We start from the raw sequence: 72,089 nt of genomic DNA, 5'->3' as shown, positions 1-72,089 counted from the left end.
CATAGTTCCACCAACAATGTATCCTAGTTTTCCCACATCCCCTCCAACATTCAGCATTATCTTTTCTTGTCATCTTAGCCAATCTGACAAGTATATAGTAGTATTTCAGAGTTGTCTTAATTTTGCATCTCTCTGATCAATAATGATTTGGAGTACCTTTTCATGTGGCTACAAATAGTTTCAATTTCTTCATCTGAAAATTATCTGTTCATATCCTTTGACCATTTATCAATTGGAGAATGGCTTAAACTATTATAAGTTTGAATAAATTATCTATATATTTTAGAAATGAGGCCTTTATAAGATCCTTTGGATGTAAAAATGTTTTCCCAGTTTATTGCTTCCCTTCTAATCTTGTCTGCATTAGTTTTGTTTGTACAAAAACTTTTAACTTAATATAACCAAAATTATCTATTTTGTGATCAATAATGATCTCTAGTTCTTCTTTGGTCACAAATACCTTCCTTCTCTGTTAGGATTACCAGGTGAGAATTCAGGTTGTCTGGACAATTACAAGGTGAGAACTCAGGTTGACCTGACAGTTCTCTGGCTCAGACTTTTGGTTTGGGCCTTTAAAGGGAGTTTATGCCTTAGGAATTCTAAGAGGAGCAAGTTCATTGGTTGTAGTAATGTTTCCCAGAAGCCCTTGCGTTATCTCACGCCCATTCTCTGGGAGGATAAAAGAAGGGCAGCTTTGGGTCTGAGAGAATTGACTCTGGGATAAAGTCTTGATGCCAGGCAAGCTGAAAGGAGACCAGTCTGATTTGAGGAAGGACAAGAGTTGGAGGAGATTCAGAGCTCCCAAGAAACCTGTGCACAGAGGAAAAGATTTTACAGATCTCCTCCCAGAGAAGGATTATAATTGAGCAGACGACCAGACCCTCACAATTCAAGAACTTTACACTCCTCCACAGATCTGAGAGGTAAACTATTCTTTGTTCTTCCAATTTGTTTATAATATCATTCTTTATGTCTGGATCATGAACCCATTTTGATTTTATCTTGATATAGGATGTTAGGTGTGCGCCAATGTCTAGTTTCTGCCATACTAATTTCTAATTTTCCCAGCAGTTTTTGTCAGATAGTGAAATCGTATCTCCAAAGCTAGGATCTTTGGGTTTGTCAAACTCTAGATTGCTATAGTCATTGACTATTTTGTTCTGTGAACCTAATTTATTACACTGATCAATGTCTCTATTTCTTAGCCAGTAACCATAATAACCATTGCTTTATAATATAATTTTTGATCTGGTATAGCTAGGCCATTCATTAATATCCTTGAAATTCTTAACCCTTTGTTTTTCCAGATGATTTTTGTTATTTTTTCTAGGTTAGTAAAATAGTTTCTTGGGAGTTTGATTGGTATAGCACTAAAAAATAGATTAATTTAGGTAGTATTGTCATCTTTATTATAATTGCTTGATCAATCCAAGAGCACTTGATATTTTTCCCATTGTTTATATCTGACTTTATTTGTGATCCAAAGCAATTCCAAAGGACTTTTGATGAAAAGACTATCCATTGATGGACCTGGAGTATAAATTGAAACATTTTTCACTTCATTTTTCCTGCTTTTTTTTTCAACATGGTTAATATGGAAATATGTTTTGCATGACTTCATAATGTATAACTATATATTGTTTGCCTTCTCAGTGGATGGGAGAGGGGCTAGAGGGAAGAAGAATTTGGAAACTCAAAATTTGCTTTAATAAATGTTAAATAAAATAAATTTATTTAAAAATAACCACCTTGACACGAGTTAAATTCAGCACATGCTTATGTCCTTCTGGTTCCACCTTTCCCAAGGATCTTCTCCTGATAGCTAACAGAGTGCAGGGCAAGAGCATGGGTCAGAAGAGATAAATTTGCATAAGAGTGACCTTTAATACTAAATATGTCACCTTGCTGTCAGTTTCCTCATCAGGCCTGCTATGGCTTCTGTACACATACTCTTCCCACAACCACTTGCTCTGAGGGAGTAAAAGCCAAATCAATGCTACTATTGCTACTGAGAGGGGCTTTATAACCTATTATTCATTCCTCCATTCTTAACCCCTATGACTGCTAGACCAAAACTTAAAAGGTATCATGGTGCTGTAGTTTGTGAATCAAATCTTGTTTCTACTATTTTCTACCTATATGACATAAGAAAATTAACTTAACCACTCTGGCCATCAGCTTTTTCATCTGTAAAAATGAGGAGATTAGATGGAATAACCTCTAAGGTCTCTTTCAGCTTCAAATCTATAATCCTTTCTCTAGTAACTAACATTTATATAGTAGTTGATACATGTCAGGCATGGTGATAAGCACTTTTTTACAAATAAAGCTTATAACAATCCTGGGAGATAGGTGCTATTATTATCCCTATTTTGCTAATGATGAAACTGAAGCCAACAGAGCTTAAGTGACTTGCCCAGACCTCATAGCTAGTAAGTATAAGATGCTATTTGAATTCAGATCTTCCCAACTCCAGCTCTAGAGTTCTATTCACTGTACCATCAATTGCTCCATTACTCTCTTATCTATGTTGTATCACCAATTGGAAAGTGAGCTCCTGGAAGCCAGGAACTTCCCCACTTTTGTTATTGTATCCCCAGCATCTTAACACACAACACATGGCACATAGTGGGTACTTAATAAATGTCTGTTGATTGATTGATCTCTAAAATGTAGATGATAGTGATGATAATGATGATGATGATGATGATGATGATGATGATGATGATGAATGATGATACACACATACCCTACCTTACTCATCAAATTGTGAGGAAAGTACTACATACATATAAGCTGTTTTCTGCCAGTAATTTCACAACAGTTTGGCATCTTTTCAAAATTTGGCTCAGCCATGTCCTGTATATTCTCTAGCATTCAGAGGTTTGTTTTTTGTTTTGTTTTGTTTTGTTTTGTTTTTGTTTTGTTTTTTTTTTTTTTTTTTTTTTTTTGTTTTTTTTTGCTATAATCCCAAAATGTTACATTGATACCATTTAAGCCATCTGGAGTTTAGGAAGCCATCAGTCCTGCCTTTGCAGCTGATCAACAATGAAATGTCACCCTTGTCTTGGACTGGTTTCCTACTGAATGTGTCGCCATTCGAGTCCTTGCAACTTCATGAAAAACTGCTGGTATGGCATTTAATTAAATGAACTCTTCTTTGTCTGGATTCCAGATGCAAAGAGCAAGAACTGCTGAGCCTTCTAGGCAATCTTTTGATCTTTGCCTGAAAGCAAATACCACAGTTTGTCCCTTATCATAGCACTTTTTTTCCTGGTCCACCATTTGTCTTAATAGAGCATGTGATAACCTGAGGAAGAATGTCCCTTGAGAGACTTTTTAAATCTCCTAGGCAACTGTCTCCTTCTGGGCTCATCTGCCACTTCTATATTAGTTGTACCAAATGTGAAGTCAGGAATCAAACTTAATGACTCAACTCTATCAATCTCCCACCTAACTCCATCCCGCATATCAACAAATGTTAGATATGGCTGGCATAGGTACAAATTACATTCTGTAGCTGATTCTGTTTTAATCAAAGCCTTCTTCCTCCTTTCCACTATCTGAAGAATATCTACCCATATATGAAAGAGTAGCCCATATAGCACTTTTTCCAGAAATCTCTAACCACTCCTCTTTCTCCATGAGAAGTGATCATATCAGCTTTTTAAAGAGTATTTTATTTTTCCAACTACATGCAAATATAGTTTTCAACATTGTTTTTTATAAGATTTTGAGTTCCAAATTTTTCTCCCTTCCTCCCCCCCAGGACAGCAAGTAATTTGATATAGGTTATACACATATGGTCATTTAAACATAGTTTCACATCAATCATATTGTAGAAGAAGAAAGAACAAAATGGGAAAAGGATGAGAAAGAAAAAACAAACAAAAATATGAAAATAGCATGCTTCAATCTGCGTTGAAGTGCCACAGTTCTTTCTCTAGATATGGATGGCATTTTCCTTCATTAATCTTTTGGAATTGTTTTAGATCATTGCGTTGCTAAGAACAACTAAATCTATCATAATTGATCATTATACAATATTGCTATTACTATGCACAATGTTCTTCTAGTTCTGTTCACTTCATTCAGCATCAGTTCATGTAAAACTTTCCAGAGTTTTCTGAAATTTGCCTACTCATCATTTCTTATAGCACAATAGTATTCCATCACATTCATATATCAAAACCTATTTTAACTATTCCCCTCAATGATGATGGGCATCCCCTCAATTTCCAATTATTTACCATCACAAAAGAGGTGCTATCTATTTTTTTGTACCTTTAGATCTTTTTTTTTCCTTTTTTAATGATCTCTGTATCTTGGGGATACAAATCTAATAATAGTATTGCTGACTTAATGGGCATGTCTTGTATTATAGCTATTTAAACATAATTCCAAATTGTCCCTCAGAATTTCCAGAATTGGTTTACAACTCCACCAATAAGGTATTAATGTCCCAATTTTCCCATATTTTCTTCAACATTTATTATTTTCATTTTCTGTAATATTAGCCAGTCTGATAGGTGTGAGGTAGTTTGAGTTGCATTCTCTAAACAATAATGATTTAAAGAATTTTTTCAAATGACTTTTTTTCCGGCATTTGAAAACTGCCTCTTCATATCTTTTGATCATCAATTGGGGCATCAAGAATCAGTTTGATTCTTGAACTTATAGCACTTTGTAGATCTCTTATTCATTCTCATACTGTGCAGAATTAAAGGAATTATTTTAGTTAAATATCTCTTTAGAATTCTTTTGTCACAATGAATATCAAAATCAATGTGACACCCTGCACTCAAGAATTTTACAGTCTAGATTCAATTAAGCTGCACTTGGAAGAATGAGTAGGATTTCAAACTGGCATATTTTTTGAAGTAGAGAAGCTTAGTCCTGGGGAATAGTGTAAATGAGACAGAAAAACAAAGGACAAGTGAAAGAAATGATGACTGAGCCAGTATACTTAGAGTGACTAGTCAAAAAAGGGGGGAGAGGGTGAGTAGTAGCATAAATTATGAATAGAGAGTATATCTAATATCAGACTAAGAATATCCCTGAGTAGCAAATTAGAGTCAATGTGTCATACAAAAAGTATTATAGGACTTGAAGGATCTGAAAAAAAGAAATCAAATGTTTAACTTTTAATTGACAACAACAATTCAAAGGTAAAAAAAAAAATCAGGAAAAGTAATTATTTCATGGGATATTTCTTCTATATTAAAAATATGGTTTTCAAGGGTGCTAACTCTCTGAAATCAGATGAAATTGTAAAATTCAAGAGTGCTTGAGATTAATCATAGGTTATTCAAGATAAATTGATATAATTTTATACTTGACAATTCTTTTTACCACTAGTCTAAGGGAATGAACCATATCTATCAATCAAATGCCAAATGTCAAATGACAAATGCCAAAGATTTAGCAAGTAAATGTATGATTCAGGCTTAAAATGGAGGAAACAATAAGAGTTGAAGTATATAGCTCGTTCACATTTGCAAAGTGTTTTATTTATACTATCTTTTATAAAATATAAGCTATTTGAGGGCAGGGACTGTCTATTTTTTTCCTACCCTCACAATGTATTTCCTCACAATTTCTACCTTAAATACCTGGCACACAATAAATATTTAATAAATTATTGTTGAATTACTTCATTCAATCCTCAGAGAAATGATTATTTTCATTTTATTTATATGCAAATGAAGAAATATTGGTACAATAACTTGTTCAAGATTCGTAAATGCCAATCATATTTAAACTCAGATTCTCCTTATTCCAAATCTAGCACTCTGTCTCTTACAACAAGCTTCCCCTTGAAAACAAATGATATTCCCCCAAGTTGGTTGAGTCATTGTATTGGAGCTCTAAGAAAAAAAAAAAAAAAAAAAAAAAAAAAAAAAAACTAGTGGTTAGTAGATGTGGTGAAGGCTGAAGCTAAAACTTTGAATATTTGTAATATTTATGGAATTACTCATACACATCATTTTGTTCTATTTTCCCAAAATTCAGGCACTGTCATGACCACTTATTCAAAAGAAAAACAGTACTTGAACTACGTCTGTTCTTTGCTGTAAGAAGTTTTAAATCAAGACAATTAGAACCATAAGTTTATACTTTAAGCATTGCTATGAAAGATCCCCTCAATACCTCTCTTCTACCAGATTCACAGTACAACACAAATAAATGCAAATATAAGTCCTACATTTGCCCTTTCCCCTAAAACACTCTACCCACTCCGCCTGTGAACCGACATTTGGAAGCATATGAATTTGGAGAAGCAATGGCATTCTCTTTGGACACCATCCCAACTTGGATCAGCTTCCCAAAGTCAGCATTTCCCCATCTGTGATTCCTGGCTAAGCAATTCTTCTCCATACGTGCATTCCCCGCCCAGAGCCCATACTTTGCTCTATTTGGCTTGGCATTAGGGTTTTCCTTTCATTTTTCCCCATGTTAAGAATCCCAGGGTAATTTCCTTTCTTACCGGTGCACAAGGGCCAGACTTCTACAGACCACACTCCAGATGTTCCCACTCCCTAATTTTCTCCATCAGAATACAGAGCTCTTGTTCCTCAGATTTTAGATTTATTAAAAGTCAAAATCAGTCAGAGTCAACGTTTCCATTGACCAAAGGCAATATAAGCTACCTTGGTGGACCAGAAGAACAGAAGGAAACATTTTAAATGGGAAGAGACTCTGTTGAAAATCTAGAGCCTCAAAGCTGAGCATGCCTTCATGTTACCTATGTGAAATATTCAATGAGTTCATTTTTAGATTATGATTCATGTTTTAAAATAGGGATTCTTTTTTTTAACCCTAGAAACATAGTTAAATTTATAGCACCCCTATGACACAGAAAGAATAGTTTGATTTCAAATAAGATTGGGCTTGGAGAATGAGGGAGGAAAATTGGTAAGGGATGACCACTTTTAGTGGTGAAAAGGAAGACTTGAGCAATATTGATGTACTAGGTCCATTTTCCACATGATGCTGAGGTTTACTGAAAATGAGAAGTGAGACTGAACATGATGTTCTGTGAATTAGAAAGATCAAAATCCTTTATCCTGAGTCATTGCATAATCCCATACACATTTAGGAGGAAAACCAATAAAATATATATTGAATATCTACTATGGTCTCACACCTGATATTCATTTATGGTGGGAAAACAAAGAAATTCATGGGAAGAAGGGAGTTCAACTTATAATTTCAGTTTTGTTAAAAGAAAGATGAACATTTAAATAAGAATATAGGATTTAAATTGGAATAAGGACTTGGTCCAGGAAATTCATGGATAGGGAAGCTCCCTGCACCAATGTAGAACAACATCTTTTCTGCAATTTAGAATTTTTAGAATTTTGTGTAATAGGCCCATTTAGCTTCCTGGTAAAACCTAATAGTCCCTTCTTAGAATACTGGTTTTAAATGGTGGGACTTTCTGACTAGCTTTCTGGAGGTCCTCCGAATGGGCCTTGGTTTCAGCAGAATAATCACCACAAAAATAGTCAGGAATAAAGTCCAAAGTCTCCTTCACCTGGGGCAGGACAAGGGTCTTTATCTTTGAGTCTGTCCTCCAGTCCCTTGTGTTCTCTATCTCTGGGTTTGTCTTCCTTCCCAGATCTCTTAGCTCTTATATGCACTATTATAAGTACATCATCATAGGTATCAATCTTGTAGAATAGGTGTCATCATAGAACTATACTAAGTATCTGTAAACTAGAGAATCATTATCTTTTTTTTTTTTTTTTTTCCCTGAGAGTGGGGTTAAGTGACTTGCCCAAGGTCACACAGCTAGGAAGTGTTAAATGTCTGAGACCAGATTTGAACTCGGGTCCTCCTGAATTCAAGGCTGGTGCTCTATCCACAGCGCCACCTACCTGCCCTGAGAATCATTATCTTAATTCCACTGAATTAACACCTTGTTGTAAGATTACTTGTTTCAAGTACACTTGGCCTTCTATAAATGGGGAGGAAAAAAAGTACACAGGATTACAAACAAAACCTATTATATTGAAATAAATTTGCAAAAAAGAATTCTTTGAGGTCCAATTATGTTAGGTTCTTACTAAGTGTTAATGAGATAATGATATGATAGGTTCTTACTAAGTGCTAAGTCGGTACTTAACAATTCTCTAGTTCTGGCCTTTAGGGGAGTTTTACCCCTGTGAACTCCTGGGGAGGAGCTTGCATGCTTAGAAGGAGCAAGTTCATTGGTTGAAGTAATTTTTCCCAGAAGCCCTTGCATTATCCCACGCCCATTCTCTGGGAGGATAAAAGAAGACACCATTGAGCAAGGAGAGAGTCTTGTCTGGGCCAGACCTGGGGCAGCTCTCTGGAGGAAAAAGTCTCTACACAAGGTCAGAGTTGGCAGCAGTTGAGACAGCAGATCTCCTCCCAGAGAGCGATTGGCAGTTTCTGGAGACAATAGCACATTACATATTGGCACCCAATGTGGGGCAAGGACTTTTGCTTATCCTGACAAGGATTTATTCTGAGCCCTTCAGAGGAGCTAGACCAGACCATCACAATTTGGCGCCCAAACAGGGACAGACACGATCCTGATTCCAGTGTAAAAGACTCTGACGCAGAAATAACTGTGAGTAATGGTAGTAATGGACCTGCATATAGTTCTAAACATTTTGCGCACTTTTGTGCACAGTATAAGATTTTACACCACTGGAATACCTTTGCAAAGTCAGGCAATAGTAGAGAGAAGAAAAAGAGACATTAAGACACTCCTCCAAAAACAAAAGAAAGGGGGAGCCACAGGTAGCCCTAGAGAACTTCTAAATTTAGTTCTCTATACCATTAATTTTCTAATTTTTGACAAAGATGCGCTGGCTCTGGCAGACAGGTTTTATAACCCTCCAGAAGGGCAGTGTCCAGTGCGAGCAGCTCCATTGTCCTTAGATATTCGCCAGGTGATGTGGAGAGACCCAGAAAGTGGTGAATGGAAGGACCAGATAGGTTGACTGCCTGGGGGAAAGGGTTTTCTTGTATTTCTTCAGCAGGAGAAGGAATCAGATGGGTGCCAACGAGTTATATTTGCCTTGTCCATTGGAGAGAGACAGAAAAAGAGAAAGACCTCAAAACAAAGGAGAAAATCTAAGAAACATCTGACACTGAATGAACATGGCTAATAAGAAGACTGTTAAAGAACTTTAAAACTTGCAGGAATCATTGGATTTCCTAACACAAGATGAGACTAATGGACAATGGATGATTATTTGTATTATGTTACTATGTTACTATGTTACTATGTGTTTATATAATTTGTGTAATTATGTGTAATGCCTCATGGATGGATGGATTTATGTTTCAAGGTCATGACCGCCCTATGTTCTAAATCAAAAGAAAGGGGGAGATGATAGGTTCTTACTAAGTGCTAAGTCGGTACTTAACAATTCTCTAGTTCTGGCCTTTAGGGGAGTTTTACCCCTGTGAACTCCTGGGGAGGAGCTTGCATGCTTAGGAGGAGTAAATTCATTGGTTGAAGTAATTTTTCCCAGAAGCCCTTGAGTTATTCCACGCTCATTCTCTGGGAGTATAAAAGAAGACACCATTGAACAAGGAGAGTCTTGTCTGGGCCAGACCTGGGGTGGCTAGGCTGGAGGAAAAAGAGTCTCTACACAAGGTCAGAGTTGGCAGCAGTTGAGACAGCAGATCTCCTCCCAGAGAGCGATTGGCAGTTTCTGGAGACAACAGCACATTACACAATTATTCTTAAAATATTCTCAAAGGTCCCAAAATATTTTTAAAGCTCCCAGGTTAAGAACCCCAGGTTAATTCAGAAAGAGACTAGGAATTCTCTTAAAGGATTAAGACCAACCAATCACTAAGCATTTCCCTCAAAATAGCAGAGTTAAAGGTGAGATAGAAGTAGTCAAACAAGATTTGGGGACAAACCATAGGATTAGTCAGAAAAGCAAACAGCAAGGGTGACTTATCAGAGAAAAGGACTAAGTTAAAATGTGCTTAGTCAGGTAGAAAGTAGACCTAGAAAGCTGAGCAGAGGCAATTTGCTAGTCAGGTAGCCCAATAGAAGAATGAAAGATGCAATGGAGATTCTCCACTAGAGCAGACAGACTAGATAGAGGTCATCTCATCTCAGCCTACTAAGTTTCAGAGACTATATTATAGATCCTATAAAGTGTTATTTTCAAAGGGAAGCTCTATTCTTTGGTTTTTATTTTTCAATTCAATAAATACTAATTAAACATCTCTGTTTAAAGGTCCTGTGATGGACATTAATAGTTGCACAAAGATTAAGACATAGGCTTATGATGAGGTTGGAGTAGTGACTCTTAGTTTGAAATACAATTCTTAGTTTGCAATGTGCAAGGCAAATGTGAAGAATTTACAATGATGTTTCTTTGCCAAAAGGTACATTAATTTTGCAGAAGACAAAATTAAGAGGTAAAATTGACGCCAGGAATTGTAAATATGAAATAAATTTGGGAGAGCAATAGAAAAAATATCATACTTAGCAAGAAAGGGGGTTTTAACACTTAATAAGGAACTCACAATTAACACAGAGAAAGGGAGTACACCATGAGGTGGGAATATGCCATTGATAAACCCAAAAGGTATTATCTAGGGAATGGATTACATACACCATTAACTAGCAGGCTAATCCTAAAAGGGATTATTTAACCCTAAAAGAGTTAGATAGCTGTAACTAGGAGAAAGACACCATGAGACAGGACACCATGGAGGATTAACATTAAAAGCAAAAATGACATATGCTATTTTAACATGTTTAACATATACTGAATTGCTTGCCATCTAGGGAAGAGGGTGGGGGAAAGAGGAGAAAATCTGAAATACAGGCTATGCAAGGGTCAATGTTGTCAAATTATCTGTGCATATGTTTTGAAAATAAAAAACTTTGTAAAACATTTTTTAAATAAAAATGTAATTGGGAAATGTTTAACAACAACAAAAAAAATGCAACAGACCCCCCCCCAAAAAAAAGTTTATTAAAAATTAAACCTAAGATTGGATTGTAATCTAAACTCCATTTACAACAAAAAATGTACTTAAGAACAAAAGGCTCACTTAAAGCTAAGCTGATCCCATCAGAGCCCTTCCAGTTTATTTTAGGGAGTATTATAATCCTATCAGTATTTCAGGCTTATTGTGTTAATCCCACCTAGTTACCCAGGATCTCATCACTACTCTCCAAAAGTTTCTCCAATTGTCTAGTGAGACAGAGCTATGACAGGGCTATTCAGACAGAATAGAATAAGTGGTATCTCTGTGGGCAAGTCAGCTAACTTTTTGAACCTTTGATTCTGTAAAATAAGAGAATTTAACTAGATGATCATTGACATCCCTTCTAATTCTAGATTCATGGTACTATGATCTAAGGAGTACAAATAAGAACTTATAACAATAACTCATCTTTTAATAAAGTTTATTGATATATTTTGCTCTCATATTGCCTGGATTTTCCCCTTGATCTTAATCCTCTTAGAGATCCATACCTTGTAAAAATAATAATAATAATAATAATTTAAAAGAGAATGAGAAAAAAAACCATTTAAGCAAAATCTAACACAACCAATTACTACATTAGAAAAACCTGATGTTATAAAAATGTTTCATACCCACAGACCCAAATTCTGTGGGAATTTCATATTAGATTTTATAATTTCCTGCTATTTATCAATTATTTTGAAGTAGTTGCTCTTCATCTGCATTATTGTATTCATTGTATAGGTTTTTCCATCTTTGCTTACTTCACTTTTCATTAGTTCATATAAGTTTTACCATTTTTTTATATATTCAGGCAGTTCATAATTTCTTTCAGAAGAATAATTATTCCAGTACACTCATGCATTACAACTTGTTTAACCATTCTCCAATCAAAGGGAATGTGTATATGATAATGTCATGATGTCTCAGTGACAAAATAAAAAAGTATCCAATGCTCTCTATATATACAGTAGATGCTGAATGATTGTTATAGTTACATAAGATAAATACAGCTATCAAATGATAACTCAGGAATATTAGAAACCAATAGAGAAGTGGTTTCCAAAGTATATTGCTTGCACCTAAGTGAATGTATAGGAAGAAAATATTTGAGTCCATTAATAAGCATTTATTAAGCACTTGCTAAGCAGGTGGGTGGCACAGTGCTCAGGAAGTCAGGAAGATTGATCTTCCTGTATTCAAATCTAGCCTTAGACATTTACTGGCTGGGTGATGCTGGATAAGTCACTTAACTCTGCCTCAGTTTTCTTATCTGTAAAATGTGCTGGAGAAAGAAATGGCAAACCATTGTAGTATCTTTGCCAAGAAAACTCCAAATAGGGTCACAAAGAGACAAACACAACTGAAAATGGATTAAACAGAAAAAAACAACAATGACAAAAAACAAACAAACAAAAACACATGCATCAAGCACTATGTTAAGTGCCAGAATAAATGGAAAGAAAATAATCTTCTTTAATTGTAAGTGTTAAAAAGCCTCTGGAAGCAAGGAATGCAGTTCAAGGCATGTGGGAGGACCTGAGGGATGAGAGGTTCTGAGGTGCAGGCGAGTCCTACCTGGAGGTGGGGCACAGCCCCATGAGGCAGTGTCTGATTCCAGGTACCACGCCTCCCTCCTTAGTGCTCTCAAAGCCTAGCACGCCTCCCTCCTCCTTCTCGGGCCAATCACATTATGTCAGGTTCCTAGAGGACTGCCCCCTTCCCCCATATCATCAATGGGGTATAAATATGTGCTATCTCAGAATAAAGTTCTCTTTCTCTTCATCCCAACCTAATGGTGGTCTGTCTCTATGGGATCTGGGTTGGTGCCCAAAGACGGGTAAGTGTAGCCTAGCCGTGCCATCGACGGACGGGCATTAAGAGTAGCTCAAAGGGGAGCTACCAGGTTAGAGTAGTTAGAGTAGTCCTTAGGGGTGTAACAATTAATATTTAATATATGATTAGGGGCAGCTAGGTGGCACAGTGGATAGAGCACCAGACCTGAATTCAGGAGGATCCCAGTTCAAATCTGGTCTCAGACACTTAACACTTCCTAGCTGTGTGACCCTGGGCAAGTCACTTAACCCCAGCCTCAGGGAGGGGAAAAAAAATTAATATATGATTGATACTATCATCTTTACTCTGGCTACATGTCAGGTAGCAATGTGCCATATATGGTTTTCAAGTTATTATCTTCTTCGAATATGGAATATATTTAAAGAATTGTATATGTTTAACCTCTATCAGATTGCTTGCTGTTTTGGGGAGGGGATGATGTGATTGATATAGCACCAAATGTTATTCAGGTACCAGATAATGATACCCCATCACCAAAATGTTGGGGTTTGATCATGTGAAGAATTCCTAATGGCCTTTTTTGTTTGTTTGTTTTGTTTTGTTTTGTTTTTTGGCAAAAGGTAGTTTTATTTAGGAGAAGAGGTTACAACAAAATGAAGAGATATAATAAACATCATAGGAAGGGGTTTTATGGAAAGGGCAAATTCCCTAGTGGAACTTGCCATTTACCAGGAGAAAGGAAATACCTCATAAGGTTGGAGCATGTCCTTAGCTGGCAAATTAAATCCTGAAAGGGATTTAGCACTCTAAAAGAGTTAATTAGCTATAAGGAAGTGGAGTCAGGAGTCAAAAAACTCCATAAAGTAGGTTAGGAGAGACTTGGAGGAGGGGTAAGGGGAAAGACACCATGAGGCAGAAAGCCATGGCAGATTGACCCAAGGAGATTCATGGCATGGGCCATAAGATGACTTATAGGAAACATTTAGCCCCAGGGATATGACACAATTTGCATTTCTGATTGTTTTACTTTCACAGAAAATGGAACCACTGGAGCTACACTTATCTCTTACAGAACCTTCTTCCTGCCTGCCCCAAGGAAAATTTTTATTAATGCTTTAGTTTCTCTCTGTACACCACATCCACCATTTAGGACCTCATGAAGGGGACTAGAGAAGAGAGTGAGAAAACGTTGGTACACAAAATTTTATGAATGTGAATGTTAAAAACTATCTTTGCATGTATTTAGAAAAATAAAATACTATTAAAAATTTAATGTATTCTCATTGTAATAGCTAACATCTAGTACAATATTAAATAATGGTGGTAACAATGGACATCCCTTGCTTCACTCTTCATATTACTGGGAAGGCTTCTGGCTTATCTCATTATAGAAATTCTTGCTAAGGGTTTCAGATGGATACTACATATCACCTTAAAGAAAGTTTAATTTGTCCCTGTGCACCCCAATGTTTTTAATAGGAATAGATATTGATATACAGGATAGTAAGATAATAGGGAGTTTTAAAGTGCTGAGGGATTAATAGAAGTGCCCTTCCTCATCTGTTCACTTTCAGCCCATTATAATACATTTCAATAAACATGTGGCCAAGTCAATGGAAGTGCATATTATGTTGTCTTGTTTAACTAAACCAACCCCCATAAAATGGACAAATGGCTTTAAAAGATTCTTGTCAAGCTATAAATGAACTCCCAAAGTAAAAAGATGCTTAGAATTATAGATGGATTTGTAAGCAATTTCTATCAAGTTTTCATAAACTGCTACAGAGCAGGAAAAGGAGATAATCTATCAGATTATTTCTATGAAACAAATATGGTCTTGATATGTAAACTAAAGGATGATAAAATCAAGAAAGAAAATTTTCTATTAATATTCCTGATGAATATCAATGTAAAATATATAAATAAAATCTTATCAAAGATGGGAGAAAAGAAATAAACTATATGGTAACTACTAAAAAAAAAAAAATCTTGTCAAGAAATTCCCAATTGGAAATAATATTAAGAATATGAGAGCAAGCCAGTGAAAAATCATGGCAGAGATGCCATTTCTCCTGCTCCTTGAATAAAGTCTTTCTCAGCTGCATGAGATGAAAGCAATGATGATTTAATCAGATCTGACAATAAGTTTAGAAAATCTAAAGTTACTAAGATGATTTGGAATAAAGACTTACATCTTCTCTGAATAATTATGAATCTCACCCAAAGAATAGACATAACATAAGATCCTAGCTCATGATAATATTCACTCTCACAATTAGCAAAATATCTAAAAACTAAGCTTTTGTCAAAAACAATGGTTCACTTATAAAAATTCTCAAAGATGAGTAATTAAAAAAAAAAAAAAAACTTGTAAACAGAATTTTTTAACCTATGTGAAAAACTTCCAAAATCTTCAGAGGGTTTCAAAAGCATTTGTTAAAAGCACAAAAATATAATGAATGCTTTCTGTTTGGTATGCAAGAACACCTGCTTGACGTGAGGGACGATAGAAATTTGCGAGCCAAATTTCAACAAAAACTTTTGTCTAACTGAAAATAACATTCCTAGATGGGAATGAACAATGAGATTCAGAGACAATATACTTCCTTCATTTGTATCTAAGTGTCTTTGTGATACATCTTTTTCAGTTATGAAAGCCACAAATCAAGTTACAATCAAGTTATAAAATAAGTTGAACTGAAAAACAGACTTTTAAATCACTAAATCCCAAAATGTTAAACCAATATTTTTTTAAAAAAACATAATGAGGCATCCTCCATCATACTGCTTTCCTAGTATATATTATTATTTAGGAAGAACAAAAGACTTTGCATAACTAATAAAAGTTAAGCATTTATTTCATCAAATAGATTTATTTCATCTTTTTTATTCTATTTCTGTTTAGAAGAGAAACAAGCAATTGCTGTGTGCAAAACATTATAAGTGCTTTACAAATATTATCTCATTAGATCCTCACAACAACCCTGGGAAGTAGATACTATTACTCCTTCCTATTATACAGTCAAGGAAACCAAGGAAAGCTAAGTGATTTGGCCAGAACATATAGATAGAAAGTATATGAAGGTAGATTTGAACTCAATTCTGCCTGGCTCTGTGCACTCTATATCCATTGCATCACCCAACTGCCCTAAGAAACTTTAGAGGCCATCCAAGTTTAAAATCCTGATTTTTGCTGAGTATTGAAGAGTTGATTAGTGATGGAAGCACCTGCAAGAACAAAGCAGAAGTTTTTAGGAGATAAAACTTTGTAGTACACATGGAGAGCTGTGGAAATTGGAGAAGGGAAGAGACTGGCTGAAACTTTAAAGACTCTTCTCAATAAACAAACCCACAGAATGATCTTCACTAGAAAGTACCCTGAACAAACCAGCGGACTAATGACTTCCACAGACCTAACAGAGTGAAAGTAATCACTGTCTGACAGAGTACTTACACTACTCTTTTTTTTCTCCTGCAATGGTCAGAGAGGAAAACTTGGCTAGTTTAAATGGCCAGTTTAAATGAATATAGCAAACATCCGATGTTCACTGAGTAGGAAAATAAAGAATCTCCCAGCTTATAGACGCCTGTAAAACTACTTCTTGTCTTGAGTGATTCAGGGCTGTGCCAGTAAGGAGACTAAGGCAGGAAATAATAGGAAAGAATGCTTGACTGGGAGATAGGAAAATTGGCTTAGAGAAGTGATAACAAAGGCAAATCCATTCCTCTCTCTGTACCCTAGTTTTCCCATCTGTAAAATGAAAGAGTTGAACTAGTTTGTCTCTAAGGTAACCCCTGTTTCAATAGCCTATGTTCTAGGTTTTTAGCTCTGGTATTCTATGTTCTAGAATAGATCTTCCTCAGTTCTTTCATACTATGTTGTAAGGTCTTTACGCTCTGACATTGTGTTCTAAGGTCACATTCTGTTTCAAGGTTTCTCTAATCTCTGAAATTCTATATCCTAAGGTCTCTTCCAAGTGTGAAATTCAATGTTTAATGGTTTCTACTAGTTCTGAAATTCTATGTCTATGTTCTAGAATCTCTTCTAGCTCTAGCCTTGTAGATTCTAAGATCTCTTCGTTTCTGACATTGCATATTTAAATATTTCCCCCAGATCTGCTATTTTTTTTATTTTAAAACTTTTTGTAGTTCTAATATTTTATGCCTTCAGTTCCTCTAAGTTCTGACATTCTGAATTATGAAATGGAATGTGGAGTTTTATATTCTTATTATTTTGTTGGTCCTACCATTCATACTTAAAATTATGAAAGTTAAGTGAATATTTTTCTTTCATTTGTGTCTATTTTTTATGTATTAGAATTTTTTTCTTTTTAATATTGTGCTTTATCTCTACAATTATTTTTTTGCTAAATTTTCCTGAAGGAAATCCTATTTCCTTTGGTTCTTCCCCTGACCTATCAAATCACTTTTTATCATTCCTTTCCCTAGTTTTAGGCAGGTAACATATTGATCCTTTTTTTCCCCTTCCTTCTATGTAGTTGTCTAATTCTTCCCCTCTGTGTCTTTCTGTCAATTAAGCAGCTAATTAAGATCTCTCTTCCTTTTCTTCTCTGCAATTTCTGTTTCTTAGGTTGTTTTTTTTTTTTTTTTAATTTATTGCACTTTTTTTTTACCTCTATGATAGAAAGATTTATTAAATAAATGAACAGCATAAACCAGAGTCCATGGAGGAAAAGAAACATATTGAATCTATTTGTCATAATAATTTAAAAGTTTTCTGTACAAGTAGCATAAATGTTCAATTCAACACATTAAACATCATTCTAATATGCTCAGTATATACCATTCACTAAGAATGAAAAAATAAAAATAGCACAGGGAAGGCCTTCATAGAGTCTGCATCCTACTGAAAGTAATACATGTATACAGATGAATGTGTACATTTATTTATACATTCAATAAGGTATAATACATCATATTATACAAGATGGGTAGAGTGTGATCTGGGAAGAGATTATACCTCAGACTCTTCAATTTAGACTTGGGTAAAGAAAAGATCTAAGCAAAATACTTCATGGATTATGTACATACAGTAAAGCTAGCCCCCAAGGACCTCTACTTTCCTTGTAGACACTTAAACTAAGTTGGAAGAATACCTGGCTAAAATCCTGAAGTTTTATTTGCTTATTTTTTACTTTTCAAGTTTTAGATTATTTTCATGCATTTTCTTCCCATCTAAATTTATACTGTAAACTTTTTGATAGTTTCCATAAATCTCTGATAATTTTATATGTTTTTATGTATGTATGCTTATATATGTATGCATATATATACATATATATAGATGGGTGTGTATATAATTTCAGTCATGTCTAACTCTTTGTGATCCCATTTAAGGTTTTCTTGGCAAAGATAGTAGAGTGGTTTTGTCATTTCCTTCTCCAACTCATTTTACAGATGAGGGAATTGAGGCAAACAGGATTAAATGACTTGCCCAGAATGACACAGCTAAAAAGTATCTGAGGCCATATTTGAACTTCAAACCCAGGATTCAAATCACTGTGCCATCTGGCTCTCCTTTCCTTATAAAAGAAAAGAAAGGAAAAAGACAAACAGGAAGAAAAAAAGAGATAAGAAGAGAAAGAAGGAAAAAACAAGGGAGGGAAGGGAGAGAGGAGGGATAGATGGAGAGAAGGAAATAAGGAAGAAGGGAGTGATGGAGAAAAAAAGAAAAGAAAGAAAGAAAGAAAGAAAGAAAGAAAGAAAGAAAGAAAGAAAGAAAGAAAGAAAGAAAGAAAGAAAGAAAGAAAGAAAGAAAGAAAGAAAGAAAGAAAGAAAGAAAGAAAGAAAGAAAGAAAGAAAGAAAGAAAGAAAGAAAGAAAGAAAGAAAGAAAGAAAGAAAGAAAGAAAGAAAAGAAAAGAAAAGAAAAGAAAAGAAAAGAAAAGAAAAGAAAAGAAAGAAAAGAAAAGAAAGAAAGAAAAGGAAAGAAAAGAAAAGAAAAGAAAAGAAAAGGAAAGAAAAGGAAAGAAAAGAAAAGAAAAGAAAAGAAAAGAAAAGAAAAGAAAAGAAAAGAAAAGAAAAGAAAAGAAAAGGAAAGAAAAGAAAAGAAAAGAAAAGAAAAGGAAAGAAAGAAAGAAAAGAAAGAAAGAAGAAGGGAGGGAGACAAGGAGGGAGGAAGAAAGGAAGAAAGAAAGAAAGGAAGAAAGAAAGAAAAAGGAAGGAAGGGAGGGAAAGTAAAAAGAAAGAAAGAACAAGAAAGAAGGAGGGAAGGTAAAATAAAAAATAAAAGGAGCAAAGGAGGAAAGATAAGAAAAAAGAAAGAAAAGGAAGAAGGAAGTCAAACTAGAAATGAAGGATGGAAAAGTGAAAGCTAGGAGGAAAAGAGAAAAGAAAGGAGGAAGGAAGGAACTGATGTATAACAGATGAAGTATAACATTGGTATTCAGAGGAAGAACTCTAGTGCATTAATTAAATGATCTGTGAAAAAATTTCAGTCAACCAACAATCATTTTCTAAGTGTCTACCATGTTTTAGCCATTTATAAAATAAAAAGACAAAACTTAGTCTTTGCCTCCAAAGGACTAACATTATATCAGGGAATAAACCCTATAAGAATATGCACAAAAATGATACACAAGGAGAAGGCATGGGTGGATTGTGATCTGAATTTGTAAATAAAGTACCCAAACCCACATCAATAAGATCCAGGAACTATTGAAATACTGAAGCAACACACATTCAGATGACACTTTAAAGTTTAAAAAGCAATTTCCTCACAATAAGCCAATGTGGGATTTACTGAGGGGGGTGAATATATCATTGTCATGATTTTGTAGATAAGGAAACTGAAGTTCAAAAATACTAATTGACTTGCTCACAGTCATACACATTGTAAATGTTTAAATCAGGATTTTAACCCAGGCGTCTTGATTCCAAAACATAATTATATTTATATTGTTATATAAATATACACATATTCTTTCCTATGTTATATATACGTGTATACACAAAGCACATATACATACATGTATACTACACACCCATACACATATATACATAAAAAGGCAGCTAGGTACCACAGTGGGTAGAAATATAGACTAGGAATTAGGAAGACTCATCTTCCTGAATAAAAATCTGGTTTTAGCCACTATCTATATACCCTGGGTAAGTCACTGAACCCTGTTTGCCTCATTTTCCTTATCTTTAAAAATGAGTTGGAGAAGGAAATGGCAAACTACTTCAGTATCTTTCCCAAGATAATCCTCAATGGGGTTGGACATAACTGAAATTACTGAACAACCAAAAAAATTATGTCTAAAAACACATGGATTAATAAGATTAATAATTTGGGGGGGGGTTCTTTAATTTTATTTACTTTTTTGAATTATGTTGGGAAAGAAAAATCAGAGCATAAGGGAAAAAACCAAGGAAGAGAAAAAAAAAAAAAACCAGGAAAAAAAAGTGCATATAGCATGTGTTGATTTATATTCAATCTCCATAGTTCTTTTTCAGGATGCAGATGACATTTTCTATTCAAAGTTTATTGGGATTGCCTTGGAATTGCTTTTAACTGTCATTGGTACTAAATGATATGTGTGTGTATGTATGTATTTATATATGTATATAATTTGGAAAGACCAGATATGAAATTCATTGTCACTTAATTATCCTGATCAACACAATGCATTAATGACTCAGTTATGTATAGATCATCATGCTTGCTCTATATGGATTGGATGAAGACTAAGGCAACCGTCTCCAGTTGTCACTAAGCAAATCTTTAACAATGTACATTTGTACAACATACAAGAATGCTGACTATATATTTTATTTTTCCATGCACTATACTTCACTAGGAAAGAATGCAGAATCCACCAGAGAAGTAGAGTCTGCATTTTCCCCAGAAAACCAAATCCCTTCCCAGGAGCTAGAGAATGTTTCTCATGTGGTAAGTCTACCTTTCCCTCTGCAAATGGAGAAGCAGAAATATGACTGGGAACATTTAGGACAGATCTCCCCAAATATAACCCTTAAATATATCCCCTCATTGTCTAAGGGAGGAGCCCCAATGCCATAGCCCTTGATGCTTGGCTACCTAAAAACTAATCCAAGATAGGAGCTAGATTATTCTGTGACATTCACTGTTTTCAGAACTGTTTTTTTTCTCCCATCAAACAACTACACTTTCCCAAAATAAAACTTCAGTGCATTTTGAATTGGTGAGAAAAAAAGCACTTCTCTCAACATTAGCCACTTAATGACATTCTCATTTGCTGGAAAACAGACATTCATTTGTGTGTTCTCTCTCCCTCTTCCTCTCCTTTTCCCTCTCCTCTCCTCTTTCTTTCCCTTTCCCTTTCCTTCTTCTTCTCCTTCTCTCTCTCTCTCTCTCTCTCTCTCTCTCTCTCTCTCTCTCTCTCTCTCTCTCTCTCTCTCTCTCTCTCTCTCTTTCTCTCTCTCTGTCTCTCCTCTCTCTTTCTCTTTCACACACACACATTCTGTCTCTCCTACTCTCTTTCTCCCTCTCTCTTATTCTCTCTCCCTTATTCTTTGTCTCTCTCTTATTCTTGCTCTTGCTCTCTCTCTTTCTCTCACTTCTACTTTCACTCTCTCACACTCTCTCTCTTTTACTGTCTCTCTTTCTCTTACTCTTTCACTCTTTGTACTTCTCTCTCTTACTTTCTCTCTCTCTCACTGTCTCTTTTACTGTCTCTTACTCTTACTCTCTCTCTCTCTCTCTCTCTCTCTCTCTCTCTCTCTCTCTCTCTCTCACACACACACACACACACACACACACACACACACACACATTTTCTTAGAAATATTGGTCAGGAGAAGATGCTCCTCAGATGCTAAAAATAGTCATGTAGGGCAATCCAGAGCTGAAATGGCCATGTCATCAGGTCAGCCATCAAGAAAACGTTTTCATATTTGACTTCTATCTTTAATTCATGTGCTGTATAGACCAACATGTATTTTATATCCAGAACGTAGCTTGTAATTTCCTGTGGCTTGAAAATCCAGATGTTTCCAAATTTAGAATATGCAACTTAAAAATGAATTTAACTGAAAAACCCCTCTTATAATTTTTGGGGGAGTTTCTGTTTGAAGATGGAATTCTCTGCTCTGCAATCTGGGTCCTGTAAAAGAGTGGGAACAGCAAATGGCTAAAATATGTAGACAACCACAGAAGGCTAACTGGGTGAGTGTGTCTGCCTGAAGACTGAGAATCTTATGTAGAAAACAAGAGAGAAAGAAAATACTAGGGATCAGTATGACAATCAGGAAAAATCCTATCACCAGACTCTTAAGCTGGCAGATTGGGTTGGCCCTCCAACCTCCAGTTATTGCTAAGAAGTTCCATCTTCCCTATTCACCTAGAAGCCTACTGGCAATTAAGTCTGAAATAGTATTGATAATAAGCTGACTAAAGGGGCTCCAAGAGCCCACTCTTTAGGGTGTGACACATTGCTTTCACTTTGTTTTTTCAGCTCCTAGTAATGAATGGCACCGGAATGTGACTCATGCTGGTGGTATTTTTAGACTGACTCAATGAACTGATGGAAGTAAACTAAAGTTATTAGAGGGTGAGTGCTAACTACAAACCAATCCTTTTCATCCCATCTGGCTAAAGGAGAGACCACAGAGCTTACTGACTATAATCTTAAGTAGGTTTTCTTCAGTCCTCTTAGAGTTGTTGGTTTTTTTTTTCCTTAAAATGAGATTATTTTCTCCTACTCTGCCAAATTTTCTTAAGGGGCTAAACTCTTTACAAAGTTCCCTATTCCCTGTCACTTTTGCCTCCACTTCAATTCAAACAAATTTTCTCCCTCTAAAGTATACCTTTACCCACTGTAGTCTCTGATTCCTAGTGAAAAGATGACAGAACTGGCTGTAAGACTCAACTTCAACTTGTATAACCTAAAGCAAACAAGGAAATCAATGCCCTTCTCTGAGACTCAGTTTCTGCCAGAGGTAAAATGAGGAGCCTAGACTAGCTCAGTGATGTAAAACTCAAAGGAAAAAAGAAGGCCACTAGATATACATAAGGACCACTGAGAGGTGCATATTGACTTAGAAAACTACAGATTCATATTATCTATGTTTTATTTTATTTTCATTTATTTTGTTAAATATTTCCCAATTACATTTTAATCTGGTTTGGACTATACTAGGATATAATGGTCACATAAGCCTGCTGGCTGACAGCTCTCAAGTAGATGATCTCTAACTCCCTGAGTTTTGACATTCTGCTCTAAAGTTTCTTGTTACTATGATGCTCTATGTTCAAAGGTTCTTTGCAGCTCTGACATTCCATATCCCAAGGTTCCTTCTAGTTCTGAAATTCTGTGTTCTGAATTCTCTTCCCTTTCTGATATCCCATGTTTTGAATTCTTTTCCACTTCTGACATTTTGTGTTGTGTGGTCTTTTCAAATTTTGAAATTCTTTAAATGCTCGATCTGCAAATTAACTGAAAGTATCACCTCAGACATTTTTGTCCAAGAGTCCATAATGAGACTACCATGCTTTTATCTCATCTAGAATCCTTATTGTTGTTTGTCCTTTGTTTTAGAAAAGGACCAATAACATCAGGATGATGTATTGAATTGCTTATGAATTGGATTTAAATGAAGCAGAATTGCACAAAGTCATCAGCTTCACTCTTTCATTGAACTTCAATGGCAAGCCAAAAAGTCAAGATGACTGTTAATGGCTTGGGATGCAGTGAATGACTTGACATCTTTGATATCTGACCAAGCTCTAAGAGCTCCATGGTGCCTGCCACCATCTTCATAGCTCTTCCACCAGAGGAAGTCTTCATGTGCTTGGAGTAGAAATTTTCCTAACTCATCAACATGTTTAAGCCTGTCATTTACTGCCAACTTGATTCAGTCTATCTGCATAGATGGTCTTACCAAGTGTGGCTTGTATGCATGTCTAAGCTTCCTGGAGCCACAAGTGAGAGTTGGGTGACCAATTGGATGAGCAGCCCTGAAAAGGGCTTGGTAAGCTCTTACACCCTAGGTTCTCCTGGAATATATCCTTAGCCAGGTATTCAGATACTTCCTGTAGTTATCTCCCTATATTATCTCTTCCACCCTTCCTATTATTGCTCCCCAACTCTACTATTCAGTTACAGACAAGTAGTTCTTCTTCCTTGTCCCCTACAAAAATGCTTGTCTATCACCATCACATAAGATTTCTCACCTCATTGCACATTCACTCCCTTGTTTCAAATTCCAAGAACATCTTTAGATGCATTTGTGTCTCACCTTCCTCATTACTCTGCAGGTACCTTAAAGAAAAAGTGCCTTTTATTGCTGTGTCTTTCATGTAAAGTTCAATAGAACTTGTCAACTAAGCCCTTCCCTTGGGTCATTAAACTACAGAAAGGAATGGGATAGAAAATCACTTGTCTGAGATTTGGGAAATCTAAAATCAATCCTAGCTGTATTAACAACTCTATCATCACGCTTCTTTTTTTCCCTTATGTAAAAATGGGGTGGGTATTTTATATTATATTATATTATATTATATTATATTATATTATATTATATTATATTATATTATATTATATTATATTATATTATAGCTGAGATCCCTCCCAAATCTTCAATACTGACTCTAAGGACAACAGGATACTTCCTTGGGCACCTTTTGTTCAAGTAGATAAGAGGTCATGGTGGATGATGGGATAGAGAACAGCTGTTCACAGTGGAAAGCGTAGGAGAAGAGGGGAAGATTATAGAGCAGGATAGGGAGGAGGCAGGTTAAAGACTAGCAGATGGGTTGGGGTGGAGAATATGGAGAGGAAAACACCCGTGAAGTGGGCTTGGAGAAGATCCATGGAGGATCCATCCGAAGGTCTATATTGTGAGAAGCAGGGGACAGAATAACACAAGTGAATGAAGAGGCTGGTCCAATATGACTGCTCATTTAAGTACCAGGGCCTTGGCTGTGGATGAAAGAAGAGACCTGGTTAGGCTAGGATTCCTTCTTAGAGTAAAAAAGCAGAATATATCAACTGTATTCCTTCCCAAAGAGCAGGGCCGGTTTAGGGAAAGGCCAAAGGCTTTCTTTCCCACTGCCAGCAGCTGGGAGACAGCTGTTTTTGTCTGTTCCCTTCTCTGTCCCTGTACATCCTTTACTTCAAGTAAATTTTGATCCAATTGGGATTTTGTTGCAAATGGTAAATATTTTATTTCCATCTGTTCCATTCTCATACTGATGAAACCAATGACTTTAACATAACAAGGAAAATACCTTCCTTTCTTCAATTCAAACATTGGAGCCAGAAATTTTTGTTAACTCTTTTAAGTAGCCCAGGAAAGAGAATGCAATGGTGTCAGATTTAGAATTAGGAAGATAAATCTGAGATCAAATGCTACCCCAGACTTTTACTAATTACATGATCCTGGAAAAGTCATATAGCTTCTCCAAACCTCAGTTTGTTCATCTATGAAATGGTGATAATAATCCCTAAAATACCTGTCTTCCTTCATTGTTGTGAGGCTCAGATGAGATAAAGAATTTAAAGTATTTTTCAGACTTTAAATGTCAATTATTATTATTATTATTATTATTATTATTATTATTATTATTATTATTTTGTAACACTACTATAGAATGCTAGGCGTGGAGAGGATCCCCTTTTTTTTCACCAAAAAACAAATCACAGACATAAAATAACTTGGAATCATATAATTGAAAGGAGAAGGTATCTTTATGTTGTAATGTTATAGCTGAGGAAACCAAGACTTGAAGGAGAAAAAGAAAAGGTCCAAGACCACACAATTATTTAGTGGGATATTCAGAAGGGGAAATACAGATTTGTTAATTACCAGTTCAGCCATTTTCCCACTAGACCACATTTTCATTTCAGTTTTATATTCTGTATTTTTAGCTCTAATTCTGTCCCCCTTCAGCATAAGTATGAAACTTCTCTGAAGTATCTGTCATACATTCTCCTCCTGTCCTTACTTCCTCACTCCTCTCTTTCTACTTCCAACCTCAGAAGTAATAAAAATCAGCAATTATAGTTAACTTTATAGACAAGTATTCCACCATTTTTTCTCTTTGTATTAGCATTATCTCCACCCCTGAAGGTGAAAGGAATTACATCACTCTTCATCTCAAAAACATATGATAACTACCTATTTCCTATAGGATGATATCTAGTTCCTTAGTATTTCATTCAAGTCCCCCCACTATCTAGTCCCTACCAAATTTTCCATTCTTATGTCCTTTACTTTTCTTCACAAACCCTCCTATCTAGTAAGGCTCTTCTTTATACATCTCTGAGATTCTCATTTTTCTTTGACTCAACCTTATTTCTTTTATCCAGAATGTCTTATCTTCTCTTGATCCTTTCTATGCATCCTTTAAGTCCAAATTCAATTCCACCTTCCATCTGATTCTACAATCTAGAATGCCATCTTCTTCATAAGATCAGATACTTAAGAGCTAAAAGGAATGATAAAAATAATCAAATCTGGGGTTCTTAACCTGAGATCTGTGAACTTAGATTGGAGAAGGTAGGGTGCAAACATAAATTTTACTATTTTGATGACTACAATATAACTGACTTCTTTTGTAATATTATATCTGTTATAAAAAGGGCATAATAGACATAGCCAAACTGACCAAGGGGTATTTAGCACATAAAAAGGTAAAAAATTCCTGATCTAATCTAATTCCTTTACAAGGTAAGGTGAGGTGACTTGTACAAGGTCTCACAGTGAGTAAGTAGCAGAACAAGATGAAGAAACCAAATCTAGAGGCAGCTGGTAGCACAACAGATAGAGCACTGAGCCTAGAATCAGGAAAACTTGAATGAATTCAAATTTGTCTACAGACACTTATGTGATCTTGGGCAAATCACTTAACTTGGAGATAATAGTAGCATCTACCTCCCAGAGTTATTTTGAGGATTAGAGATATTTGTGAAGCACTTCCTAGCACATAGTAGATGCTATATAAATTCTTGTTTCCTTCTCCCTTCTTTCTGTAACCAATTCAGTATTATTCCCACTTGATCATTGGATTTTGAGTTAGAAGTGAATATAGAGATCATCTAATCCAACTCTTCATTTTACAAATAAGGAAACCCCAGAAGAACTTAAAGATACTTTGAATCTCATAGCCAAAGAGGTACAGAATTTGAATTCAAATTCAAATCCAGGTCCTCTGACTTCAAATACACTTCTTTGCCCAATATACTGTGTTGCCTCCTGGTACCATTGTATCATGTTGCATGGCAAAAGAAATAAACTTTTTATGTGTGATCTAGCAAACAAAAGAAGGATCAATGTTAAATGTGTATTTTTAATTCTCAATTCCTGAAATTCAAAATTAATTAAAAACAAAAACATTTCTCATAGAGACAGAGACCTGTCTCATATCATCATTCCATATTTACTTCTTTTTAAAAATTCTGGGGGCAGCTAGGTGGCTTAGTGGATAGAGCACCAGCTCTGAAGTCAGGAGGACCTGAGTTCAAATCTTAGCTCAGACACTTAACACTTCCATCTGTGTGACCCTGGGCAAGTCACTTAACCCCAAATGCTTTAAGGAGGAAAAAAGAAAAAAATTCTGATTATTTTGGGCTTTTCATTCTTATTAATATCTCTTATTTTTATATAATTACATCACCTATATCACATTCATTCATATTTCTATATCTTTCATACCTTTTCTGCCCATCAAGTCATACATCACTTTAAAAAATAGTTAAATCTATACAATAACAAATAAATAAATAAAATAATAACAAAGTTCATCTGAAAGAACAAAAGTTCAAAAATTTCAAGGAAATTAATGAAAAAAATGTGAATGAAGATGGCCTTGCTGTGCCAGACCTAAAAGTATATTATAAAGCAGCGGTCATCAAAACCATTTGGCACTGGCTAAGAAATAGAGAAGTTGATCAGTGTAATAGTTTAGGTTCACAGGACAAAATACTCAATGACTATAGTAATCTAGTGTTTGACAAACTCAAAAACCCCAGCTTTTGGGATTAGAACTCACTATTTGACAAAAACTGCTGAGAAAATTAGAAACTAGTATGGCAGAAACTAGGCATTGACTCACATCTAACACCATATACGAAGATAAGGTCAAAATAGGTTCATGATTTAGATATAAAGTGTGATATTATAAGCAAATTAGAAGAATAAAGGATAGTTTATCTCTCAGATATGTGGAGAAGGATAGAATTTGTGGTCAAAGAAGAACTAGAATTCATTACTGAACACAAAATAGATAATTTTGATTATATTAAGTTAAAAAGGTTTTGTACAAACAACACTAACTAATGCAGACAAGATTTGAAGGAAAGCAATAGATTGGGAAAACATTTTTACATTCAAGGGTTCTGATAAAGGTCACATTTCTTAAAAAAAAAAATAGAGAATTGACTCAAATTTATAAGAATTCAAGCCATTCTCCAATTGATAAATGGTCAAAGAATATAAATAGATAATTTTCAAATGAAGAAATTGAAACCATTTCTAATCATATGAAAAAGTGCTCTAAATCACTATTGATCAGAGAAATGCAAATTAAGACAACTCTGAGGTACCACTACATACTTCTCAGATTGGCTAAGATGACAGGAAAAGATAATGACAAATGTTGGAAGGGACATGGGAAAACTGAAACATTCATCCATTGTTGGTGGAGTTGTGAACTGATCCAACCATTCTGGAGAGCAATTTGGAACTATGTCCAAAGAGCTATCAAAATGTGCATACCCTTTGATCCAGCAGTGTTTCTACTGGATTTATATCCCAAAGAGATCTTAAAAGAGGGAAAGGGACCCACACATGCAAAAATGTTTGTGGCAGCTTTTTTGTAGTGGCAAGAAACTAGAAACTGAATGGATGCCCATCAGTTGGAGAATGGCTGAATAAGTTATGGTATATGAATGTTATGGAATATCATTGTATTGTGAGAAATGACCAGCAGGATGATTTCAGAGAGGCCTGGAGAGACTTACATGAACTGATGCTAAGTGAAATGAGCAGAACCAGAAGATCATTGTACATAGCAACAGCAGATTAGACGATAATCAATTGTATAAGTAATACTTTTTGACTCTTTTCAATAATGAGATAATTCAGGCCAGTTCCAATGATCTTATGATGAAGAGAGCTGCACCCAGAGAGAGGACTGTGGAAACTGAATGTGGATCATAACATATCATTTTTATTCTTTTTTGTTATTGTTTGTTTGCATTTTCTTTTTTTCTCATTTTTTCCTTTTTGATCTGATTTTTTCTTGTGCAAAATAATTGTATAAATATGTATGAATATATTGGATTTAATATACATTTTACCATGTTTAACAGATATTGGATTACTTGCCATCTAGGGGAGAGGGTAGAGAGAAAGAGGGGAAAAATTGGAACACAAGGTTTTGCAAGTGTCAGTATTAAAAAATTATCCATTCATATGTTTTGAAAATAAAAAATTTGAACAAATAAAAAACAAAACAAAACAAAATAAAATACTAATTCCCTTGGAAGGGAAAACAAGAAAAAATAGTTAAAAGAGAAAAGGACAAATAAAGTAGTGAAAGAAAGTCAACCAGCACATCATCCATGTTTGTTTGACAGTATATGAGGTATATATAGTATTCCATACTCATAGTCCCCATAGCTCTGCAACAAAGGGAGAGATGTACCTTTTCCTCAACTCTTCTCTGAAGAATTTACTTCTTTTTCTTTCATCTATTCTCATTTTCCAACCCTGATATCATACAAGAACAAAAAACTACTGTAAATATGATAGAAAAATATTCAATCACATTTCCTTTTCTCTGCATCCATTCTTGCCACCCCAAAGCAGAAGTGGCCATGTTAAACCCAGTTCAAAAATCTTCACTAAATTCTCCTGGCTTACAAAAGCTTTCTCCAGTTCCTTAGTCTAGCATTCAAAGTGCTGCAATCCAACCAACTTTTTTACACTCATCTCTTTCTTTTGTCCTGTAGAGATCCTTGTCTTGGGCCAGATTATCTCACATCTTCACTATTTTGCCCACACTTTTGCCCTCTCCTTGATAATTCACCTAGTTTCTACCCATTCTTTTAAGATCCAAATCAAATCCCCTCCTTCTTCCTTAGCCAAAAACACTTGATGTGTTCTATCTTAAGACTTAACTATAAAAAATGTCTTAGACATCATCTGGTCCAATTCCCCCTCATTTTATAGATGAGGAAAACTGAAACGTAGAGATGTTAAGTGAGTTGTCCAAAATAATTTGAGCAGTAAGTACCACAGTCAAAAATCAAAGCCAGATATGCTAACTCTGATTCCAATGATTTTTCCATTATCCTCTGAACTTTAATAACCTTTCTACTCTATATTGTTCAGCTGGTTGGTTAATTTCTAGGACCTGGAACTCTTCATATGCCATAGACCCTTAAAAATAGTTATTCAAATGTTTGGTGAATTTCCACATACCTGTCTTTTTCATTTCCCCAATTAGAATATAAGCTCCCTGAGGGCAGGTATTGTCTTATTCATTTTTGTAACAGAAGGCAACACAATAGCAAGTAAAATTCTGGCTCATTGATTGACATTATTAAAGCACAACATTCAAAAAAACACTTTCAAGCACCTACTAGCTCAAGTATTTACAAATTATAATTATATGTGAATATTTGTAGTTGATCAACTGATTTATTTTTTAAAAGATCTACTTGAAGCTTGAATCAGATTAAAATGTAATTGGAAATGTTGAACAAAAAAAATATGTATAATATAACATAGCATAAATTTGTGGTTTTCTAAGTCATTATGAAGCCTGCACAGGTCTTTTTTCTTTTTTGGATGTAACAGCACTGAATTATATTACCACTAAAGTCCCTTCTTGCTATAAAATGATGTTCTTATGATTCTATGCAGAATAAATGATTTCAATTTTGTTTATTCCAGACAAGCTATTTACATGTTTAATGTTCTCTTTTGGTGAAAGATACTATTAGCAGTACTCCAAAGTATGTTTGTGTATGAGGGATAAGGGATTATGTTCATTTTTTATTTCCAAAGAATAACTTAAAAACAAAAATATCTCCTTGAATGTGTCCAGAGCAAAGAAAATAAAAATAGAAAAATAGCATCTGCTAGAGGGCCTTTGGGAAAACAGGTACATTGCTATACTATTAGTGCAACTGTAAAATGTTTCAACCATTCTGGAAAGTAATTGGGAATTATGTGCAAAAGGCAATTAAACTGTTCATACCCTTTGGCCCAACAATATCATTACTAGGTCTGCATTCCCAAAGAGATTTTTTAAAAAGAGGAAAAGGACTGATAGGTACAAAAATATTTATACCAGTTCTTTTTGTGGTGATATAGAATTAAAATTTTAGGAGATTTATGCCCATCAATTGGGTAATGACTGAACAAGTTATGTAATAAGAATACGTTTGAATTCATGATACTGAAGAAAGATGGAGGTGATTGTTTCAGAAAAACCTGGGAAGAATTTTATGAACTGGCACAAAGTGAAGTGGACAGAACCAGAAGAATGATTTATGCTTTAAGAATAATATTATACTTGAAAAACTTAAGAACTCTAATTGGTACAGAATTTCAGAGGTACCATGATGAAACCTGCTCCCTAAATCCTGATAACTCACAGCACAGATGGCTGTGTGTGTGTGTGTGTGTGTGCCTGCCTATGTGTGTATTTCACATTACCAATGACCAGTGAGAGAAATTGTTTTGCTTGACATTACATATGTTATAACCGGTTTTATATTTTCTTTCTTTCTCAATGGAAGTGAAAAGAGGGAAGTGGGAAAGGAAAAATTCAGATCTGAAAATAAAATTTTCATAAATAAATAAAAATCAATTTTAAAAAATAATTTACTTAAGTAACCTAATTATATGCAAATTAGTTATATCATTAGATACATTCTAAAACACTGGCCAGAATAGAACCATGAATTTATTAACATGGTATGGAATAGAGTTACAGACCCATTTCACAGAAAGAGTCATCAAATCAGAATTCAGAGATCAGTTTAAGGTCAAACAGGGAAAGCAAGTGTCAGATATGCAAATATCAGGCTTAGATATCCTGGACTAGTTTGCCTCTTGAGAAAGTTCACGCCCTAGGAACAGCTGCCTCATAAATGATGTTTTTGTAAATTTCCTGGAAAATGGAATTTTTGATTCTATGTGAGCTTCCTTGTAAGATACAGAAACCCAGGAACTAAGTACAGAGAGCTGGTCTTATTCAAGTGACCTGGCATTCATAGTTTGTTTTGTTTTTTGTTTATGCATTAGTTATTTATTTAATAATCTCCAGATTTAAAAAGTTGGGAACAGGAAGGAAGGAAAGAAGATTATTAAAATATTTTTAATACTATAGCTTTGATTAAGAATTAAGCTCACAATAATTCTCCACTTTGAATCTTCCTTCTATTGCCACTTATTAACCCTTCCCCCCTCAAAAAAAAAAATAAAATCCCACAAGGTCTTATGAGAAAGTTCCTTTTAAACAAAAAAATAATATTTGGTGAATATGGCTCATTTATGCCTGAAATGCAGTTAGAAAAGTTTTTTTTTCTTTTTTTTTTTTTAATAATTTGGAATGATAAGTCCAAGGGGAAGTGGAAGGTAAAATTCAATTCAATTCTACCAATTTTTATTAATCTCTTTTTGTTAATCTCAAAACATATTTCTGCTTTGGCCAGAAACCCAGAGTCTTACCCTCCCAGATTGATTTTTTTTTTTTTTTGAGTAGGCTAAAAAAGCCATTCTTTGCCTCATTTCTTACTTATCTAGCCTTAATCACTGAATAGATAGTTGACTCAGTCAAATTAAGACCTGTTAAAGACCTGGACTTAAAAAGACCAGTCTCCCCACCACACCCAGGGCCATATCTTTCCACTGGACACAGATGGCTCTAGAGGAGAAAGTGAGGCAGGTAAGATTGCACAGCCATTTCTCACTTAAATCCAATTTAGTTGCATGTCATGGCATCACCTCCCTGATGTCAGAATGAAGAATAAACACATCACATACCAAAATAAGGTGAAAACAGGTATACCCATTTAGATATAAAGAGTGATATCATAAGCAAATTAGGAGAGCAAGGGATAGTTTATCTATGAGATCTTTGGAAAAGGGAGAAATTTATGACCAAAGAACTAGAGAACAGTATGAAATACAAAATGGACAATTTTGATTATATTAAATTAAAAAGGTTTTGTACAAACAAAACCAATTGAAACAAAATTAAAAGAGAAGTAAAAAGCTGAGAAAAAATTTTACAACCAGTGTTTCCAATAAAAGCCTCATTTCTGAAATATATAAAAAAAAAAACTGTGTCAGATTTATAAGAATTTAAGCCATTTTTCAATTAATAAATGGTCAAAGGATATCAACAGACAATTCTCAGATGATGAAACTAAAGACATCTATAATCATATGAAAAAAATGTTCCAAATCACTATTGATTAGTGAAATGCAAATTAAAACACCTCTCACCTCACACCTCTCAGATTGACTAAAATGACAGGAAAAAATAATAAATGTGGGATGGGACATGGGAAAACTAGGATACTAATGAATTGTTGGTGGAGTTGTGAAGTGATTCAACCATTCTGGGGAACAATTTGAAACTATTCCCAAAAGGTATAAAATTGTACCCTTTGACCCAGCAGCATAGTTCACTAAAAGCTCAGAACTTCAGAACTCAGTACCACTACTAGGGGTGTATCCCAAGGAAAACATAAAGGAGGGGAAAGGACCCATATGTGTAAAAATGTTCATAGCAGCTCTTTTTGTGGTAACAAAGAATTGGAAAATGAGTGGATGCCCATCAATTGGGGAATGATTGAATAGAATATTATTATTCCATAAAAAATGATGACCAAACTGATTTTAGAAAAGCCTAGAAAAATTCACACGAACTTTTGCTAAGCAAAACAAGCAAAACCAGGGATACATTGTATACAGTAACAGCAAGATTGTGCTATTATCAACTATGAAAGATTTGGTTCTTCTCAGTGGTTCAGTGAACCAAATCAATCCCAATAAACTTTGGATAGAAAATGCTATTTGCAACCCAAAAGATAATTATGGAGATTGAATGTAAATCAAAATATGATACAGTCACTTTTTTTTTTCTTCTGTTATAGCTTTTCCATTTTCTTCTGATTTTTCTCTCCCAACATGATTTATAAAAAATGTATTAAATGTATTTTGAAATTTAATATACATGTAAAAAATAAAATACATATGTAGGGGGGAAAGAGAATAAAGAATAAACAACAGTTATGAGTGAGTTGTTGTGCTATATCGGGATCTAAGATTTCCTGAGGATATACATCATATATATAAAACTGCATAAGTCGAAAACATGTATAAAATAAATTCAAAGTCATTTCCGGAGTTGGGAAAAGGAAAACACTGACAGTGTTAATAAGAAGTGGTACCCGAATTGAACTAAGGTAACTAAGGTAACCTAAAGTAACTAAGGTAACTAAGAAAGAAGACAAGATAAGGAGGAAGAGCATTCTAAATCTAGAAGATCCTTCTTTTTTGTTTGTTTGTTTGTTTTTGTTTGTTTTCAATTAAGCCTGAGTTTCCTAATCTTTTGTAGGCTACAAATGTGAGAATGTAAAATAAGGATAATAATATAACCTATTTCAAAGGATTGTTGTGAGAATCAAATAAGACCATATTAATAAAGCACTTAGCACAGTGTCTGGTATGTAATAGGCACTATATAAATGTTTATTCTCTATCCCTACCCCCTAATCTGAATAGATTTGCCCCCTCCTTAGACAATCTGGTGCCCCTCACACCCAGGGGTTCACCATAAAAATGCTGATTTCAGTGTAGACACACAAGCAGCATAGTTCACTAAAAGCTCAGAACTTTATAACTCAGATATTCACTAACTTTAACTTCCTTTATAGCAGAGATGAGAGGGTGTACCAAAAAAACATGACAATGGAAGATGTATTCTCAAATCAGAAGGATCTGGCTTGCTATGATCTCTAAGATCATGAAGAATGAGGCACAAATGAATAACTGAACAACAACCACAATACCTAGCTAGAATGGCTTTCACTTTGAAGGAAAAAAAATTGTTGAATTGTATATTTTGTGGCATGTAAACATCAGATTCTTTGTTACATTTATTCATTTTTTTTCATGTGTCAAGACTCCTTTTACATGGCAAGTGGGTGTGAAAAGAAAGTGATTTTTTTTTCCTTTTCATTGCTACAACCACAAACACAAAGCATGCCCAAATTATAAATCATCAAGACGAGAAAAGGGAACTGAACAGAACCTCACAACAAACTTCACAGTCCCCATTTTAACATGGTTGGCTGGATTTTCCCTGGATAAATCCTTCTATCACCCATATCTAGGGAGAAGGAATTAATGAATAGTAGAATTAAGCACCAGATTAAGAATCAATCAATCATATCTATTAATTATCTTCTAATGTGTCAGATGCTTGTTAAGCTAGGAATGCAAAGACAAAAATGAAAAGTCCCTGATCTCAATGAGCTTAGAATTAATTAGAGGAAAGACATTGATATGTTTGGTGTATATATAAATATGTATATATGTGTATGTATATATATATATAAACATACAAGATATATTCAAGGAAAACATAAAATAATTTCCCTCAAGATGGGGAGAAACTAATAAGGAGGACCATGGAATAATCTTTTATAAGTATCAGTTGAACAAATCATATAGAAAACCTATGACTATACCACAAGGGACTCTTTCTCTCAATTCATAATGACTGGATTCAATCTTAGAGAATCCCCCCTCAGCAAAAGAGTTAGGTTCTTATCCATTTTTGTTTATAGTCCCTACAGCAAAGTAGAACCCCATGGAAAATATTTTATGTCTTACATCTAGAATCCCTCCAAAAACGATTAACAGATGTCCCTTGTGGAAAAGTTACTCAGTGTACAAAGTTGTCAATACAAGGCTTCATACAGCTTTTTATTTCTTCCTTCACAAAAATAAATTCTTCAAATACAAATACACATTAATCCACATTAGCAAATAATTAAAGCATAAAATATAGTTTATCATTGTTATTTTATGCCCTTGGAAGGTCAGAAAGACTCCTAAGAGAATTGAAGAACTACAGCAGATTGCATTTTCACCTTAGGCTGCAGTGTGCGACTATGGACTCATACAAGGTCCATATATTACAGCCAGCCAAGCATGCATAGTTTTTTCTTCCAGCAGTGGTCATCTCGAGGATGCAGCTATAGGAAGGACCTCCTGTTGTGCTAACATTAAGACCTCTCAATCATATATGACACTCTGTCCTCCACTATGATGCCTTTTTTCTGGTTGTAGACTGGTCAGACAGAAAACAGATATTATCTTGTCACTTACTAGCTTTGTGTGTTTGTTTAATGCTTTCTTAAGGTTTTATCTTCCTCATCTGTAAAAATCCCAGACCCTAGAAAAAACCAGAGGCTTATATCCCAAAGAAATACTAAAGATGGGAAAGGGACCTGTATGTGCCAAAATGTATGTGGCAGCCCTTTTTGTAGTGGCTAGAAACTGGAAAATGAGTGGATGGATGTTAGGTTCTTACTAAGTGCTAATGAGATAATGAGATATTAGGTTTTTAGTACTTAGTGGTTGGGTAAATTATGGTACATGCTTATTATGGAATATTATTGTTCTATGAAGCAATCTGCAGAATGATTTCAGAATTTTTCTTTGTATCTCTGCTGGATTTTGTTGATAACATATAAAAATGTTGATGATTTATGTGGATTTGTTTTGTATTCTGAATATTAAAACGTTGCTAAAGTTGTGAATTGTTTCTTATAATGTCTGGACTAACTCCCTGGAGGGCCTCAGGGTCAGCCAGAGTCAGGATAAATCAAAGTCCTTGGTCTTTAGGGGGAGAAGTAGAGGAGGCAGGCAAGCTGCCATACAGCTTGCCAAAGATGTATCCTGGATTCTGAAGTCTGGAGTCTCCAATCTCTGTCCTCCTTATCCTGATGCCAAGTCACTCTGACTTCTCTCCCTCTGCCCTCCAATCCTTGCCTACAATTATCTTACTACCAAACATTCAGCAAGCACCAATGGTGAGAAGAGTCATCATCCAAATATATGCCAATAGAGCCATTGTTTCACATCAAATAGATAGCCTTAAGTGCTCTCTTGTATGATTCAGAGTTTCAGCTCTCTACATCTTCCACTTTTGTTTTAGGACACAGGTGGTCATACCCATCCTGATTTCTCAGGAAGATGAGAACCCCAAAAAGGAGGTGATCATGCCTTCCCTGACTTCTCAGTAAAGGGAGTGAAACACCAAAAGGGAGGTGATCGTTATCTCCCTCCCTGACTGATCAGGAAGGGAGGTGAAAGCACTAAAAAGGAGATGATTACGCCCTCCCTGACTTCTCAGAAGAGAGATGAAAAACACCAAAGGGAAGTGAGGAGTTAAGCCAGATATTGCTAGAGGGTTTCTGGGCTGAAAGGTTTTATTAAAAACAGGTTTGCACAAACCCATCAGGTATTACACAAGCACATAGCAATTAAGCACAGGCTAGCAGTGATGGTTCTCCCCACAGTCAGTGCAGGCTCAATGTGGTGTAACAAACATGAATTGTACATGCAAGTAGTGATATAACAAACAATATGAATCAACATGGTATTGTAAAATGTTTCCAGAAGCCCTACTAGGAGGGTATGTAAATAACAATCAAACATATGCCTCCTTCAGCAGCCAAGAGATAGTCCAAAACCAACCTATTGTCCATTATTTCACATGTCAGGTAATCTAACGATTCCTGCAGATTTTGAAGTTCTACAAAACTCTTTTTATGTATCAGGGAATCCAATGATTCCTGAAGATTTTGAAATCCTACAACAGTCTTATCATGTCTCAGGGAATCCAGTGATTCCTGAAGGTTTCAAATCCTGCATCAGTCTCATTAACAATTTTTTATGTCCATGTCAAACACCATAACTGCCATGCTCTTTCAATGATGGGCACAATCATCAATGGAACTACCTGATGTTTCTTGCGTCTTCTTCATTTCAAGGGTCTTTTCCATCTTTCTCCAATGGACAAGGCGAGTACAGCTTGTTGGCACCCATTTGATTCCTTCTCCATCTGTGGAGATAAAAGCAAACCCTCTCCCCCAAGCAGTTAACCTATCTGGTCCCTTCCATTCACCACTTTCTGTATCTCTCCTCATCACCTGGCGATTATCTAAAGATAGTAGAGCTGTTCTCACTGGACACTGCCCTTCTAGTGGGTTATAAAACCTGTCTGCTGGAGCCAGTGCATCTTTATCAAAAATAAAAAAATTAATGGTATAGAGAGCTAAATTTAGAAGTTCTCTAGGGTTACCTGTGGCTCCCCCTTTCTTTTGTTTTTGGAGGAGTGTCTTGATGTCTCTTTCTCCTCTCTACTATTGCCTGTCCTTGAGGATTGAAAGGTATGCCAGTGCTGTGTAAAATCTGATACTGTGCACAAAAGTGTGCAAAATGTTTAGAAGTATATGAAGGTCCATTATCTGTTTTTATTGCTTGTGGCACACCAATAATTGTAAATACTTGTATAAAGAATTCAGTGACCACTCAGGCTGTCTCTTTTGCTGCTGGTATTTCAAAAGTAAATCCTGAAATGGTGTCTACTACAACATGGATAAAAGACAGATGACCAAAAGGTTTATAATGGGTCACAACCATTTGCCAAATTTCATTGGGTCTCAAACCTTGAAGGTTCTTCCCTGGAGGGAGCATAGGAATGTGGAAAGGAAGGCAAGCTCCTAGCTTCCTCTCTTGTTATTCCAAATTGTAAATGTAAAGCTTGAGCAGCCTGATGATATTTAGAATGAGATCCTTGGGCTGCCTGAAATAAAGGAGTATTGGCCAACATAGTTAGAAGGCTATCTGCCTTTGAATTACCATTAAAAATAGGACCTGGAAGTCCATTATTTGACTGGACATGCAAGACATAAATCTTATATGGAAGCTTTCTCAATTGCTCTTGAAGTTCCTTAAAGAGCTGATATATATTAGGAGCCACCAATTTTATTGTGTACCATACCTACTAAATAGGCTGAATCAGATATTATATTTATATCTCCTGGATAATAAGTAAGTGTAAAGGGCTGAAACTCTTAAATGGTATGCTTGAATCAGACAACAGAGCACTTAAGGCTAATTACCTATTGGACAATGACTCTATTAGCATATATTTGGTATTGCTCTTCTCTCAGTTAATGCTGCCTGAATGTTCGGGGTTAAGAGAATTGTAAGTAAGAATTAGGGAGTGAAGTGAGAGAGGCAAGAGAACTTCACTTTGCAGCAGGACCAGGAGAAAGGGAGGTTGGTAGTGAGCTTGTGGCAGTTTGTCTGTCTCCTTTACTTCTCCCCATGAAGACTAAAGACTTTTGCTTTTCCTGACTCTGGCTGATCCTGAGGCCTTCAGGGAGCTAGCCTGGACTTCACAAGTAAGAGCTAGAATGATTGCAGACAAGTCATTCTGTTGACTGGACTGAAAAGGAGTGATTACTCTTTTTATAGTTAAGTCACAAGAGTATACAGCACAAATGCCATGTTTGGATGCATCTGTAAAGATAGTTGGTCCTTTAAGAGGAACTTTAGAAACCTTTTCTTCAAGAATCCATTGCCAATTATGTAATAGCTGGGTTGTCTTTAATGGAGACCCATGTGTAAAATTTGGAGCCATGGTCAATAAAATTTGCCTCTCTGGGATGGGTTCACAGCATACATTAATTGGTGCATTGGTATAAAAAGTGTGTATCTTGTCAGGTCTTATCCCAGATAATTGTATTGCTCACTTAATGGCCTTTAATAAAATTCTAGCCACAAGCACTGGGTAAGGAGTAATGCTTTGTTCTGGTTGTGCTGAAAAGTTCACCCACTCTTACACTGTTTCCTTGATGAAGGACTTCTGTGGGTGCCTCTTTTATAGCAAAAACTGATATTTTCAAGAGTTTTTGAGTGACTCTTTCAACCACATTAGATAAAGCCAGTCCAACTTCTCTCAAAGCCTCTTGAGCTTCTTTTTGAAGCTGACATGATGAGTTTAAAGCACTGTCTCTCCTTAAAATGGCATATAATGGTTGTAATTGATAAGTAGTTGAGCCTAACACTGGACGCATCCATTGGATATCTCCTATCAATTTCTGAAAATCATTTAAGGTATTCAACTTCTCTGTTCTTAAAAGAAAGCTTTGGTACTTAAGCACCTTATGATATACTTTATATCCTAAATATTGAAAAGGAGCATGCCTTTGAATTTTTTCTGGAGCAATATGCAAATTGTAGTTCCTTAGTATTTTTATGGTCTTTTGTAGACATGCTTCTAACATTTACTCCTCAGGTGCACATCCCAATATATCATCCATGTAATATAATAATATTACTTTTGGAAATGCATTTCTTACTGGAATAAGAGCAGCAGCAACATATATTTGACACACAGTAGGGCTATTATTCATTCCCTGTGGCAAGACTGTCAATTCATATCTTTTATGAGGCTCAGCTAAGTTAATGCTGGGCACTGAAAGAGCAAATCTTTTCATATCCTCCTTCTCTAGAGGGATAGAATAGAAACAATCCTTAATGTCTATAATCCAAAGAGGCCATTCTCTAGGCAATTGAGTAGGAGATGGAAATCCAGGCTGAAGAGTTCCCATAGTTTCCATCTGTTCATTTACTTTTTTAAAATCAGTCAACATCCTCCATTTCCCAGATTTCTTTCTTACAAAAAATACAGAATTCCAAGGACTTAGCAAAGGTTGTAAGTGTCCTTGGTCAAGATGCTCCTGAACTATATCTAATAAGGCCTGAATTTTATCATTAGTTAAGGGCCACTATTCTATCCACACTGGCATATCAGTTTTCCATTGAATAGGAATAGGTGAGAGTGTTGGCAAGCCTTCAACAGCAGCCCTGCCTAAAAAGCCGAAGTACTCAATTTTAATCCTAACTGTTGTATAATGCCTCTTACCCACAAATTGATGGGGATTTTTTCAACTATAAAAGGATTAAAACCTCCTGTTTCACCTTCAAATGTCCATCTCAAAGGGGTAGCACTAACCTCTTACACCAGACATATAGGCATCTGTCTTAATCTTTGACCAATGTTTGGGCCAGTTGGCACCTCTAATAACTGCATGATCCTTCTAATGGTATGGCATTTATATAGATAGTGAACATAGTACAGTCCACTGTCACAGCTGCTGTCCAGAATATTCCTGGATTCTGTTACTTAGGATCAGAATCTGGGCAATTGCTTATTAGGAGTCTGTATCAATAAACCTCATGCTACTACTTCGCCTGGTTGATAAGTCACACATTGTCTACTTGTATTAGTAACTGGAATATTATCTACATATTCACCAGTTTCCCATATCAGTGTATGGATGAACACTGCTTTGTAAGTACTCTCAGATGGTGAAATGGTCAAGCTTACTGTGCCTAGAGACAAGGGATCCATAGGCTGGAGAGGAACAGATTTCACCTCTCCAGGGCATTCCAGCTGCATACAACTCTATTCTCCCTAATTGTAATCTCTTTCTCTCATCAGGTTGCTTCTTGACTGATTGGTCATGTCTGAGTACTGAATTTCTAAAGACTCTCTGGGTGTAGTATCAGCTGCCATCATGCCCCAAGTATTTTTGCTTAGGACCCTGGGGCTGGGTCTCCCATCCCATTTCCCTGAATAAATCTACATTTTAATGCCCAATGGAAGCCTCTGTTGCATTTTAGACATGGGGGTTTGGGGTCTTGTTCTCCCACCATTTTCTCACTCTGTCTTTATGCCGACATTGAGCTTTCAAATGCCCTACTTTACCACATTCAAAGCATTGACAAGTCTCTCTGGAAGTCCCTTGCCAAAAGGAACCCTATCTTCCCATGTTCTGCATCATAGCCTGGATATAAAAGGTATTTGTGCTACTGTGGCACAGCATCTTATGATCTCCCCTAAAGGAGCATCTTTGTGTAGTCCCAATATAATTCTTCTATAAGCCTCATCAGCATTTTCTTTAGCAAGTTGCCTTATCATAATTTCTGTTGCTGCATTTTCACCAATAGTTCATATGACAGCTGTCTGCAGATGTCCCACAAAATCAGCAAAAGATTCATTTGGACTTTGTCTATTTTTGTGAAGGCTTCTCCTCTATCTTGTTTACCTGGGGGAAAACCCTATGCTTTGATAGCAGCAGAAGCAATTTGTTCATATTAATCTGTGTTGACATATCTGTATAAGAACTCACACCTGTTAGTTGGTCACAAGTGATCAGTGTATTAACTCTAGTTTGCCTATTTTGTTAGGCTTATATCCTATAGAGCTCACTATATTCAGAAAGCCACAACAAGTTTTGTCCAGGTTCTAAGCATGTCCTTGCTATGGATTTCCAATCACTAGGGGTTAAAATTTCATAAGCTAAATTATATAATAACATCTTAACATAAGACAATGTAGATCCATAAAGAGTACAAGCCTTTTTCAGGTCTTTGATAATTTCTAGATTATTTCTTGACCTGAAGAGTTAAGCTGTTCAATCACAGGATAAATTTCTATTCTCAAATCAGATATATTCTGCCCTTCCTCTTTGGCTTTAAGTAGTGCCTTTTGCAATGGGAAGTCATGAGGTGGGGTTTAGGTTTGCTGTGGGGGGAGGTGCTGGTGATGTCACTGTTCCTCCCACTCCTTCTCTTCCCTCCACCCAGAAAGCCAAAGTTGATGGGGGAGGGTCAAGAGCCTGCTTGGGTATAGATGGAGTTGAAGCTGGGCTTTGAGAATGAGAATCACCATGCCCTTTAAGTTCACGTAACTCCCCATGCCTTTCAGTGATATTTTCATTACCCTCTCCCTTCTCTTCCTCTTTCTCCACAGGCTTCCTTGTTTGACTGTTCTCCTTAGAGCTTTTCTTTTTTCTAGAACTTGTGAGACTCTTTAAGGCCAATTGTATTATGTCGTATATATAGAATATTTCCTTAGAAATTGAATCAGGACCTTTATCATTGTAATATTCACATAGTTGATCTCCTACTAGTTTCCTATTATCTGCCTCTATTTCTTCTTTCTTGAAGAACCAAGGGGATGTGCAGTTTAATGTTTCCAAGAGTCCACCAATCTGCTCCCAAGTTATAAGAAAACCTTGCCTCTTTATTAGTATAAGTATGCTTTCTAGAGAGCTCCCTGGGGGAGGGGTGAATGTTTTCCTAATGTGTGCCCCATTTCATCTAGAAAAAGAAAGTTTCTAGTTTAGCCTTTAACAAAGTAAGTTCCCTGTTTGTCTACTTTAATATTCATCTTATTTCCTAGTTACATGGACTTATTCACTGAAATTAGGGTCCTTGGTCCACATTGGGGTGCCAAATGTAATGTCTGGACTAGTTCCCTGGAGGGCCTCAGGATCAGCCAGAGTCAGGATAAATCAAAGTCCTTGGTCTTTAGGGGGAGAAGTGAAGGAGGCAGGCAAGCTGTCACATAGCTTGTTAAAAATGCATCCTGGATAGTCTGGAATCTCCAGCCTCTCTCTTCCTTGTCCTGCTGCCAAGTCACTCTGACTTCTCTCCCTCTGCCTTCCAATCCTTGCCTACAATTATCTTACTACCAAACATTCAGCAAGCACCAATGATGAGAAGAGCCATCATCCAAATATATGATAATAGACCTATTGTTTCACATCAAATAGGTAGCTTTAAGTGCTCTCTTGTCTGATTCAGAGTTTCAGCCCTCTACAATTTATAGTAATTTTTTATTTGACTCTATAGGATTCTTTAAGTATAGCATCATATCATCTGCAAAGAATTACCTACTTTAATTCCTTTCATTTCTTTTTATTTTTTATTGCCAAAGCTAATATTTCTAATAAAATATTGAATAGTAACGGTGATAGTAGTCTACCTTGTTTCACCCCTGATTTTATTGGGAATGATTCTAGTTTATCCTCATTACATATGATGCTTGCTGATTGCTTTAAATAATTTCTATTGATCATTTTTGTTGCTGTGTATACTGTCCTTGTGGTTCTACTCATTTCACTTAGCATCAGTTCATGTAAGTCTCTTCAGGTCTCTATGAAATAATCCTGCTGATAGCATTTTATAAAACAATAATATTCTATAACATCCATATACCCTACTTATTCAGCCATTCTCCAATTGATGGGCATCTACTCAATTTCCAGTTTCTTGACATTACAAAAAAGGACTGTCACAAACATTCTTGCACATGTGAATCCCTTTCCCTCCTTTTAAGGTATCTTTGGGATATAAGCCCAGTAGAAATACTGCTGGATCAAAGAGTATGCACAGTTTGATACACATTTGGACATGGTCCCAAATTGCTCTTCAGAATGATTGGATCAGTCTACAATTCCATCAACAATGTATTGGTGTCCCAAGTTTCCCCCATTAACTTCAACATTCATTAGCTTTTCCTGTCATTTTAGCCAATCTGAGAAGTGTATTATCTATTTGACCTCCGTTCTTCTTTGATCACAAATTCCTTCCTTCTCCACAGATCTGAGAGATAAACTATTCTATATTCCTCTAATTTGCTTATAATTATCACTTTTTATGTCTAAATCACGAACCCATTTTGGTCTTATCTTGGAATATTGTGTTAGGTGTGAGTCAATGCCTAGCTTCTACCATACTATTTTCCAATTTTCCAGCAGTTTTATTCAAATAGTAAGTTTTTATACCAAAAGCTGGGTCAAACACTAGATTGTGATAAACATTGACTATTTTGTCCTATAATTCTAACCTATTTCACTGATCAACTACTTTATTTCTTAGCCAGTACCAAATGGTTTTGATGACTGCTGCTCTATAATATATTTTTAGGTCTGGTACAACTAGGCCACCTTCATTAATTCCCTTGAAATTCTTGACCTTTTGTTCTTCCAGATGAAATATATTATATCTTCCAGATATGTAAAATAATTTCTTCAGAATTTGATTGCTATGGCACTAAATAAGTGGATTGATTTAAGTAGTATTGTTAGTTTTATCATATTTGCTCAGCTTACCCATGAGCACTTGATTTTTCCAATTGATTAGATCTGACTTTATGTGTGTGGAAAGTGTTTTGTAGTTTTGCTTATATAGCTCCTGGCTTTCTCTTGGCAGATAAATTCCCAACTATTTTATATTATTAACAGTTATTTTAAATGTAATTTCTCTTTGTACCTCTTGCTGTTGGATTTTATTAGTGATGTGTAAGAATGCTGATGATTTATGTGGTTTTATTTTGTATCCTGCAACTTTCTAAAGTTGTGGATTATTTCTAAGAGCTTTTTAGTAGATTCTTTGGGGTTCCTAGTATATCATCATATCATGCAAAGAGTGATAATTTGATTTCCTCATTACTTACTCTAATTCCTTTAATCATGTTTTCATTTCTTATTGTCAAAGCTAGCATTTCTAATACAATATTGAATAGTAATGGTGATAGTGTGCAACCTTGTTTCACTCTTGATCTTATTGGGAATGGATCCAGTTTATCCCCATTACATATGATACTTACTGATGGTTTTAAATAGATGGTACTGACTTTTTAAGGAAAAGTCCATGTTTTTAATAGGAATGGGTATTAGATTTTATCAAATGCTTTTTCTGCATCTATTGAGATAATCATATGGTTTTTTTGTTAATTTGGTTATTGATATAGTCAATTATACTAATAGTTTTCCTAATATTGAACCAGCCCTGCATTCCTGATATAAATCCTACTTGGTCATGGTCTATTATCCTGGGGATGATTTTCTGTAATCTCTTTGCTAATATTTTATTTAAGATTTTTGCATCAATATTCATTAGGGAGATTGGCCTATAGTTTTCTTTCTCTGTTTTCATCCTATTTTGTTTAGGTCTTAGTACCATGTCTATGTCATAAAAGGAATTTGGTAGGAGTCCTACATTCCCTATTTTTTCAAATACTTTATATAGTATTGGGGTTAATTTTTCTTTATATATTGGGTAGAATTCACATGTAAATCCATCTGGTCCTGGGGATTTTTCTGAAGGAGTTGATTAATAGCTTGTTCTATTTTTTTTTTCTGTAATAGGACTATTTAAGCAATTTACTTCCTTCTCTGTTAATCTGGGCAAGCTATATTTTTGAAGGTATTTATCCATTTCATTTAGGTTATCAAATTTATTGGCTTCAAGTTGGGCAAAGTAACTCCTAATATTGCTCTAATTTCCTCTTCATTAATGGGAAGTTCTCCCTTTTCATTTTTAAGACTAACAATTTGATTTTCCTCTTTCCTTTTTCTTATCAAATTTACCAATAGTTTATCAATTTTGTTGGGTTGTTCATAAAACCAACTCTTAGTTTTATTTATTAATTCAATAGTTTTGTTTTTTACTTTCATTTTATTAATCTCTTATTTTATATATCATCCTGCTTTAAATATGCTTCCTGTAAACAACATATTGTAGAATTCTGGCTTTTAATTCAGTCTGCTATCTGCTTCTGCTTTATGGGAGAGTTCACCCCATTCACATTTATAATTAAAACTACTAATATTGTCTTTCTAGCCATCTTATTATCCCCAGATTATACTTTTCTCTTTCCCCTTACCCTCTTCCCCTGTATTTAACTTAAGGGAACCACTTGCCTCAAGCAGCCATCCCCCTTTACAAACACTCTCCCTTAAAGCCCCTTCCCCTTTCTTATACCTTTCACCTACTCTTTCTGTATTCCCTTCTATTTGTCCTATTTATACCCCTTCCCTTTTCACTTTTTCCCTCCCACTTTTCAATAAGGTGAAAGAAGTTTCTTTGTGAACCAAATTTGTATATTTTCTCTTTGAGCCAAGTCTGATGAGAGTAAGATTCATACAATGTTCATACCCCTCCCTTCTTTCCCTCAAATACAGTAGGTTTCCTTTGCATCTTCATGGGATGTAATTTCCCTCTTTTTACTTGCACTTTTCTCTTTTTTTGGTACAATCCCCTTTCCACCTCTAGATCCTTTTTTATATTATAACAGTAATATGAAATTATACATGCATTTTCTATGTATACCTATAACAGAAATACAATTCTCAATAGTTCTTTTTATCTTTTTATACTTTTCTTGAGTCCTATATTTGGAAGTCAATTTTTTTGGTTAACTCTGGTCTTTTCATCAGAAATAAATGCGATTCACCTCTTCATTGAATACCCATCTTCTTCCCTAAAAAGAATGCTCAGTTTAGCAGGGTAGTTTATTCTTGGCTACATTCCAAGTTCCTTTGCTTTTCAGAATATCAGATTCCAGGACCTTTGATCCTTTAAGGTGGAAGCTGCTAGGTCCTAAGTAATGCTTATTGTGGCTCCTCAATATTTGAATTGATTTTTTCTGCTGTTTGTAATATTTTCCCCTTGGTGTGATAGTTCTGAAATTCAGCCACAATAGTCCTTAGATTTTTAATTTTGGGGTCTCTTTCAGGAGGTGTTCAGTAAATTCTTTCAATAGCTATTTTACCTTCTGATTCTATGACATCTGGGCAGTTCTTTTTGGTGATTTCCTGAAAAAACAGGCTCTTTTTTCATCATGATTTTCAGGGAGTTTAATAATCCTTCGATTATCTCTCCTAGATCTGTTTTCCAGGTCTTTTGTTTTCCCAAGTAGGTATTTAACTCTTTTTTTTTTATTTTTTGGTTTTGCTTGACCCATTCTTGGTGTCTCATCAAGTTATTCATTTACATTTGTTCAGTTCTGATTTTTAATGAATTATTCTCTTCATTTACTTTTTTTTTTACTTCTTTTCTGTATTTGTCCAATTGAATTTTTAAATGAGTTGTTTTGTTCTATGGAATTTTTTTCCATTTCACCAAAAAAAATTTTTAAGACATTTTCTTTTTCCAGTTCACAAATTCTGTTTCCTGGGAATTCTTTACCTTTTCCAATTCACATATTCTGTTTTTCAGGGAGTTGTTTTCCTTTTCAATTTATCTTTTAATGAGTTATATGTCTTTTCTAAACTCTCTTGAAAAATTTTCCTTTCCTTTCCCCATTTTTCCTCTAGCTATCTTTTAAGATCCTTTAAATTTTTTTTCTAGGAGAACCTTGTGTGGTGGGGACCAGGTTATATCACCCTTTGGGGCTTCACCTGGAGACAATCTGCTTTTTGTCTTCTCAGGGTTTGAAATCTGTTCTGTTTTGTTATAGAAGCTGTCTATAGTTAGAGCTCACTTTGCCTTTTTAATTATTTTTTTAAAAAGTTAAGATTTGCTTTTAGGGCACAGAAGTTCTAAGGTTTCTCTACAGACACCCAGAAGCAGCGCTGGCTGAGCTGAGATCATGCTGAGTCACTCCTGGTGCTGGGTGGGTATAGCCAGGTCCTGTGAGACTCAAGCACTTTGGGGTACACTCTTTACCTTTTGCATTTGTGTTGGATATTTTATAACTTCTTTGCTGATATACTGGCTTGCAACCAGGGCAGAGTAGCTAACACTGTGGTAGAGTCTTCCCTGTAAATTCTCCACCCTGTAGAGACCACACCCCACCTTTGATGTGCTCAATATTCACTGTCCCTCATGCTCTGTCTGCCTATACCTAGCCTCCTCCTGGGCCCACATGCAATCAAAACAGATCTTTTCTGGCCATCTTTGAAATTATCTTCTGCTGGTAATTTGCTGCACTCCCAATATTCATGGATTTTACCAGTCAAGCACTATTTCCGAGGCTGAATTTTGTAATTAGTGTAAGGGAAATAGGAGAGCTCAAAAAGAAATGTGTGTCTTCTCCCTCATCTTGGCTCCACCCCCCTTTTCATTTTTGAGACTAACAATTTGATTTTCTTTTTTCCTTTTCCAATCAAATTAACTAAAGATGATCAATTAAATTTTTAAATGAGTTGTTTTGTTCATTGAATTTTTCCCCATTTCACTAATTTTATTTTTCAATGACTTGGTTTCTTTTTCAAATCTATTTTGTAAGGAGTTTTCTTCAAATAATTTCTGTGTTTCCTTTTCCAAACTCTCCTGCAATGTTCTCGTTTTCTTTCCCCATTTTTCTTCTAGATCTCTTTTAAGGTCCTTTTTGAATTCTTCCATAGCTAGTCTGCTGACTATTGACTTCTGAACCAGGAGAATAGTCATTGTATTTTTGCTAACAACTTGGAAGCTATGGCACCCTGTATCCCTCCTTCCCTACCATTCCCTCCCCACTCCCATCCCACCACCTGATTGAAACAGACCTTTTTTTGAAGTTCCTCTAAAATATCTTCTGCTGGAAATTTGTTATACTCCAATTATTTGTGTGTTCTATCCCTCCAAAACCTGTTCAGAAGTTTTGTCTGGTGTCAATCTGAAGGATGCCAGGAAAAGCTCAGATAAAGACCTGTCTACGCTTCACCATCTTGGTTCTGCCTCAATTCAACTTAATTCTATAAGTATTTTTGAATATTTACTACATGCCAAACTCAGTGCTGGATCTTGGGATAGAACAAGAAAATCATAACAGTCCCTGTCTTTCAGGAGTTTACATTTTATAGGCGGTAAATAACAAGTTCACATATAAATCCACAGAGAAAGAAAAAACAAACAAACAAGTACTTTTCATGGTGAGGAAAAGACTAATAATTAGAGTGCTCAGAAAAGACTTCCTGTAGGAAGTTCCCTTGAGCTGTCACTTGAAGGAAATTAATAATTCTGATGTTGAAGGTGATGAAGAACATTTTAGAAGGTAAGGCAGGAAAAGGGGAGGGGAAATGGAAGCATTTTTTAATACAAAACAAGAAGTTGGATAGTTTGTTGAAACAGAATTAATAATGAGGAGTAATGCATGATTAGTCTGATAAAATAGGAAAAATATGGATTTAAAGTAAGTCTCCTAAATATAAGAAATAATGTAAATGGAAACATGATGAGAAAGTATGGGATATGTTAAAAAAAAAAAAAAAAGAATGGATCATAGTGCAATCTGGCATCTGTGTTACCAGAATCATTTCCAAATTCTAAATAATGCCTGACATGTTATACAATTGATAACTATATTATTTAATAGCACAAATAAACTACATTTGTTAGCATTGTTTTAGCTTCTAAAAACTCTGTAGAATAAATAATTATATTACTAGCTCATGAAATAATTAAATTACATATATTTTTTTTTAAGATTGGATCTCCCTGTTTCATACAGGCTGAATGTGCCGCAGGCATTCATCAGGCCTGATCCCACTATTGATAACAATGGGAGCTCTGACTCCCTCTTAGGCACCCTGATAGTTTTAGCCTCTTCCCAGATCTGCAACACTCATCATTTTGCTACCAAACTATGTAGACTACTATCAGCTTAGCCCAGCACATCTCAGAGTTTAGGAGCTGAAGCAATCCATTAGCCTTAGTATCCCTAGCAGCAGAAATTATAGGCATTCATCACCATATCAGGCTTTATGTATTGATTTTCACAGACTGCTACTCTGAATATTCTTTAATTGGCAATCCGAAAATGAAAAATAGGATTTACACAGACCTGGTTTGATCTTAGAGATTTCACTCTAAAAAAATTCTCCTTTTTTACTTAGGCTCTCTGTCTGAGCTTGCACTGGTAACATCAGAATCTAGCTCAAGTTTATGTCTATTCAATAAATAGGCTGTCAATCATCTTGCAAAGGTTCAAATTGGCACTGCATCTAAAATAGTCCAGGCTTTACTTATCCCCAACAAAAATAATCCAAAAAACCAGAAATGACTTGTAATCAAACCCAAAGATTATCAAAACAATTCACTCTTTCCTGTCAGAGGACTTCTAAAGTCTTCTTTGACTTGAAACCTATGGGAAAGCAGTGGGCATTTGTGAAGAATGCAGCAATTTCCTTCCTTGAGTGAAGTTATCTCTCCCCAAAATTAAAAGTCATAAAATCAGAATTATGGATTCTCAGAGTTGGAAATGACTTCAGTAATCATTTTGTTCAACTTACACAAATATAACTTCAGCTACAATTATCCCAAAATACCATCTTCTAGCCTTTGCTTAGCCTCTACTGAGTACAAATTCACTATGGGCTGTTTTTCTTTGTGATAGTACTAATCATTAGTAAATGTTTCTTTACTCCAAGCCTCCATTTATTTCTCTGCAATTTCTAAATATTGTTACTAGTTCTATCATCCAGGACCAAGCAGAAAAAGTCTCATCCTTTTCCACAGGACAAATCTTTAAATATTTGAAGATAATTAAAATGCCCCATTCCTAAGTCTTTATTTCTCCAAGCTGATCTTCCCTTGTTTCTTTAACCAAACTTTGCATGGCATGGTGTCCAGCTCCCTCACTATTCTAGTCACACACCAACTTGTTAATGTCTTTCCTAAGATATGGTATCTAAAACTGAACCCATTATGTTTAGAGTCAGCCTGACAAGTGAGTATTTCCAAAATATACATTATTTGCAGGTAAGCAATATAAGGAGTACAATGGCAGGTTCCTCAGCATTATTTCTAATTAAAACACATCTAACTAATCCTTTTGCCTGTCCTATCCTTGTTCTTGATTCTCAGATTTCCAAACTGTGTTATTTCATCTCAGAACTTCCCTCAGCAACTGGAGCCTCCTTGACTTGAAACAGCCACCTGTCCCTGTGGCCTCCTCCACATGAAATATCTCTCTGAGGCTCTCTTTCATCTTCCATTAATGAATCCTATTAGCAAGCTTCTACAGTGAGTACCTTTTTCACTTCCTTTTTCACTCCTCTTTAACTGTGCTCTTTTTCCATTAGAAAATAAACACTTCAAAAGAAGGAACTCACTTTCTTTTTGCCTTTTTCTTTTTTAATCCCTAGTTCTTATCACAATGCCTCACTCTTAGTTAAGCACTAAAAGAAAGAAAGAGAGAATGTTTCAATCTATATTCAGACAGAACAATCAGTTCCTTCTCTGGGTATGGATAGGATTTTTCATTATATAAGTCCTACAGAACAGTCATGGATGATTGCACTATTGAGAATAGCAAAGTCATTCATAGGGGGTTATCCCAGAATATTGCAAATACTTTATATATAGTACATTTCACTTTGATTGAGTTCATGGAGTTCCTTTCAGGTTTTTGTCTTCCTAGAAGCATCATGCTCATCATTTTCCCAAAAACAATAATATTTATCATAAACCCACACCACAATTTGTTGAGCCATTCCCCAATTGATGGCCATCCCTTCAATTTCATTTTTTGCTGTTGTTGTTCAGAGAAGAGAGGTTCTATGAATATTCTGGGTATATAGAGGTCTTTTCCATTTTTTTCAGAATCTTCTTTGCTATTAATGTCAAGTAGTGATTTTGTTAGATCAAAGGAATGCATGAATTTATAACCCTTTGGGCATCGATCATATATTTTGATCATGTATCAATTGGGGTGTGGACTCAGTTCCTCTATGTTTGAGAAATGAAGTCTTATCAGAGAAATTTGATTCAAAATTCTTTTTTTACAATTACTATTGCTAACTATATTTCCTCCCATTTATTCTCTCTCTCCTTTCACCCTGTCCCTCTTCAAAAATGTTTTGGTTCTGACTACTCCTTTTGCCAATATGCCCTTTCTTTTATCACCCTTCCTCCCTTTCCAAACCCCATTCCCTTCCTATTTTCCTTCAGGATAGATTATATTTCTGTACTTCTTTTGAGTATGTATGTTATTTTCTCTTTGAGTCAATTCTGATGAGAGTAAGGTTCACTCTCTTACTCTATCCTCCCCCTCTTTCTCTCCACTATAAAAGCTTTTTTTTGGCCTCTTTTAATAGCAGATAATTTGCACCATTTCACTTCTCCCCATTTCACTTCTCCCTTTCCTTTTCTCCCAGTACATTCTTCTCTCATCCCTTAAATTCATCATTTTTTAAAAATCTGCCATAATAAGGAGAAATTTCTGAGTTGCAAGTATCATCATCCTATGTAGAAATGTAAACAGATAAAGAACTTAAGTCCCTTATGATTTCACTTTTCTGATATCTCCTTCTCCAGGTCCTATATTTGAAAATTAAGTTTTCCATTTATCTCTGGCCTTTTCATCACAAATGTTTGAAAATGCTCTATTTTATTGAATGACCATCTTTTCCTCTGAAGGATTATACTCAGTTTTGCTGGGTAGGTGATTTTTGGTTGTAATCCTCGCTCCACTGCTCTCCAGAACTTCATATTCTAAATTCTCCAGTCCTTAATGTAGAAGCTGCTAAATCTTGTGTTATCCTGATTGTGTCTCCACTGTACTTGAATTGTTTTTTCTGAATGCTTGTAATATTTTGTCCTTGACCTAAGAGTTCCAGAATTTGACTATAATATTTCTGGGTATTTTGATTTTGGGATCTCTTTCAAGAGGTGATTGGTGGATTCTTTCCATTTCTATTTCATCCTCTGGTTCTAGAATGTCAGGGTAGTTTTTCCTTCTTGAAAGAAGATGTTCAGACTCAATTTTTAATCATGACTTTCAGATATATCAATGATTTTTAAATTATCTCTCCTGGATTTATTTTTCAGGTCAGTTGTTTTTCCAGTGAGATATTTCACATTTTTTTCTATTTTTTCACTTTTTGGTTTTGTTTTATTGTACTATGATTTGTCATAAAATCATTAACTTATTTTGCTCAATTCTATTTTTTAAGGAATTATTTTCCTCAATGAGTTTTTGTACCTCCTTTCCCAAATGACCAATTTTGTTTTTTAAGACATTCTTCTCCTCATTAACTTTTTGGATTTCCTTTTACACCACTCTCAATTATTTTTCCTGATTTCTCCTCTTTCTCTAACTTGATTTTTTTGAGCTCTTCCATGGCCTGAGCCCAATTTTTATTTTTCTTGGAAGTTTGGATGTAGGAGCTTTGACTTTGTTATCTTATGAGTGTGTTTTTGATCTTCCTTGTCACCATAACTTTCAATGATCAGAATATTTTTTTGTTGTCTGCTCATTTTCCTAGCCTATTGCTCGGCTTTTAACTCTCTTAAAGTAGGGTTTATTTCTAGGGTGGAGGATGCATTGTCCCAGGCTTCAGGGGTTTTGTGTAGCTGTTTTCAGAGATCCTTATAGAGACCTGACCACAAGCCTTTTCTGCCTTACAGTTGTTAGGAGTGTCCTTGCCCCACTATAGCTGTAAGATCTAGTGTGCAAAATTAACAGAGTTCTGCTTTGCTGATGCTCAGGCCTGGGTTTGGGGCGTGAGCTATACCTGTGCTGCCTACATTGTGTGTGAACTTTGGACTCCCATCCAGTTGCCACAGACCCTCTCCACTGACATTTCTGAATCCTCCTTGGTGTTCCCCCACCAAGAAGTCCAGAAGCTTCTATCATTACTGTTGATTCAGAGTTTCTGACTCACGGATGCTTGGGCCAGACTCAAGACTGGGGCCAGGGCTGGAATGGGGCTAAGCTGGGCAGCCTTACTCTGAGTCTGGTTCCACAGACCTTTCCTGCTGACCTTCCAGATCCTCTGAGCTGAGAGGTCTGGAAGCCATCAGCATTACCACTGATTCTGAGGTCTGGCTGAGGCCAGATCTGAGTCAAGGGCATGGTCTATACCTACCTACACACTGGACTCCCACTCTGTTACAGATCTTTTTTGCTGACCTTCTAAATTGCTTTAAGCTAGATAATGTTCTACTCTGTCTTTTTGGATGTTTTGATTCTCTACAATTTTTTAGAGTCATTATTTAAAGGAATTTGGAGCAGTTTGGGAGAAAGGTTGGGTGAGTTCCTGCCTTTATTCTGCCATTTTGGCTCTATCTCACATAGTAAATATTAAATAAATATTTGTTTTGTTCTTTTCTTTCCTCCTTCCCCTCTTTCCCTTTCTTTCCTTTTTTCTTCCTTACATTCTTTCCCCATTCCTCTCTTCTATCCTTCCCTTCCTTCTTTTCTTCATTCTTTCTTTTCCAATTTCTATTCAATTTATGAACATATCTTTCTGAAAATTCTTCATAAAAGATCCATCCAACAGGGTGGAAGTCCTTCTCAGGTTCTTTTAATATGTCACAGACATTAATACTACCTGAAGATGGTCCATCTGTTATTACTCCTTTCACACACTGCTTTATCAATTCATTTATATTCATAGAGGCAAATGAGCTTGGGAACAAACTGCAGCTCACTTTTACTAACCTTATACTTCTCCATTTCAATTATCTATCATTTGGAGTCTTCTGAGATTCTGGAGTTCTGTGGATTTGCAATCAAAAGTATCACTAGGAGAATATATTTTTTAATCCTTTTGTGTGGCTCGATTTAAAAAACCTTGTGAAAGCTGAGACTAGAACTCTGATGGTTTTGTGCATCCATATAGATATACAATATACATAAGTATCCACTAATGAAACATGATTGTCTGACTAGTTGATGGCCTTTCTATGAAGTAATGCACAAAGATACAGCAAAAGTTTTAGAAATTCAAAGAATCTGGGGGTCTTGTTTGACTCATCTGACCATAAAATGGAACCACTCTCTGAGGTTTAAAAGAAGGTCTAGAAATGCACTTATGGTAATAGAAGAACCTAAAGCAAAATATCTTTCTCAAGGACACATAGTAGGAGCCAGAGTGTAAGTTTTCAGACTTCAAATTCAAGTCACTTTCCACTATACTTGTCTTCCTCCTGAACCTCAGTTTCCAGCTTTGACTTCATACCCAAATCCAGACATATGTCTCTATCTCCATGATATCTAACTCAATGAGTCTCAAACCAAATCCATTTTTCTTCTTTAAGTGTTGTCTCTTTCTTGAGTGTGAACTACAACATAGCATTTCCATTCCTTCTGTTTTTGTCCACTTGCATTTTTTATTTCCTTCTCAGGTTTTTACCTTATTTCTAAGTCCAATTTTTCTTATGCAGCAAAATAACTGTATGGATATGTATACATATATTGTGTTTAACATATATTTTAACATATTTAACATGTGTTGATCTACCTGCCATCTAGGGGAGGGTGTGAGGGGAAAGAGGGGAAATGTTGCAAGGGTCAATGCTGAAAAATTATCCGTGCATATATCTTGTAAATAAAAAGCTATAATATTTTAAAAAAAAAAAGGAAATATTATAAAGAGAAAAAAAAAAGAGTGTTGTCTCCTTGCAACTTCCCTGACTCTAGCATCTGCACTGTTCTTCCTTCATCCCCTTAGGACTGGTCTCAAACCTTTCTTTTACCATTCTCCATTCCATCTCCCAACCACAGAAGATAGAATGTCAGAGACAGAAAGGACCTTGCATCATCAAATTTCACAGATTAAAGGGACCTCAAAAATTATCTCATGCCATCTTCTCATTTTATAGCAACTGAACATAGAACAGAAAAGTATCTTGCTCAAGGACATACTATCAGTAGATCAGTACCCTCATCTCCTCCCATCTGGACAACTGCAACATGGTCTCCATGGAAAAATGAAGACACAAAGTGTATCATACAGTACAGAATGCACAATTGAGTGAATAGCAGGCACCCAAGAACTTTAAATTAAATAGCTGGATTAATCCTAGGGAGGTAGAGTTGCCTGATGCAGAGTATTCTTCTTTATTATTTTCTTCCATTCACTCTTCTAGTTCAACCAAACTGGCTTCCTCATTGTTTTCCACATGTATAGCTCTTTTGCAGAAACTATATATTTGCTATCTTCTATGTCTAAAAGGTTCTCCTTTTGCACTATTGACTTTTAGAATCACTATCTACTTCCAAAACTCCTCAAGTGGTACTTCTTATATACGGCCCTTCTCTATCCTCCAGCTACTAAATTCTTCTCCTCTGAGATTACCTTTCATGTACTCTGTATGTGACTTTCAAAAACCTACTTATGCTTATGTACATGTTGTCTTCCCAATTAGAATGTGTGTTCCTTGAGAACAGGAACTGGTTTTGCTTCTACTTTTCTTTTTCTTTTTTTTTTTTAATATTCCCAGTCTTTAGCATGTGCCTTACATTTAACAAGTATTTATTAAACACATTTTAGTTCATTAGTTTATTGAGCAGCCAGAGAGATTTAAGATACTACAATGAAAGAAAGCATTTCTCTCAATAAAGACTGGAGCCTAGATCTTTGCCATTGTGCTTTAATTTCTTTGAAGATATTGTTCCATGCTAAAATAGAAAAGCTCCAGGTAGAAGTAACACACTGAGTCTTATCAGTCATGTTCATTCTAGTACAAATGAGTGTGGAAGAAAAAGTTATATAACTTAACAGTTTACAAAACATTCTTAAATATAACATCTTTTTTGAGCCTCTAAACAACCTTGTAAAGTAAACTGGGCAGGGATAGAGCTCTCTATTTTACCAATAAAAATACCAAAAGACTAGAGAGGCGGAGTAGTTTCTCCTGGTCATCCAAGAAATTAGGGAAAGAACTGAGAATAACACCTTGACCCAGAACTCTGGGTTAGTCACATCCCTTTGACAGAATTATTAGAACAGAAAGTGAGCCTTCTTATTTCTCACCAGTATAATAGTTTTATCTTCAGGGAAGAGGAAGCATATGGAAATCATTGAAAGAAAAAAAAAAGCTATATATTCTCTGAAGCTCCTATCTTTTCCTTCCTCCCCTCCAGTCTCTCCTGGACAAGGATCAGAAATATGAAAACATCTGTAATCCTTTAAAAGAAGGTTGAGTGACTGACTGAACCAGCTTTCCTGACTTTGGACTCCAGTCGAGGCCCTTGCTCCAAGCAAATGGGGAGCTTGCAGAAATGCATGTACTAGCCCATTCCCTGGACAATGTTCATCCACGTCCCCATCTCTGACCCCATTGTGTGTGATCTGGGCGGGATCCCAGACCAAGAGGCCCAGCACTAAGCACAAAGCCCAAGGGGGAATTGCTCAACTCACTCCACACTTCTCTCTGTACATAGTTCTAGAAAAAAAGGAGTGGGGGAAGGGATTTGAGTAGATACTCCCTTCTCCCTCCTTTCTTCACACAGTCAACATATACAAAGTCTACTAAATCCAAGGCAGAGTGCCAAGAAGCCATGAAAGACAGAGACAAATAAGTTAGACTTTCCAATTCTCAAGTCTTCTTTGTACATTGTAGGCACATAATGAATGTTTCTAAACTAATTTAAACTGAATTAAATTGAATGTCAGTGTTAGAAGGGACCTTAGAGGTCATCTGGTCCAACTTGTACCTAAGCAGGACATTCAGTGACAGGGAGAAAGAAAAGTCATTTTCTTAGGAAGGAAAAAAAGGGAATAAACATTATGTAGCACCTATTATGTACCAAGTACTAAGCCTTTACAAATATTATCTCATTGAAATAGATCTAAAAGGTATACATAACTCTTTTGCACATTTTTTGCTGTTAAGACAAAGTCAAGATGGTACAGTGGATAGAAACTGGCTCTTGAGTCAGGAGGACCTGAGTTCAAATCTAGCCTCAGACACCAAATACTTCCTAGCTGTGTGATCTTGGTCAAGTCACTTAATCCCAATTGTCTGGAAAGAAAAGAAAGAAAGAAAAGAAAAAGAAATCTTCCTCAATAATAATAAATTGCATTTTCATATGGCCCTATTCTACACTTACCTCCAGGTCTCTAAGACTTTAAGCAGCCCTGTAGACATTAATCTGAATTGATAAAGTTTCCTTATCAGAAATTTCCTAAACTTATGAAATTGTAAAGTCTTGTCCAAAATTAAACACATTAATCAAGCAAAACCAAAAGCAATCCATTAATCAAACAATAACAATAAGCAACATAAATAAATAAATGAAAGTCCCTTAGTTGATCTCCTGCCACAAGTCTCTCCCTACTGTATTCACCTCTCACTCAGCTGTCAAAATAATCTTCCTAAAGAGCAGGTCAAACTATGTCATCCCTCTACTCAATAAACTCCTGTGACTCTCCATCACAAACAGGAGCAAATATAAAATCTTCAGTTTGCCAGTCAAAGTCCCTCATTGTATGCCCCTCACACACCTTTCCAGTCTTTTTATATCTCACACACACACACACACACACACACACACACACACACACACACACACACACACAGCAATCCTGTGACACTGGTTTCCTTGTTGTGCTTTGAAAAAGACATTTCATTTCTCAATTATGGGCATTTTTTCTATGTGTTCCCTTATTCTCCTTCCTCATCTGTGCACCTTTAAGTCTCAATTAAAATGCTGTTTTCAACAGGAAGTCTTTTGTTATTTGTTATTGTCCAACTCTTTGTGACCCCATTTGGGGTTTTCTTGGCACAGAATTCTGAAATAGCATTTCCTTCTCTAACTCATTTTACAGATGAGGAAACTGAGGCAAACAGGGTTAAATAACTTGCCCAGCATCACACAGAAAGTAAGTATCTAAGGATGGATTTGAGTGCAAGCCTGGTGCTATGTCTGCTGTCCCATCTAGCTGCCCTTTCTGTGGGGTAGGGTAACTTTAATGTTATATCTTATCCCAGAAGCTATGTATTTTACAAGAAATTAAAACTTTAGAGAGAAAGGAATCCACATGTGCAAAAATGTTTGTGGCAGCCCTTTTTGTAGTGGCAAGAAACTGGAAACTGAATGGATGCCCATCAATTAGAGAATGGCTGAATAAATTGTGGTATATGAATGTTGTGAATATTATTGTTCCATAAGAAATAACCAGCAGGATAATTTCAGAAAGGCCTGGAGAGAAATGAGTAGAACCAGGATATCATCATATTATGGTAACAGCAAGATTTTATGATGACCAATTCTCTTCAACAATGAGATGATTCAAACCAGTTCCAGTTGTTCAGTGATGAAGAGAGCCATCTACACCCAGAGAGAAGATTGTGGGAACTGAATGTGGTTCACAACATAGCATTTTCACTCTTTTCATTGCTGCTTGCTTACATTTTATTCAGCTTTTTTTTATTGGTTTGATTTGATTTTTTTTCTTGTGTAGCACAATAATTATGTAAATATATATCCATATTTTGGATTTAGCATATATTTCCACCATGTTTAACATATATTGGATTACTTGCCATCTAGGGGAGGGATAGGGGAAGGGAAGGAAAATTAGAACACAAGGTTTTGCAAGGGTTAATGTTAAAGAATTGTCCACACATATGTTTTGTAAAATAAAAAGCTTTAATTAAAAAAAATTAAAACTTTAGATCAAAAAACAAAACTCTAACAGATACATAAGTAGTAGGGAAGATATTTTTACATATGTCCTTCCCATCACCCCCCCAAAATCATCCTCTATAAGCATCTGTTGACTCTATCTAAATTTAAAAAAAAATCAATTTTTAATTTATGGGATAAAAGAAGTACTTCTATAATATAGTACAATTAGAAAAAGATGAATTTACATGAAACTGCAATTCTTCTAGGCACAACATGATACTCCTTTCAAATATACTCTATAAAATTATCATATATTTTTTTTTCTTTCCTCCACTACCTTACCCCAGAGATGACTACCATTAGAGACAAATCGGTATGTGTATATATATGAGTATATACACATACATATGTATATTCTGAGTTCTTTCTCTGGATGCAGATCACATCTTTCTTCATATGTCCTTTATTTCTAATTTGGTATTTATAACAGACAATATAATTTACTTGCTCAAAATCATTCTTAAAACAACATTGCTGTTACTATATACCATGTTCTCGGTTATATATATATATATATATACTATATACTCGGTTCTCCTCATTTCACTCTTGTTTATTTTGGGCCAGTCTGAAACTCTCTGACCACAGGCTCTAAACACCTGTCCAAGGAAACTCTACCTTCCCTATAAAAGAACCTTATTCCTTCTTTCTAGTACTTCAAGATTCATCAGATACATTGCTACCAATGGAGACAAGAATATTCTCTCCATCTCTCTTAGGACAGGGTTCTTATACTTTCATTCCTGTCTCTAGAAATGTTCTCAATAAGTAGAAAAGAAAGACATTCACTATAATTTAAAGTAATTTGTTATATTTGCTCAGACTCCAAAAACTTGATGGTGTAGTTGAAAGAATGCTGAACCTGAAGTAGGCAGGGAGTAGAACAAGACCAATGGCTCCTGGAAGATACTTGGAGACACCATCAATCTAGAAGCACTGTTAAATTGAGTGACATTGATGCCTTTGAAGGGGAAATATTGGAAGAAGTTGAGGAAAGACTGTTAAAAGTGTTGGACAGACTGGAGAACATAGATTGAAGTTGTCAGCTCACAGGGGCCAGGTCTGCAGAGTCTCCATAAAGTATGTGGCTCCTGGAGGATTCTTCAAGGAATAAGCAGTGGACCCAGGAAGGACAGACGTGCTCATAAACAGCTTGTTTCCAAAGGACCACCTAGTCTTAAGGACTTTTTTAGGAATTCAGTGACATCACAATTTTGAAGAGAACCATACCACTATTATTAACCTACTGGATGATCTAACTCATGGATATGTGATTGAGGAGAAGCAGAAACAGAAGTCAAGAAAGGTCAGTTTGGCCTAAATTCTCTGACACCATCTGGAGATTGTTGTAAGGAGAAGTAGGATAGTGCCGGATATTTTCAAAGAGTTAAGAGAAAACTGGTCCAACTAGAGCTTAGAGTTGAAGAGACTGATAAAAGATAAAAAGATTAGTTTAGAAAAGCCTGCCAAAAGAGTGGAGGGCCTTGAATGCCGAGAAGAGGAGTTAACACTTATTTTAGGAGGCTGTAGAGTTAATCTGCAAATTGTCTGGGACAGCTAGGTGATGAATAGATAGATGAGTGTCAAATCTGGAATCAGGAAAACTCATCTTCCTAGCTATGTAAACCTGGGCAAGTCCCTTTACCCTGCTTGCCTCAGTTTACTCATCTGTCATATGAGCTAGCAAAGAAATGGCAAACTATTCAAATATCTTTGCTAAGGAAATCCTAAACAGGTTAACAGTCAGACACAACTAAGGAATGACAAAACAAAAATCACAAAATTTTATTAGTCAGATTCCTCCATTTTGCAGACATTCTTAAATAATGACCATATATCAGGTCCTTCTCTCATGCACACCATCATCATAAAAGTCCTGAAATTTATTTTGGAGAAATATGAGAATTCAAGTCTACTGAGAGAAACCAGTCAGCTGCCCATTTAAGCAATTGGGAGATAATGTTTAACAGAGCCTGGTTTGGGTTCCTAATATCATCCCCAAGATAACTGGTTATTCCCTGTTATTAACCTCCCCACATCTACTTTCTGTAGCTTACTTGCTCATTGTTTGGGGTTTGATTGCTCAAAGTGAGCACGAATAGCAACTGTTTTTGTTCTAGCCAGAAAATCTGAGGGTCTTCTCCTAGATTAATTATTTTGTGAAGGCAAACTAGACCCTCTTTTTGCCTCACATTTTATCTAGCCTTTAATTACTAAATAGGTGTTGTCTCAGATAGATAAACAAAACCATAAAAGACCTTAGTTTTAAAAATCCAGAGCTTCTCACTGTAACCCTGGGTCATATCCTTAGTCATCTGGACCTATGTGTTGCTACTGGACTCCTATAATCCTGGAGAAGAAGAGAAAGAGACTGAGGAATGTAAACCTCTGCCTCAATTAAATCCAATTCACTAGCAAGATATCACCTTCCTGATGGCTGCTTTTTATTGTTTCTTTTATTACATTGATGTGATTTTCCCTACACTGATTTTCTTTAATGTGTTATAAATGAGCTTGTCCTCTATACCAGTTTGGCTGCTGTATCTCTCTATGTTGTAAGAAGATACTGATTGTAGCGGGTTCTGTCCTCCATGTTATATACTTTATCTCAATAAAACTTTAATAAATGGTTATCATTAGTAAATGACTTTTATTCATTTCCTTTATTTAGCATACTCAATAGTTCCTCTTGCTAGTGTACACTCTCTCTAGAAGCTATCACTCCCCTTAGGGAATATCCAAAAAAATCCTCTATCTGGGCCATTCCCAGACTCTTCCCCCAGTGGCTGACCCCAGGCATCTCTGGGCTTCACTGGAATGTTCTGTTCATTCATCTTTGGAGATGAGTTTTTGTATAATAGAAGCCAATGGGAGGCTGGAAAAGATATCAGAACAGGACATTCTGGAGGTGCTGTACTTCTGAACTATAATCAAAGAGGAATTAGAGCTCAACTCTCTCCACCCTCTGCTGTGATTCCAAGAATAAATGGGATGAAGATGCTGAAGAACCAGGAGCTCATGAAAGAACCGAGAAATTCTTTTCTTTTTCTTGATGTGTTTCTAAGCAAATGCTTTCTTGGGGTTTTTTTTTGTGTGGTTTTTTTTTTTTTGCCTCTCTCTGTCTTTCTGTCTCTCTGTCTCTTTATCTTTCTGTCTCTGTCTCTGTCTGTCTGTCTGTCTTTCTCTCTCTTTTGATTGTTTGTTTTTTAAGGGGCAGCATCTTTGCCAAACACTAAGTGGAAACATCTGATAAATCCTGGAATGGTATCAAAATTGGGATTTGAATACAGTAATTTAGTTTTCATCTGTAGACCAGAATTACCATCTGCTCTGTATACCTCTCACTAATATCCTATACTATTTTGCTGCATAAAACCGTTCCATCCTTACATATTTCTGCAGCACATTTAAGCTCAAGATAACTCAGACTTTCACAAGAGAAGAAGAGGATTTGGATGGCCTCTGAGATTGACTAGAATTTCTGAACCATTTTATCCAAACACTTTTGAATTCAATAGTGACTTGTTAATTAAAATCAAATACCCCATTCAAACATTATCATCACCTAAGGGATTGTTCTTCATTAAGGTGGAGCAAAGCAACTAGAGATATTAAAAAGATTTTTTTGGTCTAGCTCCCAGCCCACCAGGCTTCTATTAGAATACTAAGAATCCATGTCTTTCTGGCACCTTTAGGCAAGAAGTAAAGCCAGAGTATAGGATTTCTGAGCCCAGATCTTCCTAGCATAGAGCAAAGGGCTGATGATTATCTGGTAAACATGAGCCTAATAGCCATCTGGATAATTCGGATCCAAAAATGAATTTGCTCCCCTACTAGCCTAGCAGTTTTTTCACCATAAGTTATCACCTGTCTACTTTCTGAGTCTGTGTCTCTGTTCTGTATTTTCTACCTATGAAAAATAGAAATTCCATCCAGTTAAGGAAGCCTCATGGTTTGAATTTTTCAAGTGAAAGAAGACTGGTCTACATGCCACAAATAAAAGTTGAGATAAGGTTAATACGATTCCAAAATAGGGTGGTCACATCCCAGTAAGACAAGGTTTCTAGATCAACAGATGATCGCCATTTCTCATCTCTGTCTGTTCCTTCAAGAGCAAAAGGGCAAACAGGACATGTTCACCACCAGATTCCCCAGATATATTCCCCTCCAGTCTGGAAGAGTTTATTGCTGAAAAGAGTATGAATAATTATCCATTTGCTCATTCATTCAAAATATATTGAGCAAAACCATTGCTAGATACTGAGTAGAGATCCGGATTTGATTTAAACATTTATTAAGCACCTACTATATGCAGGGCCTTGTATTAGATGTTAGAAATACAAGGATGAAAGACAAGTATGGTTACTACTTTGAAGTCTACTAGGGGAATGGAAAGCACATACATATAATTATAGAACAAGGTAAAATAATCAATGTTTATTGAATTGAATTGAGTTCAGAGGTGGTAGGGACCTCAGGGGTCAGCTAGTCCAACCTCAGGAATCTCTGCAACAAAGGAGATTTAGAGGAAAGGCACTAAGAAAATCTAAGGACACATAAAATGTGTTCCCAGCCCTCAAGAAGGTCTCCGTTTGGTGGGGAATATAGGAGATATTCTATTCTCCTCTACATAGATTACTTTATCATTGTCAAGTTAATTCAATCATATCTGATTCTTTGTGACCTCATGGGAGGGGGAGTTCTTGCCACAGATACTGTAATAGTTTACCATTTCCCTCTCCAGCTCATTTTTCCAAATGAGGAACTGAGACAAACAGGATTAAGTGATTTGATCAGGGTCACACAACTAGGAATTGTCTGAAGATAAATTTCAACTCTGGTCCTCCTGATTCCAGGGCCAGTGCTCTATCTACTGTACTACCTAGCTGCCCTTAGACTACCTTAGGAAAAAAGAAAGAAAGAAAATAAATGAATGAATGAAAAAAAGAGGTGCAAAGTAGAAGAATTCCAAGAAGTGGAAGAACAATTTCACAGAGAAATATAAACTACTTCTTTAATCTCAAAGAATGAGCTTAAGGAATGCATTAAGAGTCTTTCCTAGTCTGCCTCTCAGTACAGAGAGACAGAATATGATACATTGATAGAAGGCAGAGAAGGGAGGAGGCTGAACATCATTTTCTCACTTCCTATCCTATTAGTACACATTTTAATTTGTCATATTAGCTCATTGTTATTCCCAGAAAGCACAAAGAAAAGTAAAACAAGAACACGGAAACTCTAAATTTCAGTGATCGTCAAGGAGGGTGACAAAGAAGGTGAAGGGGCTAGAAATAATTCCATTAAAGAATAGATAATAATAAAAACAAAACAATAATAGCAATAACTATCACTGACATAGTGCTTTAAGATTTGCAAAGAACTTTATATATGTTTATCTCATTTGATCTTCACAACAACCATACAAAGTAGGCATTATCTCCATGTTATAATTAAGAAATCTGAGTCAAAAGCATGCTGAGTGATTTGTCTTGATTATCCTCTATGCCTTCTAACTTTGAGAAGAGAATATTTGGAGGGAAAAAAGAAACAGGGATTTGAAAGCTTTCTTTAAAGAGATTTATGTAGTGACAGACTAGTTTCCACTTATTAGAATCTCCTCTAAGAGAGTTCTGGTTAGATCCAGAAAATAGAATTAAGAACACTGGGTGGAAGGTACATAGATTTAACTTTGATTAATTATCCATTTAACTTTTGATTAATTATCCATAAATAGAATGAACTGATTTAAAGGGAAGTATATTCTCCAATACTGGAAGTTTTCCAAAGGACCTGGGGTCAAATTCTGGTTTTGTTAAACTGAGATTTTTTTCTACTTGACCTCTGTAGTTTCACTTTTCATATCCGTAAAATGAAATGATCAGATTAGATTATATCAAGGATCTCTTCTAGATATTTTTAGGTTTGTGACAGTTATGTATTATACACACATTCATACATGCACACACACTCTATATACAATTCAAAAAACCTATAGATACACTGAGAAAGATTTAAAACGTAAAATGAGATGTTGATACTTAATTTAATAATACCTAGGATTTATATATCATTTTATGATTTGTAAAACATTTAGCATATAGTTTTAGATCTGATCTATAAATACTAAAACATGAGAAGGACTTTCACCTACATCCTCTGAAATTCAATTCAATTCAATATACATTGATCATTTAACCTTGTTTTATACTTATTTGTATATGTGTTCCCTTACCTTATCAGACTTGAATATAAGATCATTGATAAAATTCATACAATTGACACATTGATAGAATCATTGTATCTCCAACACTAAACACAAGACCCTGCATATAGTGGGTGCTTAATAAATGTCACTTTTACATTGCTTCTGCTCTGTTAGAATAACTCCCTTGAGAAGCATACTTTCGAGCAGTTTAGGGCTGATAATAATCCTCTTCAAGAAGGGTATAGTATGATTGAAGAAAACTATTCTTGCTTCTAGTCAGATATGACTCAGATTATTCAACTCATGAAGTTGCCTTAAAGTCTTGAAACATGCATCTCAGAATCAATATTTAGTCACCTATGCTCAGGACAAGAAATACAAAACAGAAGCTGAGGACTTAAGATCTAGGATTAAATTCACATGGGCAATACATGTGTCTGCTGTCATATGTATGCAGTCACCATAATTGTTGAAATAAACAATCTTCTCCTCAAGAAAGTTAGCATCACAGAATTTTCACACATGCAGCGGATGGGAACAAAGAGTCTTTCCAGTTTTAAGTATGTGTTACCATGATTCCTAAGGTCTTTTATTGGTATGTAATTCTATAATTTCATTTTAATAGAGGAAGATAGAAAGAAAAAACAATTAATAATCATTTGAGTTGCACTTAAGACAGGAGAAAGGCTAGCATGTGGCATTAGGTAAGAGGTGATGACATACACCAAAACAAGAAAGGGAAGGCATACTAAACACAAATGTCACCTAATTTCTAGTCTGAGTCCTTCTGCCCTTAAAAACATCCTCAGCACTTAGAAACACCACTCTTCTGATTGAAGAATCTTTAGAAGTATTTCTCATTTTGATCCTATGTGATCACAAAAGTGGTCCTTCTTCTAGGTATCTCATGTTTTCCTACTAAGTTAAAAATCCAGAGAAGGCATTATAGATGAGAATTAAGAGAGTTCACAAATGGAGGGAGGATCCAGAGAAAAAAGCCTGTTCCATCAAAGACCTGCAGAGAGTACTGGGGTAGTTCTTTTGAATCAGAAGATGAGGTTGCTATAGAAACAAGGAAGCTATAAAATTCAGGCTTAGATCCACTGACATTTCAAGAAACATTAAGGGAAACTTATTGGGGGACATTCTGAAATTATAACTTCATCCTTGTTTGCTATTTTTACCCTGCAGTGACAAGCAGGAAACACTGGCTGCTCATTTTTAAGGTCAATTTCAGGTTTCTCACCTAAAACCAATTGCACACTCACAAATTCTTGAAGGCTCCCCATTGCTCAGGGAATTGATTCCAAACCTTTCAAAGGACATTCAAGATTCCAAACTAGTTTTTATTCATTTTCTCCCATTTTCCCTCCACCTTCCCAACTCCATGCCTTTGCTCATAACTTCCTTCAGCTTGAAATGCCCATCTTTTTAACCTTTTCTACTGATTGAGATCCTAACCATTTTTCAAGGCTAGATCAAAAGTTCTCTGTCTCTGTCTCTCTACTAAGTCCAAACTCTCAATCGTTCCCACCCAGACACTAAGAAGATATTTTGTTTCCAAAAGTATAACATAAAGTTTCCTGGGATATGACCATAGCTCTTCAGTTATACCACAGCAAGGTCCACCAGACCTTTCCTAAATTCTCCCATATGTACTGTATCCTCCATTACAAGGTGAGCTCTTTGATAGCAAGAAATATTTCAAAACTTCTATTCATATTCCCAGCATTTTGTACAGTGTTTGACACATTGTAAGCACTTAAGTTCTTTTCCATTTGTATAAGCCCTGGAAGTATCTTGTATGTTTCTATGAGATCAAATGAAATACAGTGATAAATTTTATTTCCTTTTTTTTTTTTTGAAGGGATACTCCCTTTAAAGAGGGACAAATGGAAAATCTCTTTCATGCATTACATTCCTATCTCTGTGTTACAAGGTTAGAAATATGCACAGCCCTGCAAAGTGAGGGGGTGGGGAAAATACTCATTCTTGGGCGATTTAGTTGGGTAATACTTCAACTTCAGAAGACTGAAAGCTCATAAAGAAGCTTTAGCCTTTGCCAATTAAAAGTCCCTCCTTTTACAAACTTGGGGTGATTTTAAAAGCCTTCCATTTCTATGACTAAATCTAGCCATTGCTTAACCCTTTCCTATCCAGGCCACAGTTCTCTCTAAGTGATCTAGAAAGCTGTTTCAGTATCAGTCATGGTTCTTCTTTTTCTGCAGTACCAGTCTGGGAAACCACATAGTACCATCCCCCACGACTGACCTTGGAGGGCATTGCCATAGTGAGACCAGCAAAGCCATAAACATCAGATCTGTTGCTAGAAGGTGACAGTAGACCCAGGCCAGATGCAGAACAGCTGGCTTAAATAATTAGAACATTTTGGACTGACTCAGCTGCCAGAGGCTACAGCAGCACAATGGAATAGGGAGAGCCTGAGAGAGGAGGAGGTCTCTCCCCAATTAAGTCCTAACTCTGTAACCAAGTTCAGGCAAGTCACTTCTTTCTTAAGGACCTCTAAAATTCCTTCCAGTTCTAATATTTTGTTCTTTGTTTTAATATCCCATGCTTTTTGGTCTCTTCAAAGTTTAACATTATGTGGTACCATCATTTACATTCTATACATGAAGTGGATATATTGGCTTAAATATCTAAATGGACAGACAAAGTTCTGATTAAAAGGTGCTTCCTTAGGGTTAGATCTCCATTACTAAATATCCAGGACTGAATTATATTTGTTGTTTAGTCAGTTCAGTTGTGTCTTTGTGACCCTGTTTGGAATTTTCTTGGCAAAGACCGAGGAGTGATTTGCCATTTCCATCTCTAGCTCTAGCTGAGGAAACGGAGGCAAACAGGATTAAGTGACTTGCCCAGGGAAGTTTTCTTTACTCTAAATTTGGTTCTCTAGCCACTCTGCCACATAGCTACCCTGAGAATTATATTCACAATAAGCCTTTTAACCACTCCTCCTCCCCTACACCCCACTTTTCCATTTCCACTTTAAGGTTGTATTTTTCTAACATACTCATCAGGGGCTATTTTCTGTTACAGTTATCTGTGTGCATCTTCTATTCCCCTTAAAACATTAAACTATATTAGCATAGGAACTGTAATTTACTTAAATTTCTTACCTTTGCCTGTTATCTCTTACATTGCTCTGCACAGTTAATACTTGTTGCCCTGAGTTAAAAGCTTGATTTATGCTACTTAGGCTCACCAATTCTGATTCTACATTCACTGATTCTAAAATCTTAGCTCCATTATATACAAACTGTATGGTCTTAGCAAGTCATTTAATCTTTATAGGACTCCAATTTTTCATATGTAAAATGAGGGAGTTGTTCAAAATGCTCTCTGAAGTTCCTCCTAGCTGTAAATCTATGTAAATCTATAATCAGCCCTGTGCTGGAGAAAGGAGTAGGACCAGAGTCCCAGGAAACTTGTCTCAGGAAAGGAACAACATTCACTAAGATATTGTTTATGACCAGGCTCTGGCTTCTGTCAGATGATATGAACTTTAGGAGTTCAGATAAGGTAGAAATCAGAGTGAATTAGAGGAGTCAAGAAGGCCTTCTTCTAGAAGAGATAGATTGGGCCACATCTTAAGGAATGACAGAATCTAAACACTAAATACTTGAAATGTACCTGTAACATTACTCAAGAGTAACTGAGCCTACTCACATTCCTCTGGACTGCAAAACTCAGAAGCATTTCTTAACTTTGGTCTTAGCTCCCATCTTAAAAAGGGCTCATGCAATGAGAGCATTACCTCTAAAACAGGTATCCTCCCCATCAAAGTACCGTTACTCACTGATCTTCTGGTCCCAAGAAGAACAATGAACATGAGCTCAGTATGACCTAGCCCCTTCCTACTTTTCTCATTTTTTATAGTTTTCTGATATCCATGTACTCTCTACCATCAACTCATAATAGAATACTTGCTACTCTTTGAAAATGGCAACACATCTATTCCTTGCATGGAGATTGTATTGATAGTAAAGAGCGAAATCGGCTCTTAGAAGAACGTTTTGTATTATCTATCTTTACCAGGTTATCTGAGAGTAATAGACACTGCCCTATGGGGACCTAATCTGCCAATTCAAGCAGAAGTTGAAGAATGCTGCTATTTCTTCTTGCTCTCTTCCTCTTCATCCTCCTTCTCCTCTTCTTCCTTCTCCTCTTCCCCTTCCTTCTCTTTTTTTTCTCTTCCTCCTCTTTCTTCTTCTTGTTCTTTATCTTCTTTTATCTTTCTTTCTTCATTCATTCATTTATTTTTATTAGTTTTTTCAAAAAGTTGAGATAATCTACTTTTTGTCCTGAGTGGTTTTCATTTTTGATTTCTTGAATATAACTATGAAAAAATAGGTGTTTTAAATTCCATTTTGTTTTAAATGGAGTTACTTGACTCCACCTTAAAACCTAAATCACTCTAGCTTTTATTGAATGGCCATTAATAACCCCAATCCAGGTCTATGTGGCTCATTGTTTAGGTTTTGTTGGCTTAGAATGAGTGTAAATAGCTACTGTTTTCTGTATTGGTCAGTCTTGACCTTTATTTTGCCATTGAACTCTCAAGACTCTTGAGGAGAAAGTGAAGTTAAAAGACTTTGCATAACTCTTCCCCACTCATCCAATTCATGTACAAGACAGGACATCGCCATCATAATGTCAATGTCTCTCCTCAAGAGACTGAAGGAAAAGCAATTCCTATCCCTACGCTATTATTCTGTCAGATCTCTATCCCTATTCTGTTCTAATCTTTCATCTCTAAACTTAAATACCGCCTTCTGTAAGGAACCTTTCTGGGCTTTTTCTATCCTTTTTTTCTGGGATATTTTTCATTTTTAAGCTAGATGATATTGTGAATAGAGTGCAGGGATTGGTATACAAAAAAACCTTCACTCTGATCCAACCTCAGATACTTACAAGTTATGTGATCCTAGGCAAGTCACTTAATTTTTCTGAGTCTCAGTTTTGTCAACTCTAAAATGGGAACACTGATAGTGCCTCCCTCACATGCTTGTTATAAACATCAAAGGAGTTTATTGAAGAGTTCTCCATATTGGATCTGACACATAGTAGGCACTTAATAAATGCTTATTCCCTTTCCCCATCTATAGTATGCATACCTTGTATGTACCTAATTATTTACTTGTCTCCTTCATTTGAATATAATTTCCTTGAGAACAGGAACTATATTTGTCTTACTTTGTATCCCATGTGAAAAGCACAAAACTTAAGAGTATAATAAAGTTGTGCAATAGATAGACTACTGGATTTGAAATTAGAAAAATTTGTAATCACATCTGGCCATAGACATTAACAGTGTATCTCTAGGAAAGTCACTTAAATTTCTCCCTTTCTCAATTTCTTCATCAGTAAAATTAATATCATAATAATAACTCTAAGGATTTTTGTTGTGAGGATTAAATTTGAAAAGTGTTTTCCAGTCCTTAAAGTGTTATATAATTGTTAGCTACTATTATTATCAGTGGGCAGCTAAGTGATGTACTGAATAGATTCCCGGGCTTGGAGTTAAGAAGACATCTTTGTAAGTTCAAATCCAGCCTCAGACACTTACTAGCTGTATGATCCTAAGCAATTTATTTAATCCTGTTTGCTTCAGTTTCCTCAACTATAAAATGAACTGAAGAAACAAATGGTAAACCATTCCATTATTTTTGCCAAGAAAATCCCAAATGGGATTTTCAAAGGTCAGACACAATGGAAAAAATACTCAATAACAACTCCATTATTATTAGTAAATGTTTAATAAATCTTGTTGATTGATAGATTGAGAGGACCAGGGGCTGTGTCACATAAGTATCATTTAGAAGAACTAAGAAAATTTATTCTCAAGAAAACTTATAGGTTAGATATAATGAATCATCTCTAAGTATTGAAAGTAGAAGAAGAATTCATCAGATAGACTAGGGATGAACTTTGTTCTGTTTGGTTGCAGCAAGCATAAGTAGATAGATGCCCATCTATTTGGGAATGGCTGAATAAGTCATGGTATCTGAAAGTAATAAAATATTATTGTTTAATAAAAAGCTGATAAACAGGCTGAT

At 35.6% G+C, this 72,089-nt stretch overlaps 1 long non-coding RNA gene across 1 annotated transcript; it reads left to right on the top strand.

Moving 5' to 3' along the window:
• Nucleotides 1-12,760: 12,760 nt before the first annotated feature.
• On the top strand, nucleotides 12,761-59,235 carry LOC141553648 (uncharacterized). Its single transcript, XR_012485572.1, has 4 exons — nucleotides 12,761-12,820; nucleotides 20,596-20,687; nucleotides 22,231-22,326; nucleotides 57,258-59,235. It is a non-coding gene; the product is annotated as an uncharacterized LOC141553648 (long non-coding RNA).
• Nucleotides 59,236-72,089: the final 12,854 nt, after the last annotated feature.

Source organism: Sminthopsis crassicaudata, chromosome 2 (genome assembly GCF_048593235.1).
Source record: "Sminthopsis crassicaudata isolate SCR6 chromosome 2, ASM4859323v1, whole genome shotgun sequence".
NCBI lineage: Eukaryota > Metazoa > Chordata > Mammalia > Dasyuromorphia > Dasyuridae > Sminthopsis > Sminthopsis crassicaudata.
This window is presented reverse-complemented; position numbering and strand designations above follow the sequence as displayed.